We start from the raw sequence: 72,089 nt of genomic DNA on the forward strand, positions 1-72,089 counted from the left end.
CTGCTGAACAGAGCGGGCACATTTTACAATGTGCCCGCTGTATTCATAGGATCTTCGTGGGACCCTCACTATTTAGACTGTGGCAGACAGGTGAGGATAAGGTTTCTTTAGTATTTTACTTTTATTACAGGTGATCATGGGCTTCGGGGACTAGGTGTAAGATGAGTATATGGTGTTTTTTTATTTTTTATTTTTTGCAGGGGCGGAGAACATCGGGGACAAGGTGTCCAGCTGTCAGTTCAAGCTCTTTGCTCTGTAATGTATACGAGGAAAAAATATTTTACCTTACCACAACTGCGGGACTGAGGGCTGGCTGCTGTGCTGAGAGAGGGTGGAATAGGGTGACCATGGCAAACTGCTGGACTGTAAGTGAGATGCAGGTGGACATGTTCTGGTGGATTAAGAAAGATGTGGCATGCTCGGTGAAACAAAAACATCATGCATGTTCATTTTTGTAACAGCTGATGGGCTCTCACTCACCCTGACTGTAGGGGGTAAACAAGTGGAGGTTCTGCGGTCAGAGACCTGTGTGAGAGGAGGAGGAGGAAGAAGCAGAAGATGCGGTCGTTGGGGCGGCCGGTGGTTGGCAAGGCCCGCTAGTCTTTACTTTAGTGCAGTGAGCTTCTCATACTAACGCATGTTGAATGCACATGTGCCGGTTCATGCATGTAGTAGTCAAATTATTGCAATTTTTGCTTCTACTGAGTCCATTTTTACAAAGTTGGCAGATATCGTGAGTTGGGTCATCCTTTGCAGTCTCAAAAAATGCCCAGGCTAGCAACCCTTGCCGCCCCTGCAAACTGCAGACCCACGACCACTGCTGGCCACAGCAACAGTTGTGGCTGAGGATGCAGTGCTTGTCTTGGTTGCATCACTCCTTATCTGTGCGAGAGGCAGCCACGTAACCTCCCCATCTTCCTCCTCCTCCATCTCCTCTGCTGAGCTACTCAGCTGCATGCCTCTGGGTTCGCATAAAGTGGTATCTACAATCTCATCGTCATCCTCTCTGTTCTCCCACTCCTTGCCCTGAGAGTCACCCTCCACCTCTTCCTGCTCTGACACCACAGTACAGTCTGTGTGCATCTCAGGTATCTGAGTCTCATGAGGATCACCTCCACCCCTGTGGGTTAAAATCTGGGGACGAGGGTCTGGATTCTGCTTGGGCCCTGCTTCGTCTAGCAACTGAAATTTTTTTGGGCATCGGTGCAGATGCTTTCCTCCTCTTGAGTCTGTGAATCTTTGGAGCAGACTTCTGATGCCCATGGAATAGAATGTGTGAATATTTCTGGAGACTTGCCCATCTGTGGTTCCCCACAGTCAGTTGGGTGGTTGGAGAGTTGTGACGTGGGGGGAAACAAGGATAATTGAGGTGCCACCTCTGAGGACTACTGTGTGTGATGTTAAGGTGGAGGACGAGGAAAGGCCACTTGCCATCCACTGGAGCACATGCTCTTTCTGTCCCGCATGTACATGGCATACCACTGTGTGACTGACAAAGAAATTGAATCGATTAGCCCGTCCAGTAACAGAAGTTGTCAGTTGTCTTTGGACGATTCAGTATTTTGTTTAGCAGAGCTTTCAGTAACATTACCACCTACCCCATAGACATATTGAACACCAAGCCTATTCCTACTTCCACCACGACCTCGCGTTTTCCCAAACATGTTGGATGTTCCTTTCCCCTCTTTTATCCAGCTGTTTCACAACCCTAAGCCCAGGCCTGTCACTCACCTGTCACTAAATTAACAATCAGTATTTATTTGCTGAGATAGTGTGGCTGGAGCACACTATTAGCACAAAGAATTTAGATTTTGAAATGTGGACTCCTCACTGGAGCAAAAATATTAGTACAAACGATTTATATAATAAAATGTGGCCTGGTGTCAGGACCATGCTATTAGCACAAAGAATTTATATTCCGAAATGTGGACTCCTGGCTGGAGCAAAAATATTAGCACAAAAGATTTCCATGCTGAAATGTGGCCTGGTTTTATCGAGCACGCTATTAGCACAAAAAAATTAGAATCTGAAATGTGGACTCCTGGCTGGAGCACAATATTAGCAGCACAAAATATTTATATGCTGAAATGTAGCCTGGTTTCTGGACCACGCTATTAGCGCAAATAATTTAGATTTGGAAATGTGAACTCCTGGCTGGAGAAAAATCTTAGCACAAAAGATTTAAATACTGAAATGTGGCCTGGTTTCTGGAGCGCGATATTAGCACAAAGAATTTATATTAGTAAATGTGGACTCTTGGCTGGAGCAAAAATATTAGAACAAAAGATTTATATACTTTAAGTGTGGCCTTGTTTCTGGAGCATGCAATTAGCACAACAAATTTAGATTCTGAAATGTGGACTACTGGCTGGAGCAAAAATATTAGCAGCACAAAATATTTATATGCTGAAATGTGGCCTGGTTTCTGGACCCCGCTCTTAGCACAAAGAATTTAGAGTCTGAAATGTGAACTCCTGACTGCAGCACAATATTAACTGCACAAAATATTTATATGCTGAAATGTGACCTGGTTTCTGGACCACGCTATTGGCACAAAGAATTTAGATTTTGAAATGTGGACTCCTGGCTGGAGCAAAAATCTGAGCACAAAATACTTATATTATGAAATGTGGCCTGATTTCTGGACCACGCTATTAGCACAGAGAATTTAGCTTCTGAAATGTGGACTCCTGGCTGAAGCAAAAATATGAGCACAAAAGAATTATATGCTGAAATATGGCCAGATTTCTGGACCACGCTATTAGCATAAAGAATTTAGATTCTGAAATGTGTACTCCTGCCTGGAACACAATATTAGCAGCCCAAAAAATTATATGCTGAAATGTGGCCTGGTGTCTCTGGACCACACAAATAGGTCGATTTCAAAGTCACACAGGATCCTATCTATCTGAACTAGCTGACTAACAATCAACTGCCTAGATAGCTATCTGACTATCCTGTTGCAGCAGCAGGAGCAGCCTCTCTGCGCTGTTACGCTGACAAAATGTAGCCCAAGCAACATGTCCACTCTTTATATGGAGAGGGACATGTGACTTCGGCAGCCAATGACACAAGCCCTTGTGACTGGAGTCTGGACCTTATGTATGGTTTCTGCGCCCTAATTGGCTGCCGGAATCTCCACACATTAAGTTAAGAAAAAAAAAAAGAAGAATAACAGTCTGCCGCTCCTCTGACCTTTCCACACCACACCCCTCATCAAACACGTTGCTCCCGCTCATCATACAGCACAACTATCCTAACCAAAGTCCTAACAAAATCATTAGTGGAAACGTGATCATTTACCGAACGTTGCCAGAATTTTGCCGATTTTGAGGAAAATGCTCGGGGGTCCGAACACAAATCTGTATGTGCAATGTTCGCGCTGATTTTGAGATTGGCGAGCACTTTCTGAACAAGTTCGCTCATCTCTAGTTAGGACATGAACACGATATAATAGAAACAATGGGGGAGATATAGGGTACAGTACCAATACACAGTATAATCAAGTATGATATACAGGGTAGAATATAACAATCAAATCAATCAACCATAGTAATGTAATCTGGTGACTGAACCTATAATAGATACTCAAAGAAAAATTAAATAAACTGTGAAATATCAATAGAAAAATATGTAAATAAATGCATATAAAACCCATAATGTGATGTCCAGAACCTTTTGGAGAAAATAAAAAATAAGCATCAAGGAGCAAGATTATAATGCCATAGGTGTGGACCCCACACAAATCATCATGGGAAAGCTGGGGACTACACATGTATCAGCCAAAAACAAGATGGCTGCTGCTCTATGTTAATAGCATAGTCTACTCTACACAGTATGTGCAGTGTGACCACACTTATTCAGGCTTATTGAGGAGTATTCTACATAAATAGTGGTGGCATGCAAAGCTATTGCCATAGCTCTCTGCCCATGTCATGTTGGTGGCTATGACATCTATATGTCATATATAATGTTTTTATGTGTACTTTAAAGACAAAAAAAATCTATTTTGGACAAAATACTAAAATAATGTATTTCTCATTATGCTTATTTTATTATATATTTGTTTTCTCATGTAAGGGTGCTGCTGACCAAACATTGCCCAGCAGAGCAATATTACTGTGGATGACATGTCACTGCAATAGCCCATGCTTGGCTAGCCTGCTCATTAAACGGGCTCAGGTAGTTATGCAGTCATGCTTCTAACCTGTGATGGTGAAGAAACTGTAAGGAATTAAATTAATCACAACCTGCAGCAAAGAATGCCCTCGCCTCTCTACTTTATATTACAGCAATCCTGCTGTGTTGATGAGGACAGATTTTTCCTCTTGCTGTATATTATGCCCCCTTACAATTATTACAATTATATTATATATTATAATTATATATGATGTATGATATATTATATATATTATATTAGAAAAGTCAATGTACTGGCAATTGATAAATTTATACATTATTATTATTATAGCGCCATTTATTCCATGACGCTTTACGTGTGAAAAAGGGGGTGTACATAGCAAAAACAATTAAAATAGTCTTGAACAAAATGAGTAACCGACTGGTACAGGAGGAGCGAGGACCCTGCCTGAGAGGGCTCCCAATCTACAAGGGATGTGTGAGGATACAGTAGGTGAGGGTAGAGCTGGTCGTGCAACGGTATGGTGGAGCAAGGGTTGCTGCAGGTTGTATACTAGAGAGAAGAGGTGGGTCTTCAGGTTCCTTTTGAAGGTTTCCACGGTAGGCGAGAGTCTGATATGTTGGGTTAGAGAGTTTCAGAGTAGGGGGGATGCAAGGGAGAAATCTTGTATGCGATTGTGGGAAGAGGAGATAAGAGGGGAATAGAGAAGGAGATCTTGTGAGGAACGGAGGTTGCATTCAGGTAAGTACCGGGAGACTAGGTCACAGATGTATGGAGGAGAAAGGTTGTGGATGGCTTTGTATGCCATGGTTAGGCTATGTTCACACATCATGGTTTTTTCAGCGTTTTTTGCTGCAGATTTTTATGCAAATTTTCAGCTGCCTTTTGCAGTACCAGCTAAGTCTATGAGAAACCAGAATTCTCTGTTCACACATCATCAGAGGTATATGACCCCAAGGCTATAGGGTCTAGGAGAGGGGAAAAGACAGAAAACACGGGCGCAGATCTAAGTGCAGATTATTTAGTTCAACTATTTTTCAGAAGCTAATTTGCTCACCTTAGACGTAGCTTGTGGCTTCGCTTATCGACCTCTTAGGTCTGACTGAAATGCCTTGACTCCTTGATGGGCAGCTATAGTCTGGATACAACGGATCTCTCAGCCAGGAGACCGTGGAATGAAGGTCAGGAGAAAATGAAAGGATTCATCCAGTCTATTCAGCGCTCCCAGGAGACAGGCACCAGGCGGAGGTATTAAAAGTCTTCAGAAATTGACTTAGATAAAAAACATCAAAAAACGATACATAGAACAACGCGTTTCGGCTATATATTTGTACAGAATAGCCTTCCTCAGGTAAGATATTTCTTTTCAGCTGCCTTTTGCAGTACCAGAAAAGTCTATGAGAAACCAGAATTCTCTGTTCACACATCATGTTTTTTTTGCTCCATATTTTTTGCCTTGCATGGCTTTTTTGGAAAATAGAGCATGTCACTTTTTTCAGTGTTTTTTCACTCATAGGAAGTAATGGGTGGTGAAAAAAAACACTGAAAAAAAGCACCAAAATTTGCATCAGCATTTTATCAGCATTTTTGATGGCAAAATAGAATGGGGTTCTTTTTTTACACAGAACTTTATGTACATGCATACTGTATTTTTTGGACTATAAGACGCACTGGACCATAAGATGCACCCCAAATTTTGGGTTGGAAAATAGGAAAACATTTTTTTTATAAGATGGGGGTCCATCTTATAGTCTGAATAGGTATCTTACCTGCGGGGGCAGTGGAGCGGGGGTCACAGGAGGCAGGGTCCTTCAGTGAATGAATGCTACGAACCCTGGATGTGAGAAGCCGATGTGAGGGGCCGGTGCCTGGGGGCCTGGTGCCTGGCACTGGGTGCCTGGTGCTGGGGGCCTGAGGCCTGGTGCTGGAGGCCTGGTGCTAGGGGTCTGGGGCCTGGTGCCTGGCACTGGAGGCCTGGTGGCCTGGGGAAGGGGTCCTGGTGGCCTGGGGGCCTGAGACTGGGGGGCTGGTGGCTTGGGACTGGAGGCCTTTGGCCTGGGGCTGGAGTCCTGGTGCCTGGGGGCCTGGTACCTGGGGCTGGGGGCCTGGTATCTGGGGCTGGGGGCCTTGTGCCTGGTGCTTGGGGCCTGGTGCTTGGGGCCTGGTAGCTGGGGCTGTGGTCTTGGCATTGGGTGCCTTGGTACCTGGAGCTGGGGACCTGGTGGCTGAGGGCCTGGTACCTGGGACTGGGGGCCTGGTGCCTGGGGGCTTGGTGCTGGGGCCTTGTGCCAGGGCCTGGTATCGGGCTGTGAGCGCCATGGCAGAGCAGCGTGAGTGACTTCCGGTGCCCACGGGCATCTTTCTGAAGTTGTGATCTACAGGAAAATGCCCGCCGGCATGGCTGAGCGCATGTGAGGCGGGCATTTTCCTGTAGATCACAGCTTCAGGAACATGGCCTCGGCCACTGGAAAGCTGCTCACGCCGCTCACAGCAAGACACCGGCCTCGGTACCCGACTGCCGCCTCCGCCTTCCTGATGGAGGGAGGGAATGGAGGGCCCTGCGATCCCACTCCACCACCACCAATAAGTTATGCTCGGACCATAAGACGCAGCCCCCATTTTCCTCCCAAACTTGGGGGAAAAAAGTGCATCTTATATAGTGTTGAGCCACCCCCGTAGTGTTCGAGTTCGGTTCGGTTCGTCGAACACCCGTGTGTTCGCCGAACTGTTCGTCGAACACCTTCGAACACCGTTAAAACCAATGGCAGGCAAACAAAAACACATAGAAACACATAGAAAACACCTTCAAAGGTGTCCAAAAGCTGACAAACTGCTCAGAAGACATAACTAACACATGGAAAAGTGACAAGTACATATAGTCATGCGAAAATAAAAGAGGTGGAGGAGTAAAAGGAGGGGGAGACACAGATATAGGCATGTCATGCCCTTCTAAAATCCAAAAAGTGAGAAGCCGACACGGCCAGTCCGCTCCTGCCCGTGCCACCTCCGTGTCGCCGGGTTTGTGCCAGAGCCGCGGTGAACCCTGACGGCCAGCCCCCCTCTCCCAATACTGGTGCCTGTCCGCTGGTGGGTCGAGCGAGCCCCCCTGTGGTGGAGGCAGCTCTAAGCTTTTTAATTTAAATTGTCTCTCTAATTTGAATGAATACACTTTAAATCCATTTACAAGGATCTATTGGAGGGCAAGTCTCATGCCAGCAGCCGCGTAATTCCAGCTCCAGTAGCGTCCACTAAAGCTGCTGCAGTTAAAAATCTTTTATAAGGATCGAGCTCGGCTGTCCACCGCAAGGCATCCTACTGCCAGTCCCAGCCCCTATGCCTTGGGGTGCCTCCTGATGCTCTTCACTAAGTATCCCATGGTCCCGAAGCATTTCCTTTGAAAAAATTAAGTGTCTAAACTACAGGTGGTGTAGCTTGCTTAACAGCCGGGATAATCCGCTGACTAGCAGACACTGCTACTAGGCACAAAGTATTTCCTGGGCTAGATGCAGTTAAAAATTTGTAATTAGATACTCTCGTTGGATGCTGAGAAAGCATTCCATAGAGTCTCCTGGCACGCCATATATGATTCTCTTAAAAAGCTTGGGGTAGGGGTCTAGGGGACCCTTTTATAGCCAAAATCACGGCCCTGTATCGCAATACGTCACCTAGGCTGAAGATAAATGGAACTGTAGCACCCTGAGGGCTCGGTTGCTACAGACGTATTGCACCTCACCCAGAGGTGTGATATCTCACTCTCAGGTAAGGATGGAGTGTGGATCAGGACCCGACACCTGCATGCATTACACCACATTGCCGTGGGGCAGGGCGACCAATATGCCCCTGAGATGGGCACGACAGTCCCTGTCCCTGGCTGGAGTGGGGGGAGGGAACACTGAGGAAGGGGAACCCTGTAGTGCAGGAGCAGGGAGGAAGCAGTTCCTGGGTGCATTGAGAAGGGAGTATAAAAGGTGGGCACCATCTTAGTTCAGTGCAGAGAAGTCTGAGCAGAAGTGGCAGGGAGCAGGGGCTCTGCATGAGCTCTGCTCCGGAGGCGGGCCTAGTAACAGAGGCCCAGGCCTGGAAGAGGGAGAAGGAAGGAAGAGGAGCGGAGAAGGCTCCAGGAACGAGGAATGAAGGGATCCCAGGGGTGCGGACGGGCGATTCGCCACCGCACGCCCGAATCCACCTGCGTGGAGGGGTCAGGCCAAAGGGGGAGACCGGTCCCCGAACTGGTGGAGGCAGGAAACGACCCTCAGCTAGAAACCGGAGGCTCTGACATTTTATGTGGCGCAGCCCCTCGCTACACCCGCTAGGAAGGCACCACATAGGGTCAGGGAAACTGGCGCCAAGTTTACCAAGAGGAGACCCGAGGCAGCCGGACAGAAGTGTTGGTAAGAAAGGCCAGACAAAGGACACACAAAGGGGGTCCTGTGAAGTGCTCCAAAGTTATCTGGGAGTTGTCTGAGCCCCTCACCTGGTGAGCACAGTACGACGTGGGCAGCCGTTACCTGCAGACGTGGTCTGGATAATAAGAACTGTGAGTAAAGGCCCTGGACTGCATCACTGACTCCGTGTCGTTACTGCTGCTGCCCTGCACCATCACCCCCATCCTCCGCATACACTGCCCTGAGGCTATACTCCTCCCGTGGGGAGTTATGCTACGCTCTGCTGCACCCACAACACCAGCCTCAGCGGTCTGCCCTGTAGCGGCGGTTCACTCTGACCGCAATCCACGGGTGGCGTAGTCGGACATTTAAACATCAAAACCACATAAATAGTTCCGCCACTGGTTTGACCGCCCTGAGCCACGGAACCGGGTCGCCGCCACGGAGACTACAACCACCAGCATCCACCAAAAAGCGTCCGGCTCCGGGTGTCCCAAGGCCCAGGGGGTGCGTCAGAACATTTTCATCACCTTTCACAATCACCAATGGGACAAGGCAGGGATGTCCTCTGTCCCCTCTCTTATACATCCTAGTGACGGAGCACCTGCTCTCATCAATTCGCCATAACCCCAATATTAGGTGGATTGAGGTGGGAGGCACCGAGTACAAGTGCTCTCTATTTGCTGATGATGTCCTAGTATATATCACTCAATCACATATATCCATCCCTGCTGTTATGGCTGAAATAGATCACTTTGTTACATGGTAAAATTTTAAAATCAATGCAGCGAAGTCTGAGGCCCTCGATGTCTCCCTCCCCAAATCCATATAGGATTCCATCCAGTCCAACTTTCCCTTTGCCTGGCCCTCACAGGGTATCAAATACTTAGGAATTCCTATTCATAGAGACCTATCCCATCTATGTTATCTTAATTTTGGGCCCTTTATTGAACAATTCCATACAGACCACGGTTGGCAAGTTAGAACTGTAAGATTCACTACGTGAACCACTGGTGTTTTGTGGAAAAGCACATGTACACTGCGTTCCAAATTATTATGCAAAAAGTGTTTAGGAGTGATAAGGGAAGAATTTGTTTGTTTGTCAGTTAAACTCATTGATGGTGATGTGTGTCAGGGCTCTTTATATCACTGTAAGCAATTGCAGACACCTGTGCTAATTAGTTTGGCAGGTGTGTCCAATGAAAGGCAAGACTACTTAAGAAGGCTCTCTCACATTATTAAGCAGCCTACATTTTCTGCCAAAATGGGAAAGAAAAAGGATGTGTCGGCTGCTGAGAAGCAACAAATTGTGGAGTGTTTAGGTCAAGGCATGACTACAATCAACATTGTGCGATGATCAGGATGAAATGTCTTGGCAATCAAGAAGTATGTAGCTGATTCACAGTACACACGTGTGCGTGCTGATAAGGGCAAATTGAGGACTCTTTCCTACAGGCAATTACGTCAGGTTGAAAGAGCAGCGGCAAAAAAGCCTTGTCATAGCAGCAGACAAGTTTTTGAAGCTGCTTGTGCCTCCAACGTCCCCCGAACAACAAGATGCAGGGTCCTTCAGAGGTTTGCAGCTGTGCATACGCCATCCTGTCGACCTCCTCTATCCACTTCACACAAGCAGAAACGGCTCCAGTGGGCCAAACATTACATGAAGACTGATTTCAAAACTGTTTTGTTCACGGATGAGTGCCGTGCAGCGCTCGATGGTCCAGATGGATGGAGTGGAGGATGGCTGGTTGATGGACACCCCACGCAAACACGGCTACAGCGCCAACAAGGAGGAGGTGGAGTAATGTTTTGGGCTGGAATCATGGGGAGAGAGATTGTCGGCCCCTTTAGAATCCCTGAAGGCGCTAAAGATGAACTCCATAATGTATGTGGATTTTCTCAAACAGCACTTCCTGCCATGGTTCAAGTAGAAGAACCGTGTATTTCACAGCAAGATCATTAGATCATTTTTCTGCATGATAATGCACCATCTCATGCTGCACATAAAACATCTGCATCTCTGGCTGATATGGGCATAAAAGGGGACAAACTTATGGTGTGACCCCCATGCTCCCCTGACCTCTACCCCATTCAGAACCTTTGGAGCATCATTAAAAGGAGTGTCTATGATGGCGGGAGGCAGTTCACATCTAAGCAACAGCTCTGGGAGGGTATTCTGTCCTCATGCAAAACAATTGAAGCAGAAACCATCCAAAACCTGACAAATTCAATGGACGAGAGAGTTCAGAAGCTCCTTTCGAACAAGGGGTCCTATGTGAAAATGTAACATCACCTACAATAAAGTTTTGAGTTGAAAACTGTTTGATTTCAGTTTCTAACAACCTGCTAATGCTTATAATTTCAAAAATGACCATTTTTTTGGTCTTTATTAAAATGAAAAGGTTGATCGAAAAGTTTGGGGGATCTAAGAGTGTGGCAACCCAGTAGTCATGATTACTTCGAATTCTGACAATATGAGGGTCATGCTGCAGGTAGTGCAGCAAGAAGGCACTTATGTGTCTTGCGCATCTCGGAGCCCCAAAATTATTTTCCGGGCTAGATGCAGCTAAAAATTATTTTTAATTTTAACACTAGAACTACTGATGGAGTCATTTTGACTCCTTTCGTTTTTTATTTCTCTTTTGTGACTACATTTTTCAGAATTCCGACTTGAAACTCGGTGACTTTTCCTCAAATATGATGTGAAAAAAGTTTTTGTGAGAATAAATAATTTTGGTGAAAAATTTGCGCGTTTTTTTCAAAATTTACCAAGAACTACTGAAGGGAGTCATTTTGACTCCCTACTATATTTTGAGGTCCTTTTGTCACTAAATGTTGCTATAAAGTTTTGTGCATAATTTTTTCACTCTGTCTTATTTACCCTGATGTTCATATAGATGTAGTTCAATTTACATGTCAACTTTTCACATTTTCCTTGTGTTTTACCTGCTTGTATTACTGTGTAATGCTGAACAAACTCTATCTGATGAGGAGCTAGATGCATTCATTGCGATATTCTATGCTCGTGGAATATCTGGCACGAACCGTCACTCGATTAGCAGTATTTGGTGTAATGACTGGGGAATACCGTTTTGCAAAGCGACAATGTCTAGGGACCGCTTTGTTGAAATTATGAGGTTTCTCAGATTTGATGAGAAATCTACTCGATCGGAGAGACTGCAAACGGACAAGTTTGCTCTATTTTCTACTGTGTGGGACAGGTTTATTGAAAATTGTATTGCGTGTTACAAACCTGGCCCATACATAACGGTGGATGAGCAACTTTTCCCAAGCAAAACTAGGTGTCCATTCACGCAGTACATGCCTTCCAAACCAGATAAATATGGCCACAAATATTGGCTAGCTGTTGATAAGAGGAGCAAATATCTGGCAAATGGCTTCCCTTATCTAGGCAAAGATGACACACGCCGTGCTGAGGACCGTTTAGCTGACCATGTGGTAATGAAGTTATTGGACCCGTTCTTGAAAAAAGGTCGCAATGTTACAACCGATAATTATTTTACTTCAGTAAAATTAGCTAAACAGCTAAAAAGCAAAGGAACAACCATCGTGGGAACACTGAACAAGATAAGGCGAGAAGTGCCTAAAGAAATAAAATCCATGAAAGAGGAATTGTACAACACTAAAGTGTTTAGAAATGAAGACAATTTTACACTTACAGTATATCAAGGAAAGCCCAACAAAAATGTTGTCATTTTGAGTTCCGTCCATCCAGATGTTGTTGTTGCGTCTGATTCCGCTAAAAAAACTCCAGAAACGGTAAAGTTTTACAATGAAACAAAATATGGAGTAGATGTAGTGGATCAGATGGCACGAAAATATACCACACGAACATGCACAAGGAGATGGCCTGTTCATGCATTTGAAAATGCCTTAGACTTTGCGGGTATAAATGCATGGATAATATTCAAGGAGATTACCCACCAAAAAATGTCACGCAAGGCATTTTTGCAAACGCTTGTGAGAGAGTTGAGTGGTCCTTATGTCACAGATAGGGAAAAGGGTTCCACGTCCCAAGTTTCTACATGCTCAGAAGTGATGGTTCAAACAAAATTTTGCCAGATCAAAGAAAAGTGCAAGAAAAATAGATCTGTCGGAAATTGTAAGACTTGTGGTAAGTCTTTGTGTGGGCAATGTACTGCCATAAAGCAAAGGCAATGCCTAAAATGCGAAACACCAAATGTTTAGAAGGTGAATTCTGCGCCATATTTTCATTTTTATGCTCCTCCACCTACATTTTCTCTGCTTTTTGTTCTTCAGTTGTTTATATGTGTGCACTTGAATAAAAAAAAATGTTTGAAAAACGTCTATTATAATTATTGTTATTTTCTGTAGAAAAATAAGAAAAGCAGAAAAAAAACAATCAAAAGCATTACTGTTGGATCTCACAATAATAATACATTACAAAAAATTTAATTATTAATAAATAACCACAAATGAAACTCTAAAAATAAACGAAAACAAGCAAGGAGTCAAAATGACTCCTTTCAGTAGTTCTAGGCGGGGTCACGAGTCCAGTAGTCCTAGTGTTAAATCTGGTGGAGCTTATTATAGATGGCCTAATAGGATCAGTGCTGCACACTGCTACAAAGCCCAAATTATTTTCCAGTCAAGATACAGATAAACATGATTAGTAATTTGAAAGCTTAAAACGGTTGGTAGGGTGATTTTAACCAATCATCAAGCTTTTACTCTCCCCAGGATGACACAGGGGTAGAAAAGTTGTTTCGGATCCATGATTTGTTCATCTTTATGAACGTGAGTCTGTCTACATTATCAGTGGAGAGCCGCATGCGCTTATCTGTCAGCACACCACCAGCAGCGCTGGCTGCGGGGCATGACAAGATCTCCAAGGCGTAAGTGGCTAGCTCCGGCCATTTATCCAGATTGGAAGCCCAAAAAGAGCAAGGGTCCAGTGACACAGTCGTGGCTTCAATGTTTACTTGGAGATACTCCTGTACCATCGTCTCTAGGCGTTGACTATGTGTCAGACTTCTTGTCTCCTGTGGCCTTGCAAAGGATGGGCTAAAAAAATGGTGAAATGATTCCGCAAAATTGATGTTACCAGCAGATACTGTGGTTCTGTTACGGTTTGAGTGCTGAACACTTGACGGTCCCACGGTTGGCAAGTTGGAACTGTGAGATTCACTACGTGCACCACTGGTGTTTTGTGGAAAAGCACATGTAAGATTCTGCAACAGTCTCTGCTGATACTCCTGCATGCGTGCATCCCTTTCTATGGCAGGAATAATTTCGGCAAATTTACTTTTGTACCGGGGATCTAACAGTGTGGCAACCCAGTAGTCAGGATTATTTCTAATTCTCACAATTCGAGGGTCATTTTGCAGGTAGTGCAGCAAGAAGGCACTCATGTGTGTTGCGCATCCAGGAGCACCAAGTCCCTGTTGTGTTGGTGGCGAGGTAACAATCATGCTTCCTTCCTCTGTCCTCTCCCCCCAACCTCGCACAACAGAAATGTGATCAAGGTCTCCCTCATCTGATGAGTCTTCCATCAGTTCGTCCTCCACTTCTTCCTGGGCTCCTGCACCTTCCTCACTAGTTTGGCTGCTACCATGCGCCCTGGTAAAACCATCTCCCCCACCCTCACATGCCTGCCGCCTTGGTGCTGCCGACCGTCTGGACCTTGCAGATGTTAGCCCTTCCGCATACAACTCCTCCTCCTCTACTTCCTCCACCTCCTCTTGTGCCACCACCTGACTCCGAGTTCTGTTTAACATGTGCTCCAGCATGTAAATCACCGGAATAGTCATGCTGATAATGGCATCATCAGCACTAAACATCTTCGTCGCCATTTCAAAACTGTGCAGAAGGGTCCATAGGTCCCTGATCTGAGACCACTCCTCCAGCGTGATTTGCCCCACCTCTGGATCTCGTTGGCCCAGGCTATACGTCAGAACGTATTGCACCAGGGCTTGTCGGTGCTGCCACAGTCGCTGCAACATGTGCAGAGTTGAATTCCACCGGGTAGGCACATCGCATTTTAGCCGGTGAAGTGGCAGGCCCAACGACTTCTGTAGAGATGTAAGTCGCTGAGCTGCGGGATGCGAACGGCGGAAGTGAGCACACAGCGACCGTGCCCTCTGCAGAAGGCCATCTAGTCTGGGATAGTGGGCTAAAAATTGCTGGACAACCAGGTTCAACACGTGAGCCATACAAGGCACGTGTGTGACATTGCCCCGGCGAAGGGCCGCACCCAGGTTTGCAGCATTGTCGCACACGGCCTTCCCTGGTTTCAGGTCCAGTGGAGACAGCCATTCATGAAATTGGTTCTCCAGAGCTGACCACAACTCCTCAGCTGTGTGACTCACATTTCCCAGACATTTCAAAGTAAAAACCGCCTGATGACGTTGAGCCCTACTGCCAGCATAGTAAGGAGGTGTGCAGGATCCCTTCTGCGCAGTTAGAAAGCTTGTGGCATGACCAGACAGGCTTTGGGTGCAGGTGGAAGACCGAGAGGAGGTTGAGGAGGCAGAAGCAGTGGAGGAACTTTGACATAAAGAGGATTGACGCACAACTCGTGGGGACGGCAAGACTTGGACAGCAGCCCCTTGTCTTGCTGTCACCATAGTTACCCAGTGCCCAGTCAGCGACATGTAACGCCCCTGTCCATGCCTACTCGTCCAAGTGTCTGTGGTGAAATGCACCCTGTCACACACAGAGTTTCTCAAAGAAGTGGTGATGTTGTGTGCGACATGCTGGTGGAGCGCAGGCACACCTTTCTTTGAGAAGTAGTGCCGACTGGGCATCTGGTACTGGGGCACTGCGACGGACATAAGGTCTCGAAAATCCTCTGTGTCCACCAGGCGGAAAGGCAGCATTTCTGTAGCCAAGAGCTTGCAGATGGTGAAATTCAACCTCTTAGCTTTCTCATGGCTAGGAGGAAATGGTCTTTTACTTGTCCACATCTGAGGGACCGAGGGCTGGCTATTGTGCTTAGACGGGGTTGATAAGGGTGTCCCCGGCAAACTGCCGGTCTGTGAGGAAGATGCAGGCGGACATGTTAGGTTGCCTTGATCCAAAGGTGGTGCTATCGATGTCGGACAGCGCTCAACACCAGCTGGTGTTACCACCTCCAAAGAAAATGATGACCTGCCAATCACGCTGGCTGTTGCGGGTAAAGAGGTGGCAGGTCTGCGCCCCAAAACAGGTGTGACTGCTGTCCCCCCAGTCACAGAGGATGAAGAGGCCGCGGATGCACAAGATATGGCAGACGGTGGTTGGCCCGGCCGGCTAGGCCGCATTGTAGCACACTGAGCTTCCCACTGCAACTTATGCTTCATGTCCATGTGCCGGTTCATGCATGAAGTACTCAAACTATGTATTTTTTGGCCTCTACTTAGCTTTTGCTGACAAATGTTACAGATAACACGAGTTGGGTCATCTTTATCGATCTGAAAAAATGCCCAGGCTATGCAAGGCTTAGCACCCATGCGACCTGAAGAGCCACCACGACTTGTGGTGAGAGGCAGAGTTGTGTTTGAGGATGCAGTTGTTGACGTGCTTCCAGTACTACGTCTCTGTCCAGGAAGGCGCAACCTGACCTCGTCGTCACTAGCATCTTCCTCCACCTCCTCTGCTGACCTCATCTCTTGGCTGACTGTGGGTTGACAGTAAGTGGGATCTCCAACCTCATCATCATCACCCTGTGTGTTATCACACCCGTCGTCCTCAGAGCCAACCTGTTCCTGCCCTGACAAAAAACTAAAGTTGTCGCTCCAATCAGGTATTTGAGTCTTATCATCGTCTTCCTCATTGTCTCCACCAACAGGAGTTACAGTTTGGGAATGAGGGTCTACATTATGGTCAGAACCTTCTGCGTCTGGTCCTGGATCCGACTCATAAAGATTCTGGGCATCAGTGCAGATCATTTCCTCGTCTGGATTCACAGAAGCGCTGGAGTCGACCTCTGATTCCCAGGCTATAGTATGAGTAAACAGCTCTGCAGACTCAACCATCTGTTCTACCTCATACTCAGACGGGCAGATGGAGATTTGGGAGCTGTGAGGAAGCAAGTGCAATTTGGGTAACACCTTTGAGGACTGGAGTATTTGTGATGTTGAAGTTGATGTGGAGGAGAGCCCACTTAAAGGAGCACTTGATATCCATTGAAGCACCTGCTGTTTTTGTGCCTCATCTGGAATTTGTAGCGATTGGCGTGGCCGTAAGAAAGGGATCTTATCACATTGTTCGCTAAAAGAAGTAGACATTTTAGTTTGGCTGGAAGATGGTCTTTCTTCTACAGATGTTACTGTTGCTTTAACACCTACCCCACGGACACAACCTTTTTTCCCCTTCCCAAAACGCCTATTCCCCTTTCCACCAGCAGCAGGCCTTTTTCCACTCATTTTGGTGGTTAACTAATTCACAACTCTGGAGTTGTTTGCACAAAAAAACAATGGATGGTAACCGAGCAGAGCTGAGTGGCCAAACTGTGGTATTAGGCCAAAACTATTGGCTGGGTTAGATGCAGAAAAAAATTATATTCAATTTGCAACCTGATGGAGGTCAGTATAGATGGACTAATACAACAAGTCCCACACACAGCTAGAAGCCCAATATTTTTTCAGAGGTAGATGCAGAAAAAAATATATTCAGTTTGCAACCTGATGGAGGTCAGTATAGATGGACTAATACAACAAGTCCCACACACAGCTAGAAGCCCAATATTTTTTCAGAGGTAGATGCAGAAAAAAATATATTCAGTTTGCAACCTGATGGAGGTCTGTATAGATGGATTAATAGAACAAGTCCCACACACAGCTAGAAGCCCAATATTTTTTCAGAGGTAGATGCAGAAAAAAATATATTCAGTTTGCAACCTGATGGAGGTCAGTATAGATGGACTAATACAACAAGTCCCACACACAGCTAGAAGCCCAATATTTTTTCAGAGGTAGATGCAGAAAAAAATTATATTCAGTTTGCAACCTGATGGAGGTCTGTATAGATGGATTAATAGAACAAGTCCCACACACAGCTAGAAGCCCAATATTTTTTCAGAGGTAGATGCAGAAAAAAATATATTCAGTTTGCAACCTGATGGAGGTCAGTATAGATGGACTAATACAACAAGTCCCACACACAGCTAGAAGCCCAAATATTTTTTCAGAGGTACTGTAGATGCAGATAAAAATTATTTTTAATTTGCAACCTGATGGAGGTCAGTATAGATGGACTAATAGAGAAAGTCCGACACACTGCTAGAAGGCCAAATATTTTTTCAGAGCTAGATGCAGAAAAAAATTAGATTCAGTTTGCAACCTGATGGAGGTCAGTATAGATGGACTAACAGAGAAAGTCCCACACACTGCTAGAAGGCCAAATATTTTTTCAGAGCTAGATGCATACAAAAAATTATTTTGAATTTGCAACCTGATGGAGGTCAGTATAGGTGGACTAATAGAACAAGTCCCACACACTGCTAGAAGGCCAAATATTTTTTCAGAGCTAGATGCAGAAAAAAATTATATTCAGTTTGCAACCTTTTGGAGGTCTGTATAGATGGATTAATAGAACAAGACCCACACACAGCTAGAAGCCCAATATTTTTTCAGAGGTAGATGCAGAAAAAAATATATTCAGTTTGCAACCTGATGGAGGTCAGTATAGATGGACTAATACAACAAGTCCCACACACAGCTAGAAGCCCAATATTTTTTCAGAGGTAGATGCAGAAAAAAATATATTCAGTTTGCAACCTGATGAAGGTCAGTATAGATGGACTAATACAACAAGTCCCACACACAGCTAGAAGCCCAAATATTTTTTCAGAGGTACTGTAGATGCAGATAAAAATTATTTTTAATTTGCAACCTGATGGAGGTCAGTATAGATGGACTAATAGAGAAAGTCCGACACACTACTAGAAGGCCAAATATTTTTTCAGAGCTAGATGCAGAAAAAAATTATATTCAGTTTGCATCCTGATGGAGGTCAGTAAAGATGGATTAATAGAACAAGACCCACACACAGCTAGAAGCCCAATATTTTTTCAGAGGTAGATGCAGAAAAAAATATATTCAGTTTGCAACCTGATGGAGGTCAGTATAGATGGACTAACAGAGAAAGTCCCACACACTACTAGAAGGCCAAATATTTTTTCAGAGCTAGATGCAGAAAAAAATTATATTCAGTTTGCAACCTGATGGAGGTCTGTATAGATGGATTAATAGAACAAGACCCACACACAGCTAGAAGCCCAATATTTTTTCAGAGGTAGATGCAGAAAAAAATATATTCAGTTTGCAACCTGATGGAGGTCAGTGTAGATGGACTAATACAACAAGTCCCACACACAGCTAGAAGCCCAATATTTTTTCAGAGGTAGATGCAGAAAAAAATATATTCAGTTTGCAACCTGATGGAGGTCAGTATAGGTGGACTAATAGAACAAGTCCCACACACTGATAGAAGGCCAAATATTTTTTCAGAGCTAGATGCAGAAAAAAATTATATTCAGTTTGCAACCTGATGGAGGTCTGTATAGATGGATTAATAGAACAAGTCCCACACACTGCTAGAAGGCCAAATATTTTTTCAGAGCTAGATGCAGAAAAAAATTAGATTCAGTTTGCAACCTGATGGAGGTCAGTATAGATGGACTAATAGAATGATGCTATGCCCAAAAGATTTTACTTCACTAGGTGCAGTAAAAAAATTGGTATTCTATACACAGGTGGTATATCTTGCAACACAGATAGGCTACTCCACTGACTAACACACTCTGCAATAGGCCAAAAAGGATTAGCTTTGCTAGATTCAGCCAAATGCTGTGAAAAAAACTTGCACAGCACTGGCACAGACCTGCCTGGCAAAAACTGATAGGAACTGATGTAACCTAGTCCTGAAAAGGACTCCAATTACAATTAGTCTTTACTCCCACAACCTATCTATTTAAGAGCACAGACCTGCCTGATAAAAGTCGTAGGAAATGCTGTAACCTAGTCCTTAAAAGGACTGCAATCACAACTATTCCCTACTCCCAAGCTATCTGTATATTTGTGCGAAAATTGGCTTGAAATTAACAAGGTATAGCGCACACAGCAACAGCGGTGCCGTCTAACACGCAGCTGCAGCAGTGAGAAAATGGTGGCGACGGGGAAAATGGCTTGGTCTTATAGGTCAAGGACATGTGACATACACTGCCAATGACACATGCCCTTGCTTGTGTGAAAAAAAGCACTTCGCTCCGTGTGTGCGCTGCTGATAGGCTGACAGATTGCACCTCCCCACTGTAAATGCGGGAAAGAGAAAAAAAAATGGAGATCTTCATTGTTCCTGCAGAGATCCATCCCCTGCCCCTCCCCTCACCCCGCTGTACACTCAAACTGCGTATTAACATTAATTTTCATCATTACTGAGAAAAAATCCAGTTATGATTTTGGTGCACGAACAGTTATCGAACATAACCTCGAACAGCCGAATTTTTCTCAAATTGTTCGTGTTCGCCGAACGGCTCGAACACCGCCCAAAACAGCTCGAATTTGAGATTGGTGAACAGTGCGAGTAGAACAACGCTCATCTCTAATCTTATAGTCTGAAAAATATGGTAAATAGATATAGAAGGATGGGGAAAGAACGCTAAAAAAGAGTATAAAAAAAGCAACAAAACTGCAAGAAAAATACTGAACAAAATGCCCCTGAAGATAAAGTTTTGCTGCAGATTTGTGATGCAGAAAAAACCATGATGTGTGAACATAGCCATAGGGTTTTGAACTGGAGTCTCTGAGTAATGAGGATCCAGTGAAGGGAATGACAGAGGGGAGAGGCCAGGGAATAACGGGGGGACAGGTGCATTAGTTGGGCAACAAAGTTTAGGATGGATTGGAGAGGTGCGAGAGTGTTAGAGGGAACGCAACAGAGCAGGAGGTTGCAGTCGTTGAGGCGGGAGATGATGAGGGCTTGCACTAATGTTTTTTGCAGATTCATAGTTGAGGAAAGTGCGGATCCGGGAGATGTTTTTGAGTTGGAGTCGTTAGGAAGTGGAAAGGGCTTGGATATGTGGTTTGAAGGAAAGATCAGATTTCAGGGTTACCCCAAGGCAGCGAGCTTGTGGGATTGGGGATAGTGGGCAGCCATTGACTTTGATGGATAGGTCAGACGTGGGGTTGAGTGAAATGGTGGAAAGATGATTAATTCAATTTTATGCATGTTAAGTTTTAGAAATCTAACAGAGAAAAAGGAAGAAATAGCGGACAGACATTGTGGGATTCTGGTTAGTAGGGAGGTGATATCGTGTCCAGAAACAGGAGGGGAAGACACCAGTTACATATTACAAGATCGCCAAATGTCATCTATTTTCCAAATGTATACAGTTAGGTAGTTATGGTAGCACTAGGTGAGGATGGATAAGAAAGTAACAGTAAGTTTGTAGTATACACTTACCTCTGTGCAGGACTGTGACACTGAACATTTCCCGATTTGTTCTCCGAGCGGGTTAGGATAAGTGACGAACTGGTCTGCTGGGGTACAGTGGTGTGCTGTCTGCTTAGTAAAGCAGTCTCTTACCAAGTGTAGGCATGATTCCTTTGTTCCTTTGAAACCAAACCGGTTTCATCACCTGACAAAAGCTCCAGTCTGGAGCCGAAAACCAGTTTGTGTGTTTTAAGAATTTTCTAATAAAGGAATCATTCCTACAATTGGTAAGACAGAGTGAAGGAACTGCACACCTAAAGGCACTTGGAGATGCTTCAAATAGGATTTATTATCAGTATTTCATATCCATTAGTTATACCGTGTGGTAAGTACAGTATTACGTTAATGTTTCAGGTGAAGACCCTTGGTAGGCTATGTTAAACGCACATAGGTCAAAGGAGTCATAGGTCACAGCTGCATCCTGGTTGTCCCTTTTTGAGAGAATCCCACCCCGCAGCCTGGATCCCTTTGGCCTATGTGTATTGAACATAGCCTATACGTCTGATGAAGGGTCTTCACCTGAAACATTAATGTAATACTGTACTCACTGTGGTGTAACCAATGGATATGAAATACTGACAATAAATCCTATTTGAAGTATCTTCAGGTGCCTTTAGGTGTTCAGTTCCTTCACTCTGTCTACTATAGGACTACAGAAGATCAGTGGTTGGCTTCAGAGGAACTACCTCCCCTCTCAAGCTAACTCTATTTCACTGGGTGTGCTACCTACCTGTTTCATTACTACAATTAGTAAGAGACTTCTTTACTCGGCTGACAGCGCACCAATGCACCCCCACAGACCAGCTTTTCAATTTTCCAAATTTAATCCTTTCAAGTTTTATTAATTTTTTTGGTAGTGTAGTTCATTTTACTTTAATTACTTTTACAAGCCAACTCTGTGCCTTTTCTTGTGTTTTTCTCATACATAGCTAGCAACACATACTTATATGCTGTAAACAATGACCCATGTAAAGTCTGATTAGTGATTGTGTAAAGGTAAAACTATTTTTTCATCATTCGCCTCTTCTGTTAACTCCCATGACTTTGTCTTTGCAGCAGCTATCTGGCACTAGTGGCTAAAGTTCTATTTACTGTCCAGCAGTATTCTAAAACCAGAGTCATTTTCACCTGTTACAACTTGTAGATCTAGGGCTATTTATTAAATGGTAGCCAAAAATATTTTGTAATTTAAAAGCAAAACACATATTTAAAGTGTATGGAAAACATATTGCTTTGAATATTAGGAAGGGCTCTATAACTTTGCTTAATAGATACATCCAGATTATCTTGAAAGATGAAAATGGATAATTTATCACTAACCCCTCAAGGTTTTCTAAAGCAAGAAAAAAAATCAAAGGTTTCTTGGAAGGTTTTCTGTAAGCTGTAATAAAGTATCTCCTCATAGAAATGATCAGCAAGTGTTCTATCTTCTTTCCTTTTATTAAACACTATTTCAAAAATCTATTGCACACGGCATTGTGCCAATATATATTGGAAATTACTCAGATGGATAGTTGTTGAGTTATTATTTTAATACATGTAAGTCAATAATTTGAGCTGTGTCATAGTGCACGGTATCTACAAGCCTTACAGAAATTACATTTATCAAATATCCTGCCTTTACACCACTTCGTTCAAAAATAAACAATAGCGTATTGACGTAACTTGCGCCTTTTAACTTTTTCTCTCATCTATTTAAAGGTCAACCTATGCAATGAGAAATATTGATAATTTTCCTTACCGACTAAAGAAGAAAGAGACAGCTTCCTGTATTATGTACAGTAACATTACTTAAGAGGGAAGTCACATAGCCCAGGTACAAAAACAAATACATCAATTTATCAGTGTAATTGGCTTTGGTAGAGTCAATCACTCTTAAAGTGAAATATTTACCTATTTGCATCCTGTGAAAAATGAATACATCCTTCTATTCATCATGTCCCATGAAATTATTTTTTCTAATGGTCTGTATTGTGCTACACTATTATCTGTTTGACTAATGACGGCATCAGAATTACTTTACGAACACACAAAAGGGGTGCATAGCAATTCTCCTTGCTGTGAACAGCACATGGGCTGAATATGAAGCAGAAGGTGGATAACATTTGTAATTTCCATCAAGCCTTGATAATGTAAATGGTAGGTCATAACCTTCTGTTGATCTATGGGCTGGGTTAATTTTAAACACTCGCTAAATATGCTAAAATATTAAACCATAGATTCACTTCTGGTGACCCCAGTGAGATTGTTTTACAGAGATTCAATGTTTATTTCACTGAAAATATAAGTTACATAATCTTATAAAATACTTATGAATGTAACCCATGAACTATGTTCCCTGAGATTGGTGCTATATGAGAAGTATGTGCTTTGCAATGCTCTCACCTAACCAGCTTACTGTATGGAGGATCAGTATGCTTTGTTTTCAATGTTTGAACCTTCATGAGTACAGAATTATAAGCTTACCATACATGATTGGCCATATAGTGAGCTGGATATTCAATGAGGCAGAACACAATGCTCATTCAGAATTGAATCCCAAGCTTAGATCACTTTATTGATGTGATGTGGATAAAGTATGTACTCAGAGATCAATGTATGTAGCGGTTCTATAAAGGTGAAGGTATAAGAAAGTGTTCAAAAGTGCAATTGTAAGCTAATCAGGGCTCTTTAGAGGAAATCCCACTCTTTGTAAGAACTCTAAAGGAAGTTGTAAGGCTGTGTAGGTCTGTTCTGTTTTACATGAAGGCTGTGTTTTATTGTTTCATTGTTTTAGCCAAGACTTATGCTAGAGGAGTTGGTCACAACATGTTTTAAATGGTTCCAGATTAATGTTAAAATTATAAAAAAAAAAAGGAATGAATGTGGCGCATGGATTTATGTCATTCTACATCAACTAAAGAATGTGGCTATCAGACTTGTGGGGTCATCACAACACTGCACCTAACAATAAAACTTTCACAGTCCTTATCTATTAACTGCTAAAATATTTACAGCCAGAAATGTTTATCTCTACCATAGTAATAGCTATACTTTTCATCACCTGTTTAATCTATTGCATTATTTCTGTGCCATATTGTGTATAAATATGTGACTCTTCAGATGTTGGGTTATACTAGCCTGATGAAGAGTCCTGAGTAGTCTTGAAAGCTTGCAACCTGTTGCCATCTTTTCAGTTAGCCATTAAAAGGTATCAACCACTGAGGAATCTCAAATCAAAAAAATAATATCTAGATTTCTCATCTATCTATCCCCCTATATTCCACCTATAATGCTGCTAGGCTATTTACACCCTGCTTTGATAATAGGGACATCTTTCACAGAAAAATACATCTAAAATTTACAGTTTATTGATATAGTTTAAAAATTCCCAGTAGTCAAGAAAAACTCTCAAAAAAAGCAAAACAATAAAAAACAGGCCAGCACAAAAAATTTCAGCCAATTATATACAGATAAATGGGGAAGGGGCAATGCCCTGAGCTGACCTTTGATCTGTTCCTGCCTGTCAGCGGAGGTTGGCACCCTCTTGAACGCAAATGTCGCCCCCGCTCCACGACGGCTCTCCCTGAATGACCCTGACAGGCCTTCAAATGAATGGGAGTGATGGGAGTAAAGTACAGATGTGAGGGGATAAATAAAGGTAGCCAATACTACACCATCAGAACATCACAACCAGCCACACTGTACCTGCAGCGTATAGGTGTGGTAAGTAAAGTGTGATGCTTCAAATATTAGTCCTTATTTAATAACACCTTCTTACCCTGCCTTCACTTATTATTCACAGGACAGTACATGTAACCAAAACATTAAGACAGATATGTCTATGTCAGCACAGTCTCTGCCAGTCAGCTGTATTTTATAGCCGTGATACCGGACAAGTGACATATGTTATGTATAGATATCACAAACTCTGTATATATCAATCATCTTCAGTTACATACATCACAAGCAAACAGAGGTAAGCCAAATAGTCAGGGGAAATTATATACAACAATATTAACCCCCAGTCACAGGAACAAATCAACAATGTGGTAGTCAGTCAAGACTCCACAACACAGCGATGCTAAGTTCAAAAGATAGATGCAGGTGTGTATCGCTCGACGCGGGCGCGCTTCTCCTGCAAATCGGCTCATCAGGAGCCATACACCATATAGACTCCAATGATATAATATGAGTACTTAATAGAAAACTTAGCGGCCGGAACTGCTCAGTTACGGAGCTGCACAGTACAACTCCATTGATGGAAAAGTGGCTGCAGCCACGTACTGCCCATCAACCTTCTATTGATTTGAATAGGAGCAAATGTGCCGTACCCAACCACATCCACTATACAATCAACGGAACTGTGCAGTGCATCTATGTAACTGAGCAATTTTGTCTGCTGCTGACTTCGAGAACAGCTGATCGGTGGAGGTGCCAGGTGTCACATCCCCACTGATCAGACATTGAAGACCTTTCCTAAGGATAGGCCATCAATGTTAAAGTCCCAGACAACCCCTTATAGACCCTTTAACTACCCAGGCAAGTATTGCTGGTCAAGAGAAAATGCCTTTAGAGGGAGCCATCGCCCCAGACCCAATTATGTATACCTGTTGTGTTGTTACTGCCTTTATAGATTTTTTGGTATTTTCATGACTTTGAAAATTGTACATTCACACTGAAGGCATCAAAACTATGAATTAACACATATGGAATTATATACTTAACAAAAAAGTGTGAAACAACTGAAAATATGTCTTATATTCTTGGTTCTTCAAAGTAGCCACCTTTTGCTTTGATGACTGCTTTGCACACTCTTGGCATTCTCTTGATGAGCTTCAAGAGGTAGTCACCGGAAATGGTTTTCACTTCACAGGTGTGCCCTGTCAGGTTTAATAAGTGGAATTTCTTGCCTTATAAATGGGGTTGGGACCATCAGTTGTGTTGGGCAGAAGTCAGGTGGATACACAGCTGATAGTCCTACTGAATAGTCTGTTAGAATTTGTATTATGGCAAGAAAAAAGCAGCTAAGTAAAGAAAAACGAGTGGCCATCATTACTTTAAGAAATGAAGGTCAGTCAGTCCGAAAACTTGGGCAAACTTTGAAAGTTTCCCCAAGGGCAGTTGCAAAAACCATCAAGCGCTACAAAGAAACTGGCTCACATGAGGACCGCCCCAGGAAAGGAAGACCAAGAGTCACCTCTGCTTCTGAGGATAAGTTTATCCGAGTCACCAGCCTCAGAAATCGCAGGTTAACAGCAGCTCAGATTAGAGACCAGGTCAATGCCACACAGAGTTCTAGCAGCAGACACATCTCTGCAACAACTGTTAAGAGGAGACTTTGTGCGGCAGGCCTTCATGGTAAAATAGCTGCTAGGAAACCACTGCTAAGGAAAGGCAACGAGCAGAAGAGACATAGAAATCTGCAGGGTAACTGAGAAACATAATTAATAACAGGCAACAACAAAAACCGTAAACATCTTCAAGAAACAGGTAAATTTACAGTGCATTACTTTATATTCTCCAGCGAGCGGGCATCTGACCTTTAGTGACTCTAGTGGACCTACGGAGCTCACTAACTGGTCCTGCACTACAGGGTGTAGGAGGTGTTATGGGTAAGCTGGGAAGCTGTCTGCATACTCTTTGGCTCACTAGGGGCACGGCAGGCGCACTACTAGCAGAGGGTTGATCCTCCTGCGCTGCTGGTGTGGACTCTTCTGCCTCCTGGGCCGGCTGCTCTTCCATCTCTACCTGGTCTTCTGTAGGCACTTGAGGGGCTGGCTGGAGAAAGGTGAGGACGGGCACCATGATAGCATTGTTTACTTGTGTCCAGGATTGGGGAAAGTCTCCGAGTACGGTGCTGATCATTTCCTCCTTTTCCTCTACGGGTTGAGGGTCTTCCTGATCTTCATCCGTGCTTTGCAACTTCTCGGGGCACTTTTTCAGGTGGTCTCTGGAGACAGTGGCTATGGTCTCTCCTCCATCCTTGCTGATGACATACACCTTTGGATTATTGTGGCTTGAGGGCAGTACGGTGTACGGGTCCTTTTCCCACTGGTCGTCCAACTTATGGAGCCGCCTTTTTCTTTTCAAGACCTGCTCTCCAGGTACCAGGGGAACAGCGGGAGCATTTTGGTTATAAGTCCTCTCCTGCCTTTCTCTTGATTGACAGAGACTTCGCTCGACGCTCTCCTGTACTTTCCGGTACTGCTGCTGCCGTTCTGTATCCCAGTCTGCCTCTGGCGAGGTGTCCTTGGGTGTTAGGAGTCGGACTCCCATATCCAGGTCAACAGGCAGCTTACCAGGTCTTGCTGGCATTAGGTAAGCCGGGGTACAGTTGGTGGAACCTACCGGGATGTGGTTATACAGGTCCACCAGATCGGGCAGTTTCTCAGGCCACAGACTGCGTTCTTCCAGGGGCAATGTTTTTAGCAGATCTATCACCTCCTGGTTCATCTTCTCGCAGAGTCCATTGATTTGGGGGTGATAGGGCGTTGTTCTTATCTCCTTGCAGCCATACAGGTTGCAGAACTCCTGGAAAACCTCCGCTTCGAAGGCTGGTCCTTGGTCCGTCAGTACTTGGTCCGGGTACCCGTGTGGGTGGCAGAAGTGCAGCTGGAAGGCTCTGGCTGCTGTCTGAGCTGTCAAGTCTTTGACAGGGACCACCACCAGGAACCGGGAGTAGTGATCCACGATGGTTAGGGCGTAGACATACCCGCTTCTGCTTGGAGCCAGTTTAACATGGTCCAGAGCGACCAGTTCCAGCAGCTGCCTGGTGAGGATGGGCTGCAGAGGAGTCCTGTGGCTGGCACGGTCCCTCCTTCTTAGATTGCACGGGCCACAGTCTCTACACCATCTCTCAATGGCTCCTCTCATGCCTATCCAGTAGAACCGTTCACGCAGCAGGAACTCCAGCTTTTTCCATCCGAAGTGCCCTGCCCCATTGTGGTAGGCCTCCAGCACCATAGCTGCATCCCGTCTCGGTACCACAACCTGCCAGATCAGTTCATGTGTCTGGGAAGTGACCATTCTGCGGCACAACTTCTCCTTGTAGAGAAACAGTCAGCTTTTTTCCGTCCACAGTTGCTTGCTCTCTTCCGGAACGTCTGTGTCCAGGTGGGCATCAGCCTGGGTCAGCATCTCCTTCACCAGACAGACTGCGGGGTCACTGTCTTGCGTCTCCGCCCAGTTGTAGTGGGGTAAGGGGTTGAACGTAGAGGATCGCTGGCCCCTCACACGGTGGGAATACTGGGTAATCCCATGACGGTGGAACGCAGGGAGTTCGACCTCTTCCAGTTCTTCTGGATCTTCCCCTCCGTCCGGTAGGTTTGGCATCCTGGACAGGGCGTCCGTGTTGGTATTGGAGCGTCCTGCCCGGTATTTGATCGTGAACTCATAATTGGACAGGCGGGCCATCCATCTCTGCTCCAGGGCACCCAGCCTTGCAGTGTCCAGGTGTGTCAACGGGTTGTTTTCCGTGTACACGATGAACCTGGAAGAGGCAAGGTAATGCTTAAAACGTTCGGTTACCGCCCACACCACTGCCAGGAACTCTAGCTTGAACGAGCTGTAATTCTCAGGGTTTCTTTCCGTGGGTCGCAGTTTTCGGCTGGCGTAAGCAATTACCCGTTCTCTCCCCTGCTGGATCTGGGACAGTACGGCTCCTAACCCGATGTTGCTTGCGTCCGTGTGGAGGATAAAGGGCTGGCTGTAATCAGGGTACGCCAGGATTTCCTCCCCCGTGAGGGCCATCTTCAGCCTTCCTGGACTGGCCTATCAGGAGGTCCTGCATAGGAGCTGCCTTCTTGGTAAAACCGGGAATGAATCTTTGGTAGTTGCCTACCAACCCGAGGAACTGCCGCACTTCCTTAATGCTGGATGGTCTTGGCCAGTCCTTAATCACGGTGATCTTGTCAGGGTCGGGGGCCACTCCGTCAGCACTCACCACGTGTCCCAGGTACTGTACCTTTGGCTTCAGTAGATGACACTTTGAGGGTTTTACCTTTAGGCCATAGTTTGCCTGGGCTTCAAACACTTCTGCCAGGTGTTCCAGATGGTCCTCATAGGTCTTGGAATAGACAATGACATCGTCCAGGTATAATAGGACCGTCTCGAAGTTCCGGTGTCCAAGACAGCATTCCATCAACCGTTGGAAGGTTCCTGGTGCGCTGCAGAGCCCGAACGGCATACAGTTAAATTCGCTGAGTCCCATCGGGGTGGTGAATGAGGTCTTCTCCCGGTCCGCCTCTGCTACAGGAACCTGCCAGTACCCGCTAGTGAGATCCAAAGTAGAGAAGAAGTTAGCAGATTTTAATGCAGCTAAGGACTCTTCTATCCTTGGTAACAGGTACGCATCTTTGTGTGTGATACGGTTGACCTTCCTGTAGTCTACACACATTCTCATGGTGTTGTCTTTCTTTTTCACTAGGACTAGTGGAGCTGCCCAGGGGCTACAGCTGTCCCTAATTACCCCAGCCTCCTTCATGTCTTTTAGCATCCTCTTGGTGTGTTGATAGTGTGCAAGGGGTACGGGTCGGTATCTCTCCTTTATGGAAGGATGGTCTCCCATGGGGATGTGATGTTCTACCCCCTTTACTCCCCCGAAGTCCTGCGGGTGTTTACTAAACACTCTCTCGTACTCTTGAACCACCCGATAGACTCCCTGTTTTTGGTGTGAGGGAGTGGAGTCAGTACCCAAATGCAGTTGCTGACACCAGTCCTCCAGTGGTTTCTTAGAGCCGCTAGCTTCCTCTGGTTGAGATGGAGGCAAGGGTTCCACGGCCTGTACAGAGTTCTGGTTGATGGTGAACAATTTGGCTAGCGTGGCATACCGGGGCAGGTATACTTCTCTCTCCCCGATATTTATGATGCGGACGGGCACCCTCCCATGGCGTACATCGACCACCCCCCGTGCTGTCAAAATGGTGGGCCTACTGTCTGAGTAGACGGGTTCTACCATTGCTTGGTAGTCTCTACCTCTTAGACCAATAGCTGCCCGGCACCAAATCATCATCTCACTTTTCGGGGGCATGGCAATAGGGAACGGGTCACACATTCTCACGCTACCAATCTCACCACCAGATAGTTCCACCTGTTGCCGTTTCATCAGTGCCCGGATCTCTTTTTGGAGGACACGCTGCTGGCTGGAACTGACGTTCTTGGCAACCTGTGGCAAAATAAGAATCACCTCTGCAAGACAGTTTTCAATTACGTTAGTACCTAGGGTTATTTTTGAGTGACTCTCGCGACGGTCAATGTCCACAATGATCAGTAGAGATGAGCGTTGTTCGACAATCTCAAATTCAAGCTGTTTTGGGCGGTGTTCGAGCCGTTCGGCGAACACGAGCGATTTGAGAAAAATTCGGCTGTTCGAGGTTATGTTCGATAACTGTTCGTGCACCAAAATCATAACTGGATTTTTTCTCAGTAATGATGAAAATTAATGTTAATACGCAGTTTGAGTGTACAGCGGGGCGGGGGGAGGGGCAGGGGATGGATCTCTGCAGGAATAATGAAAATCTCCATTTTTTTTTCTCTTTCCCGCATTTACAGTGGGGAGGTGCAATCTGTCAGCCTATCAGCAGCGCACACACGGAGCGAAGTGCTTTTTTTCACACAAGCAAGGGCATGTGTCATTGGCAGTGTATGTCACATGTCCTTGCCCTATAAGACCCAGCCATTTTCCCCGTCGCCACCATTTTCTCACTGCTGCAGCTGCGTGTTAGACGGCACTGCTGTTGCTGTGTGCGCTATACCTTGTTAATTTCAAGCCAATTTTCGCACAAATCTACAGATAGCTTGGGAGTACAGAATAGTTGTGATTGCAGTCCTTTTAAGGACTAGGTTACAACATTTCCTACGACTTTTATCAGGCTGGTCTGTGCTCTCAAATAGATAGGTTGTGGAAGTAAAGAATAATTGTAATTGCAGTCCTTTTCAGGACTAAGTTACATCAGTTCCTATCAGTTTTTGCCAGGCAGGTCTGTGCCAGTGCTGTGCAAGTTTTTTTCACAGCATTTGGCTGAATCTAGCAAAGCTAATCCTTTTTGGCCTATTGCAGAGTGTGTTAGTCAGTGGAGTAGCCTATCTGTGTTGCAAGATACACCACCTGTGTATAGAATACCAATTTTTTTACTGCACCTAGTGAAGTAAAACCTTTTGGGCACAGCGTCATTCTATTAGTCCATCTATACTGACCTCCATAAGGTTGCAAAGTGAATATAATTTTTTTCTGCATCTAGCTCTGAAAAAATATTTGTCCTTCTAGCAGTGTGTGGGACTTGTTCTACTAGTCCATCTATACTGACCTCCATCAGGTTGCAATTTAAAAATATTTTTTTGTCTGCATCAAGCTCTGAAAAAATATTTGGCCTTCTAGCAGTGTGTGGGACTTGTTGTATTAGTCCATCTATACTGACCTCCATCAGGTTGCAAATTAAAAATATTTTTTTGTCTGCATCTAGCTCTGAAAAAATATTTGGCCTTCTAGCAGTGTGTGGGACTTGGTCTATTAGTCCATCTATACTGACTTCCATCAGGTTGCAAATTAAAAATATTTTTTTGTCTGCATCTAGCTCTGAAAAAATATTTGGCCTTCTAGCAGTGTGTGGGACTTGTTCTATTAGTCCATCTATACTGACCTCCATCAGGTTGCAAATTAAAAATAATTTTTATCTGCATCTAGCTCTGAAAAAATATTTGGGCTTCTAGCAGTGTGTGGGACTTGTTCTATTAGTCCATCTATAGTGACCTCCATCAGGTTGCAAATTAAAAACAATTTTTATCTGCACCTAGCTCTGAAAAAATATTTGGCCTTCTAGCAGTGTGTGGGACTTGTTCTATTAGTCCATCTATACTGACCTCCATCAGGTTGCAAATTAAAAATAATTTTTTGTCTGCATCTAGCTCTGAAAAAATATTTGGCCTTCTAGCAGTGTGTGGGACTTGTTCTATTAGTCCATCTATACTGACCTCCATCAGGTTGCAAATTGAATATAATTTTTTTCTGCATCTAGCTCTGAAAAAATATTTGTCCTTCTAGCAGTGTGTGGGACTTGTTCTACTAGTCCATCTATACTGACCTCCATCAGGTTGCAAATTAAAAATAAATTTTATCTGCATCTAGCTCTGAAAAAATATTTGTCCTTCTAGCAGTGTGTGGGACTTGTTCTTCTAGTCCATCTATACTGACCTCCATCAGGTTGCAAACTGAAAATAATTTTTTTCTGCATCTAGCTCTGAAAAAATATTTGTCCTTCTAGCAGTGTGTGGGACTTGTTCTGCTAGTCCATCTATACTGACCTCCATCAGATTGCAAATTCAAAATAATTTTTTGTCCGCATCTAGCTCTGAAAAAATATTTGGGCTTCTAGCAGTGTGTGGGACTTGTTCTATTAGTCCATCTATACTGACCTCCATCAGGTTGCAAATTAAAAATATTTTTTTGTCTGCATCTAGCTCTGAAAAAATATTTGGCCTTCTAGCAGTGTGTGGGACTTGGTCTATTAGTTCATCTATACTGACTTCCATCAGGTTGCAAATTAAAAATATTTTTTTGTCTGCATCTAGCTCTGAAAAAATATTTGGGCTTCTAGCAGTGTGTGGGACTTGTTCTATTAGTCCATCTATACTGACCTCCATCAGGTTGCAAATTAAAAATAATTTTTATCTGCATCTAGCTCTGAAAAAATATTTGGGCTTCTAGCAGTGTGTGGGACTTCTTCTATTAGTCCATCTATAGTGACCTCCATCAGGTTGCAAATTAAAAACAATTTTTATCTGCACCTAGCTCTGAAAAAATATTTGGCCTTCTAGCAGTGTGTGGGACTTGTTCTATTAGTCCATCTATACTGACCTCCATCAGGTTGCAAATTAAAAATAATTTTTTGTCTGCATCTAGCTCTGAAAAAATATTTGGCCTTCTAGCAGTGTGTGGGACTTGTTCTATTAGTCCATCTATACTGACCTCCATCAGGTTGCAAATTGAATATAATTTTTTTCTGCATCTAGCTCTGAAAAAATATTTGTCCTTCTAGCAGTGTGTGGGACTTGTTCTACTAGTCCATCTATACTGACCTCCATCAGGTTGCAAATTAAAAATAAATTTTATCTGCATCTAGCTCTGAAAAAATATTTGTCCTTCTAGCAGTGTGTGGGACTTGTTCTTCTAGTCCATCTATACTGACCTTCATCAGGTTGCAAACTGAAAATAATTTTTTTCTGCATCTAGCTCTGAAAAAATATTTGTCCTTCTAGCAGTGTGTGGGACTTGTTCTGCTAGTCCATCTATACTGACCTCCATCAGATTGCAAATTCAAAATAATTTTTTGTCCGCATCTAGCTCTGAAAAAATATTTGGGCTTCTAGCAGTGTGTGGGACTTGTTCTATTAGTCCATCTATACTGACCTCCATCAGGTTGCAAATTAAAAATATTTTTTTGTCTGCATCTAGCTCTGAAAAAATATTTGGCCTTCTAGCAGTGTGTGGGACTTGGTCTATTAGTTCATCTATACTGACTTCCATCAGGTTGCAAATTAAAAATATTTTTTTGTCTGCATCTAGCTCTGAAAAAATATTTGGCCTTCTAGCAGTGTGTGGGACTTGTTCTATTAGTCCATCTATACTGACCTCCATCAGGTTGCAAATTAAAAATAATTTTTATCTGCATCTAGCTCTGAAAAAATATTTGGGCTTCTAGCAGTGTGTGGGACTTGTTCTATTAGTCCATCTATACTGACCTCCATCAGGTTGCAAATTAAAAATAATTTTTATCTGCATCTAGCTCTGAAAAAATATTTGGCCTTCTAGCAGTGTGTGGGACATGTTCTATTAGTCCATCTATACTGACCTCCATCAGGTTGCAAATTAAAAATAATTTTTTGTCTGCATCTAGCTCTGAAAAAATATTTGGCCTTCTAGCAGTGTGTGGGACTTGTTCTATTAGTCCATCTATACTGACCTCCATCAGGTTGCAAATTGAATATAATTTTTTTCTGCATCTAGCTCTGAAAAAATATTTGTCCTTCTAGCAGTGTGTGGGACTTGTTCTACTAGTCCATCTATACTCACCTCCATCAGGTTGCAAATTAAAAATAATTTTTATCTGCATCTAGCTATGAAAAAATATTTGGCCTTCTAGCAGTGTGTGGGACTTGTTCTATTAGTCCATCTATACTGACCTCCATCAGGTTGCAAATTAAAAATATTTTTTTGTCTGCATCTAGCTCTGAAAAAATATTTGACCTTCTAGCAGTGTGTGGGACTTGGTCTATTAGTCCATCTATACTGACCTCCATCAGGTTGCAAATTGAATATAATTTTTTTCTGCATCTACCTCTGAAAAAATATTTGTCCTTCTAGCAGTGTGTGGGACTTGTTCTACTAGTCCATCTATACTGACCTCCATCAGGTTGCAAATTAAAAATAATTTTTTGTCTGCATCTAGCTCTGAAAAACTATTTGTCCTTCTAGCAGTGTGTGGGACTTGTTCTACTAGTCCATCTATACTGACCTCCATCAGGTTGCAAATTCAAAATAATTTTTTTTCTGCATCTAGCTCTGAAAAAATATTTGTCCTTCTAGCAGTGTGTGGAACTTGTTCTACTAGTCCATCTATACTAACCTCCATCAGGTTGCAAATTAAAAATAATTTTTATCTGCATCTAGCTCTGAAAAAATATTTGTCCTTCTAGCAGTTTGTGGGACTTGTTCTACTAGTCCATCTATACTGACCTCCATCAGGTTGCAAATTGAATATAATTTTTTCTGCATCTACCTCTGAAAAAATATTTGGGCTTCTAGCAGTGTGTGGGACTTGTTTTATTAGTCCATCTATAATGACCTCCATCAGGTTGCAAATTAAAAATAATTTTTATCTGCATCTAGCTCTGAAAAAATATTTGTCCTTCTAGCAGTGTGTGGGACTTGTTCTACTAGTCCATCTATACTGACCTCCATCAGGTTGCAAATTAAAAATAATTTTTTGTCTGCATCTTGCTCTGAAAAACTATTTGGCCTTCTAGCAGTGAGTGGGACTTGTTCTATTAGTCCATCTATACTGACTAGAGATGAGCGTTGTTCTACTCGAACTGTTCGCCAATCTCAAATTCGAGCTGTTTTGGGCGGTGTTCGAGCCGGTCGGCGAACACGAACAATTTGAGAAAAATTCGGCTGTTCGAGGTTATGTTCGATAACTGTTCGTGCACCAAAATCATAACTGGATTTTTTCTCAGTAATGATGAAAATTAATGTTAATACGCAGTTTGAGTGTACAGCGGGGCGGGGGGAGGGGCAGGGGATGGATCTCTGCAGGAACAATGAAGATCTCCATTTTTTTTTCTCTTTCCCGCATTTGCAGTGGGGAGGTGCAATCTGTCAGCCTATCAGCAGCGCACACACGGAGCGAAGTGCTTTTTTTCACACAAGCAAGGGCATGTGTGATTGGCAGTGTATGTCACATGTCCTTGCCCTATAAGACCAAGCCATTTTCCCCGTCGCCACCATTTTCTCACTGCTGCAGCTGCGTGTTAGACGGCACCGCTGTTGCTGTGTGCGCTATACCTTGTTAATTTCAAGCCAATTTTCGCACAAATATACAGATAGCTTGGGAGTAGGGAATAGTTGTGATTGCAGTCCTTTTAAGGACTAGGTTACAGCATTTCCTACGACTTTTATCAAGCAGGTCTGTGCTCTTAAATAGATAGATTGTGGGAGTAAAGACTAATTGTAATTGGAGTCCTTTTCAGGACTAGGTTACATCAGTTCCTATCAGTTTTTGCCAGGCAGGTCTGTGCCAGTGCTGTGCAAGTTTTTTTCACAGCATTTGGCTGAATCTAGCAAAGCTAATCCTTTTTGGCCTATTGCAGAGTGTGTTAGTCAGTGGAGTAGCCTATCTGTGTTGCAAGATATACCACCTGTGTATAGAATACCAATTTTTTTACTGCACCTAGTGAAGTAAAATCTTTTGGGCATAGCATCATTCTATTAGTCCATCTATACTGACCTCCATCAGGTTGCAAACTGAATATAATTTTTTTCTGCATCTAGCTCTGAAAAAATATTTGGGCTTCTAGCAGTGTGTGGGACTTGGTCTATTAGTCCATCTATACTGACCTCCATCAGGTTGCAAATTAAAAATAATTTTTTTCTTCATTTAGCTCTGAAAAAATATTTGGGCTTCTAGCAGTGTGTGGGACTTGTTCTATTAGTCCTTCTATACTGACCTCCAGCAGGTTGCAAATTGAATATAATTTTTTTCTGCATCTAGCTCTGAAAAAATATTTGGGCTTCTAGCGGTGTGTGGGACTTGGTCTATTAGTCCATCTATACTGACCTCCATCAGGTTGCAAATTAAAAATAATTTTTTTCTGCATCTAGCTCTGAAAAAATATTTGGGCTTCTAGCAGTGTGTGGGACTTGGTCTATTAGTCCATCTATACTGACCTCCATCAGGTTGCAAATTAAAAATAATTTTTTTCTTCATTTATCTCTGAAAAAATATTTGGGCTTCTAGCAGCGGGTGGGACTTGTTCTATTAGTCCATCTATACTGACCTCCATCAGGTTGCAAATTAAAAATAAATTTTTCTGCATCTAGCTCTGAAAAAATATTTGGGCTTCTAGCAGTGTGTGGGACTTGGTCTATTAGTCCATCTATACTGACCTCCATAAGGTTGCAAATTAAAAATAATTTTTTTCTGCATCTAGCTCTGAAAAAATATTTGGGCTTCTAGCAGTGTGTGGGACTTGGTCTATTAGTCCATCTATACTGACCTCCATCAGGTTGCAAATTGAATAAAAAAATTTTCTGCATCTAGCTCTGAAAAAATATTTGGGCTTCTAGCGGTGTGTGGGACTTGGTCTATTAGTCCATCTATACTGACCTCCATCAGGTTGCAAATTAAAAATAATTTTTTTCTGCATCTAGCTCTGAAAAAATATTTGGGCTTCTAGCAGTGTGTGGGACTTGGTCTATTAGTCCATCTATACTGACCTCCATCAGGTTGCAAATTAAAAATAATTTTTATCTGCATCTAGCTCTGAAAAAATATTTGGCCTTCTAGCAGTGTGTGGGACATGTTCTATTAGTCCATCTATACTGACCTCCATCAGGTTGCAAATTAAAAATAATTTTTTGTCTGCATCTAGCTCTGAAAAAATATTTGGCCTTCTAGCAGTGTGTGGGACTTGTTCTATTAGTCCATCTATACTGACCTCCATCAGGTTGCAAATTGAATATAATTTTTTTCTGCATCTAGCTCTGAAAAAATATTTGTCCTTCTAGCAGTGTGTGGGACTTGTTCTACTAGTCCATCTATACTCACCTCCATCAGGTTGCAAATTAAAAATAATTTTTATCTGCATCTAGCTATGAAAAAATATTTGGCCTTCTAGCAGTGTGTGGGACTTGTTCTATTAGTCCATCTATACTGACCTCCATCAGGTTGCAAATTAAAAATATTTTTTTGTCTGCATCTAGCTCTGAAAAAATATTTGACCTTCTAGCAGTGTGTGGGACTTGGTCTATTAGTCCATCTATACTGACCTCCATCAGGTTGCAAATTGAATATAATTTTTTTCTGCATCTACCTCTGAAAAAATATTTGTCCTTCTAGCAGTGTGTGGGACTTGTTCTACTAGTCCATCTATACTGACCTCCATCAGGTTGCAAATTAAAAATAATTTTTTGTCTGCATCTAGCTCTGAAAAACTATTTGTCCTTCTAGCAGTGTGTGGGACTTGTTCTACTAGTCCATCTATACTGACCTCCATCAGGTTGCAAATTCAAAATAATTTTTTTTCTGCATCTAGCTCTGAAAAAATATTTGTCCTTCTAGCAGTGTGTGGAACTTGTTCTACTAGTCCATCTATACTAACCTCCATCAGGTTGCAAATTAAAAATAATTTTTATCTGCATCTAGCTCTGAAAAAATATTTGTCCTTCTAGCAGTTTGTGGGACTTGTTCTACTAGTCCATCTATACTGACCTCCATCAGGTTGCAAATTGAATATAATTTTTTCTGCATCTACCTCTGAAAAAATATTTGGGCTTCTAGCAGTGTGTGGGACTTGTTTTATTAGTCCATCTATAATGACCTCCATCAGGTTGCAAATTAAAAATAATTTTTATCTGCATCTAGCTCTGAAAAAATATTTGTCCTTCTAGCAGTGTGTGGGACTTGTTCTACTAGTCCATCTATACTGACCTCCATCAGGTTGCAAATTAAAAATAATTTTTTGTCTGCATCTTGCTCTGAAAAACTATTTGGCCTTCTAGCAGTGAGTGGGACTTGTTCTATTAGTCCATCTATACTGACTAGAGATGAGCGTTGTTCTACTCGAACTGTTCGCCAATCTCAAATTCGAGCTGTTTTGGGCGGTGTTCGAGCCGGTCGGCGAACACGAACAATTTGAGAAAAATTCGGCTGTTCGAGGTTATGTTCGATAACTGTTCGTGCACCAAAATCATAACTGGATTTTTTCTCAGTAATGATGAAAATTAATGTTAATACGCAGTTTGAGTGTACAGCGGGGCGGGGGGAGGGGCAGGGGATGGATCTCTGCAGGAACAATGAAGATCTCCATTTTTTTTTCTCTTTCCCGCATTTGCAGTGGGGAGGTGCAATCTGTCAGCCTATCAGCAGCGCACACACGGAGCGAAGTGCTTTTTTTCACACAAGCAAGGGCATGTGTGATTGGCAGTGTATGTCACATGTCCTTGCCCTATAAGACCAAGCCATTTTCCCCGTCGCCACCATTTTCTCACTGCTGCAGCTGCGTGTTAGACGGCACCGCTGTTGCTGTGTGCGCTATACCTTGTTAATTTCAAGCCAATTTTCGCACAAATATACAGATAGCTTGGGAGTAGGGAATAGTTGTGATTGCAGTCCTTTTAAGGACTAGGTTACAGCATTTCCTACGACTTTTATCAAGCAGGTCTGTGCTCTTAAATAGATAGATTGTGGGAGTAAAGACTAATTGTAATTGGAGTCCTTTTCAGGACTAGGTTACATCAGTTCCTATCAGTTTTTGCCAGGCAGGTCTGTGCCAGTGCTGTGCAAGTTTTTTTCACAGCATTTGGCTGAATCTAGCAAAGCTAATCCTTTTTGGCCTATTGCAGAGTGTGTTAGTCAGTGGAGTAGCCTATCTGTGTTGCAAGATATACCACCTGTGTATAGAATACCAATTTTTTTACTGCACCTAGTGAAGTAAAATCTTTTGGGCATAGCATCATTCTATTAGTCCATCTATACTGACCTCCATCAGGTTGCAAACTGAATATAATTTTTTTCTGCATCTAGCTCTGAAAAAATATTTGGGCTTCTAGCAGTGTGTGGGACTTGGTCTATTAGTCCATCTATACTGACCTCCATCAGGTTGCAAATTAAAAATAATTTTTTTCTTCATTTAGCTCTGAAAAAATATTTGGGCTTCTAGCAGTGTGTGGGACTTGTTCTATTAGTCCTTCTATACTGACCTCCAGCAGGTTGCAAATTGAATATAATTTTTTTCTGCATCTAGCTCTGAAAAAATATTTGGGCTTCTAGCGGTGTGTGGGACTTGGTCTATTAGTCCATCTATACTGACCTCCATCAGGTTGCAAATTAAAAATAATTTTTTTCTGCATCTAGCTCTGAAAAAATATTTGGGCTTCTAGCAGTGTGTGGGACTTGGTCTATTAGTCCATCTATACTGACCTCCATCAGGTTGCAAATTAAAAATAATTTTTTTCTTCATTTATCTCTGAAAAAATATTTGGGCTTCTAGCAGCGGGTGGGACTTGTTCTATTAGTCCATCTATACTGACCTCCATCAGGTTGCAAATTAAAAATAAATTTTTCTGCATCTAGCTCTGAAAAAATATTTGGGCTTCTAGCAGTGTGTGGGACTTGGTCTATTAGTCCATCTATACTGACCTCCATAAGGTTGCAAATTAAAAATAATTTTTTTCTGCATCTAGCTCTGAAAAAATATTTGGGCTTCTAGCAGTGTGTGGGACTTGGTCTATTAGTCCATCTATACTGACCTCCATCAGGTTGCAAATTGAATAAAAAAATTTTCTGCATGTAGCTCTGAAAAAATATTTGGGCTTCTAGAGGTGTGTGGGACTTGGTCTATTAGTCCATCTATACTGACCTCCATCAGGTTGCAAATTAAAAATAATTTTTTTCTGCATCTAGCTCTGAAAAAATATTTGGGCTTCTAGCAGTGTGTGGGACTTGGTCTATTAGTCCATCTATACTGACCTCCATCAGGTTGCAAATTAAAAATATTTTTTTTCTTCATTTAGCTCTGAAAAAATATTTGGGCTTCTAGCAGTGTGTGGGACTTGTTCTATTAGTCCTTCTATACTGACCTCCAGCAGGTTGCAAATTGAATATAATTTTTTTCTGCATCTAGCTCTGAAAAAATATTTGGGCTTCTAGCGGTGTGTGGGACTTGGTCTATTAGTCCATCTATACTGACCTCCATCAGGTTGCAAATTAAAAATAATTTTTTTCTGCATCTAGCTCTGAAAAAATATTTGGGCTTCTAGCAGTGTGTGGGACTTGGTCTATTAGTCCATCTATACTGACCTCCATCAGGTTGCAAATTAAAAATAATTTTTTTCTTCATTTATCTCTGAAAAAATATTTGGGCTTCTAGCAGCAGGTGGGACTTGTTCTATTAGTCCATCTATACTGACCTCCATCAGGTTGCAAATTAAAAATAATTTTTTTCTGCATCTAGCTCTGAAAAAATATTTGGGCTTCTAGCAGTGTGTGGGACTTGGTCTATTAGTCCATCTATACTGACTTCCATCAGGTTGCAAATTAAAAATAATTTTTTTCTGCATCTAGCTCTGAAAAAATATTTGGGCTTCTAGCAGTGTGTGGGACTTGGTCTATTAGTCCATCTATACTGACCTCCATCAGGTTGCAAATTGAATAAAAAAATTTTCTGCATCTAGCTCTGAAAAAATATTTGGGCTTCTAGCGGTGTGTGGGACTTGGTCTATTAGTCCATCTATACTGACCTCCATCAGGTTGCAAATTAAAAATAATTTTTTTCTGCATCTAGCTCTGAAAAAATATTTGGGCTTCTAGCAGTGTGTGGGACTTGGTCTATTAGTCCATCTATACTGACCTCCATCAGGTTGCAAATTAAAAATAATTTTTTTCTTCATTTAGCTCTGAAAAAATATTTGGCCTTCTAGCAGTGTGTGGGACATGTTCTATTAGTCCATCTATACTGACCTCCATCAGGTTGCAAATTAAAAATAATTTTTTGTCTGCATCTAGCTCTGAAAAAATATTTGGCCTTCTAGCAGTGTGTGGGACTTGTTCTATTAGTCCATCTATACTGACCTCCATCAGGTTGCAAATTGAATATAATTTTTTTCTGCATCTAGCTCTGAAAAAATATTTGTCCTTCTAGCAGTGTGTGGGACTTGTTCTACTAGTCCATCTATACTCACCTCCATCAGGTTGCAAATTAAAAATAATTTTTATCTGCATCTAGCTATGAAAAAATATTTGGCCTTCTAGCAGTGTGTGGGACTTGTTCTATTAGTCCATCTATACTGACCTCCATCAGGTTGCAAATTAAAAATATTTTTTTGTCTGCATCTAGCTCTGAAAAAATATTTGACCTTCTAGCAGTGTGTGGGACTTGGTCTATTAGTCCATCTATACTGACCTCCATCAGGTTGCAAATTGAATATAATTTTTTTCTGCATCTACCTCTGAAAAAATATTTGTCCTTCTAGCAGTGTGTGGGACTTGTTCTACTAGTCCATCTATACTGACCTCCATCAGGTTGCAAATTAAAAATAATTTTTTGTCTGCATCTAGCTCTGAAAAACTATTTGTCCTTCTAGCAGTGTGTGGGACTTGTTCTACTAGTCCATCTATACTGACCTCCATCAGGTTGCAAATTCAAAATAATTTTTTTTCTGCATCTAGCTCTGAAAAAATATTTGTCCTTCTAGCAGTGTGTGGAACTTGTTCTACTAGTCCATCTATACTAACCTCCATCAGGTTGCAAATTAAAAATAATTTTTATCTGCATCTAGCTCTGAAAAAATATTTGTCCTTCTAGCAGTTTGTGGGACTTGTTCTACTAGTCCATCTATACTGACCTCCATCAGGTTGCAAATTGAATATAATTTTTTCTGCATCTACCTCTGAAAAAATATTTGGGCTTCTAGCAGTGTGTGGGACTTGTTTTATTAGTCCATCTATAATGACCTCCATCAGGTTGCAAATTAAAAATAATTTTTATCTGCATCTAGCTCTGAAAAAATATTTGTCCTTCTAGCAGTGTGTGGGACTTGTTCTACTAGTCCATCTATACTGACCTCCATCAGGTTGCAAATTAAAAATAATTTTTTGTCTGCATCTTGCTCTGAAAAACTATTTGGCCTTCTAGCAGTGAGTGGGACTTGTTCTATTAGTCCATCTATACTGACTAGAGATGAGCGTTGTTCTACTCGAACTGTTCGCCAATCTCAAATTCGAGCTGTTTTGGGCGGTGTTCGAGCCGGTCGGCGAACACGAACAATTTGAGAAAAATTCGGCTGTTCGAGGTTATGTTCGATAACTGTTCGTGCACCAAAATCATAACTGGATTTTTTCTCAGTAATGATGAAAATTAATGTTAATACGCAGTTTGAGTGTACAGCGGGGCGGGGGGAGGGGCAGGGGATGGATCTCTGCAGGAACAATGAAGATCTCCATTTTTTTTTCTCTTTCCCGCATTTGCAGTGGGGAGGTGCAATCTGTCAGCCTATCAGCAGCGCACACACGGAGCGAAGTGCTTTTTTTCACACAAGCAAGGGCATGTGTGATTGGCAGTGTATGTCACATGTCCTTGCCCTATAAGACCAAGCCATTTTCCCCGTCGCCACCATTTTCTCACTGCTGCAGCTGCGTGTTAGACGGCACCGCTGTTGCTGTGTGCGCTATACCTTGTTAATTTCAAGCCAATTTTCGCACAAATATACAGATAGCTTGGGAGTAGGGAATAGTTGTGATTGCAGTCCTTTTAAGGACTAGGTTACAGCATTTCCTACGACTTTTATCAAGCAGGTCTGTGCTCTTAAATAGATAGATTGTGGGAGTAAAGACTAATTGTAATTGGAGTCCTTTTCAGGACTAGGTTACATCAGTTCCTATCAGTTTTTGCCAGGCAGGTCTGTGCCAGTGCTGTGCAAGTTTTTTTCACAGCATTTGGCTGAATCTAGCAAAGCTAATCCTTTTTGGCCTATTGCAGAGTGTGTTAGTCAGTGGAGTAGCCTATCTGTGTTGCAAGATATACCACCTGTGTATAGAATACCAATTTTTTTACTGCACCTAGTGAAGTAAAATCTTTTGGGCATAGCATCATTCTATTAGTCCATCTATACTGACCTCCATCAGGTTGCAAACTGAATATAATTTTTTTCTGCATCTAGCTCTGAAAAAATATTTGGGCTTCTAGCAGTGTGTGGGACTTGGTCTATTAGTCCATCTATACTGACCTCCATCAGGTTGCAAATTAAAAATAATTTTTTTCTTCATTTAGCTCTGAAAAAATATTTGGGCTTCTAGCAGTGTGTGGGACTTGTTCTATTAGTCCTTCTATACTGACCTCCAGCAGGTTGCAAATTGAATATAATTTTTTTCTGCATCTAGCTCTGAAAAAATATTTGGGCTTCTAGCGGTGTGTGGGACTTGGTCTATTAGTCCATCTATACTGACCTCCATCAGGTTGCAAATTAAAAATAATTTTTTTCTGCATCTAGCTCTGAAAAAATATTTGGGCTTCTAGCAGTGTGTGGGACTTGGTCTATTAGTCCATCTATACTGACCTCCATCAGGTTGCAAATTGAATAAAAAAATTTTCTGCATCTAGCTCTGAAAAAATATTTGGGCTTCTAGCGGTGTGTGGGACTTGGTCTATTAGTCCATCTATACTGACCTCCATCAGGTTGCAAATTAAAAATAATTTTTTTCTGCATCTAGCTCTGAAAAAATATTTGGGCTTCTAGCAGTGTGTGGGACTTGGTCTATTAGTCCATCTATACTGACCTCCATCAGGTTGCAAATTAAAAATAATTTTTTTCTTCATTTAGCTCTGAAAAAATATTTGGCCTTCTAGCAGTGTGTGGGACATGTTCTATTAGTCCATCTATACTGACCTCCATCAGGTTGCAAATTAAAAATAATTTTTTGTCTGCATCTAGCTCTGAAAAAATATTTGGCCTTCTAGCAGTGTGTGGGACTTGTTCTATTAGTCCATCTATACTGACCTCCATCAGGTTGCAAATTGAATATAATTTTTTTCTGCATCTAGCTCTGAAAAAATATTTGTCCTTCTAGCAGTGTGTGGGACTTGTTCTACTAGTCCATCTATACTCACCTCCATCAGGTTGCAAATTAAAAATAATTTTTATCTGCATCTAGCTATGAAAAAATATTTGGCCTTCTAGCAGTGTGTGGGACTTGTTCTATTAGTCCATCTATACTGACCTCCATCAGGTTGCAAATTAAAAATATTTTTTTGTCTGCATCTAGCTCTGAAAAAATATTTGACCTTCTAGCAGTGTGTGGGACTTGGTCTATTAGTCCATCTATACTGACCTCCATCAGGTTGCAAATTGAATATAATTTTTTTCTGCATCTACCTCTGAAAAAATATTTGTCCTTCTAGCAGTGTGTGGGACTTGTTCTACTAGTCCATCTATACTGACCTCCATCAGGTTGCAAATTAAAAATAATTTTTTGTCTGCATCTAGCTCTGAAAAACTATTTGTCCTTCTAGCAGTGTGTGGGACTTGTTCTACTAGTCCATCTATACTGACCTCCATCAGGTTGCAAATTCAAAATAATTTTTTTTCTGCATCTAGCTCTGAAAAAATATTTGTCCTTCTAGCAGTGTGTGGAACTTGTTCTACTAGTCCATCTATACTAACCTCCATCAGGTTGCAAATTAAAAATAATTTTTATCTGCATCTAGCTCTGAAAAAATATTTGTCCTTCTAGCAGTTTGTGGGACTTGTTCTACTAGTCCATCTATACTGACCTCCATCAGGTTGCAAATTGAATATAATTTTTTCTGCATCTACCTCTGAAAAAATATTTGGGCTTCTAGCAGTGTGTGGGACTTGTTTTATTAGTCCATCTATAATGACCTCCATCAGGTTGCAAATTAAAAATAATTTTTATCTGCATCTAGCTCTGAAAAAATATTTGTCCTTCTAGCAGTGTGTGGGACTTGTTCTACTAGTCCATCTATACTGACCTCCATCAGGTTGCAAATTAAAAATAATTTTTTGTCTGCATCTTGCTCTGAAAAACTATTTGGCCTTCTAGCAGTGAGTGGGACTTGTTCTATTAGTCCATCTATACTGACTAGAGATGAGCGTTGTTCTACTCGAACTGTTCGCCAATCTCAAATTCGAGCTGTTTTGGGCGGTGTTCGAGCCGGTCGGCGAACACGAACAATTTGAGAAAAATTCGGCTGTTCGAGGTTATGTTCGATAACTGTTCGTGCACCAAAATCATAACTGGATTTTTTCTCAGTAATGATGAAAATTAATGTTAATACGCAGTTTGAGTGTACAGCGGGGCGGGGGGAGGGGCAGGGGATGGATCTCTGCAGGAACAATGAAGATCTCCATTTTTTTTTCTCTTTCCCGCATTTGCAGTGGGGAGGTGCAATCTGTCAGCCTATCAGCAGCGCACACACGGAGCGAAGTGCTTTTTTTCACACAAGCAAGGGCATGTGTGATTGGCAGTGTATGTCACATGTCCTTGCCCTATAAGACCAAGCCATTTTCCCCGTCGCCACCATTTTCTCACTGCTGCAGCTGCGTGTTAGACGGCACCGCTGTTGCTGTGTGCGCTATACCTTGTTAATTTCAAGCCAATTTTCGCACAAATATACAGATAGCTTGGGAGTAGGGAATAGTTGTGATTGCAGTCCTTTTAAGGACTAGGTTACAGCATTTCCTACGACTTTTATCAAGCAGGTCTGTGCTCTTAAATAGATAGATTGTGGGAGTAAAGACTAATTGTAATTGGAGTCCTTTTCAGGACTAGGTTACATCAGTTCCTATCAGTTTTTGCCAGGCAGGTCTGTGCCAGTGCTGTGCAAGTTTTTTTCACAGCATTTGGCTGAATCTAGCAAAGCTAATCCTTTTTGGCCTATTGCAGAGTGTGTTAGTCAGTGGAGTAGCCTATCTGTGTTGCAAGATATACCACCTGTGTATAGAATACCAATTTTTTTACTGCACCTAGTGAAGTAAAATCTTTTGGGCATAGCATCATTCTATTAGTCCATCTATACTGACCTCCATCAGGTTGCAAACTGAATATAATTTTTTTCTGCATCTAGCTCTGAAAAAATATTTGGGCTTCTAGCAGTGTGTGGGACTTGGTCTATTAGTCCATCTATACTGACCTCCATCAGGTTGCAAATTAAAAATAATTTTTTTCTTCATTTAGCTCTGAAAAAATATTTGGGCTTCTAGCAGTGTGTGGGACTTGTTCTATTAGTCCTTCTATACTGACCTCCAGCAGGTTGCAAATTGAATATAATTTTTTTCTGCATCTAGCTCTGAAAAAATATTTGGGCTTCTAGCGGTGTGTGGGACTTGGTCTATTAGTCCATCTATACTGACCTCCATCAGGTTGCAAATTAAAAATAATTTTTTTCTGCATCTAGCTCTGAAAAAATATTTGGGCTTCTAGCAGTGTGTGGGACTTGGTCTATTAGTCCATCTATACTGACCTCCATCAGGTTGCAAATTAAAAATAATTTTTTTCTTCATTTATCTCTGAAAAAATATTTGGGCTTCTAGCAGCGGGTGGGACTTGTTCTATTAGTCCATCTATACTGACCTCCATCAGGTTGCAAATTAAAAATAAATTTTTCTGCATCTAGCTCTGAAAAAATATTTGGGCTTCTAGCAGTGTGTGGGACTTGGTCTATTAGTCCATCTATACTGACCTCCATAAGGTTGCAAATTAAAAATAATTTTTTTCTGCATCTAGCTCTGAAAAAATATTTGGGCTTCTAGCAGTGTGTGGGACTTGGTCTATTAGTCCATCTATACTGACCTCCATCAGGTTGCAAATTGAATAAAAAAATTTTCTGCATCTAGCTCTGAAAAAATATTTGGGCTTCTAGCGGTGTGTGGGACTTGGTCTATTAGTCCATCTATACTGACCTCCATCAGGTTGCAAATTAAAAATAATTTTTTTCTGCATCTAGCTCTGAAAAAATATTTGGGCTTCTAGCAGTGTGTGGGACTTGGTCTATTAGTCCATCTATACTGACCTCCATCAGGTTGCAAATTAAAAATAATTTTTTTCTTCATTTAGCTCTGAAAAAATATTTGGGCTTCTAGCAGTGTGTGGGACTTGTTCTATTAGTCCTTCTATACTGACCTCCAGCAGGTTGCAAATTGAATATAATTTTTTTCTGCATCTAGCTGTGAAAAAATATTTGGGCTTCTAGCGGTGTGTGGGACTTGGTCTATTAGTCCATCTATACTGACCTCCATCAGGTTGCAAATTAAAAATAATTTTTTTCTGCATCTAGCTCTGAAAAAATATTTGGGCTTCTAGCAGTGTGTGGGACTTGGTCTATTAGTCCATCTATACTGACCTCCATCAGGTTGCAAATTAAAAATAATTTTTTTCTTCATTTATCTCTGAAAAAATATTTGGGCTTCTAGCAGCAGGTGGGACTTGTTCTATTAGTCCATCTATACTGACCTCCATCAGGTTGCAAATTAAAAATAATTTTTTTCTGCATCTAGCTCTGAAAAAATATTTGGGCTTCTAGCAGTGTGTGGGACTTGGTCTATTAGTCCATCTATACTGACTTCCATCAGGTTGCAAATTAAAAATAATTTTTTTCTGCATCTAGCTCTGAAAAAATATTTGGGCTTCTAGCAGTGTGTGGGACTTGGTCTATTAGTCCATCTATACTGACCTCCATCAGGTTGCAAATTGAATAAAAAAATTTTCTGCATCTAGCTCTGAAAAAATATTTGGGCTTCTAGCGGTGTGTGGGACTTGGTCTATTAGTCCATCTATACTGACCTCCATCAGGTTGCAAATTAAAAATAATTTTTTTCTGCATCTAGCTCTGAAAAAATATTTGGGCTTCTAGCAGTGTGTGGGACTTGGTCTATTAGTCCATCTATACTGACCTCCATCAGGTTGCAAATTAAAAATAATTTTTTTCTTCATTTAGCTCTGAAAAAATATTTGGCCTTCTAGCAGTGTGTGGGACATGTTCTATTAGTCCATCTATACTGACCTCCATCAGGTTGCAAATTAAAAATAATTTTTTGTCTGCATCTAGCTCTGAAAAAATATTTGGCCTTCTAGCAGTGTGTGGGACTTGTTCTATTAGTCCATCTATACTGACCTCCATCAGGTTGCAAATTGAATATAATTTTTTTCTGCATCTAGCTCTGAAAAAATATTTGTCCTTCTAGCAGTGTGTGGGACTTGTTCTACTAGTCCATCTATACTCACCTCCATCAGGTTGCAAATTAAAAATAATTTTTATCTGCATCTAGCTATGAAAAAATATTTGGCCTTCTAGCAGTGTGTGGGACTTGTTCTATTAGTCCATCTATACTGACCTCCATCAGGTTGCAAATTAAAAATATTTTTTTGTCTGCATCTAGCTCTGAAAAAATATTTGACCTTCTAGCAGTGTGTGGGACTTGGTCTATTAGTCCATCTATACTGACCTCCATCAGGTTGCAAATTGAATATAATTTTTTTCTGCATCTACCTCTGAAAAAATATTTGTCCTTCTAGCAGTGTGTGGGACTTGTTCTACTAGTCCATCTATACTGACCTCCATCAGGTTGCAAATTAAAAATAATTTTTTGTCTGCATCTAGCTCTGAAAAACTATTTGTCCTTCTAGCAGTGTGTGGGACTTGTTCTACTAGTCCATCTATACTGACCTCCATCAGGTTGCAAATTCAAAATAATTTTTTTTCTGCATCTAGCTCTGAAAAAATATTTGTCCTTCTAGCAGTGTGTGGAACTTGTTCTACTAGTCCATCTATACTAACCTCCATCAGGTTGCAAATTAAAAATAATTTTTATCTGCATCTAGCTCTGAAAAAATATTTGTCCTTCTAGCAGTTTGTGGGACTTGTTCTACTAGTCCATCTATACTGACCTCCATCAGGTTGCAAATTGAATATAATTTTTTCTGCATCTACCTCTGAAAAAATATTTGGGCTTCTAGCAGTGTGTGGGACTTGTTTTATTAGTCCATCTATAATGACCTCCATCAGGTTGCAAATTAAAAATAATTTTTATCTGCATCTAGCTCTGAAAAAATATTTGTCCTTCTAGCAGTGTGTGGGACTTGTTCTACTAGTCCATCTATACTGACCTCCATCAGGTTGCAAATTAAAAATAATTTTTTGTCTGCATCTTGCTCTGAAAAACTATTTGACCTTCTAGCAGTGAGTGGGACTTGTTCTATTAGTCCATCTATACTGACTAGAGATGAGCGTTGTTCTACTCGAACTGTTCGCCAATCTCAAATTCGAGCTGTTTTGGGCGGTGTTCGAGCCGGTCGGCGAACACGAACAATTTGAGAAAAATTCGGCTGTTCGAGGTTATGTTCGATAACTGTTCGTGCACCAAAATCATAACTGGATTTTTTCTCAGTAATGATGAAAATTAATGTTAATACGCAGTTTGAGTGTACAGCGGGGCGGGGGGAGGGGCAGGGGATGGATCTCTGCAGGAACAATGAAGATCTCCATTTTTTTTTCTCTTTCCCGCATTTGCAGTGGGGAGGTGCAATCTGTCAGCCTATCAGCAGCGCACACACGGAGCGAAGTGCTTTTTTTCACACAAGCAAGGGCATGTGTGATTGGCAGTGTATGTCACATGTCCTTGCCCTATAAGACCAAGCCATTTTCCCCGTCGCCACCATTTTCTCACTGCTGCAGCTGCGTGTTAGACGGCACCGCTGTTGCTGTGTGCGCTATACCTTGTTAATTTCAAGCCAATTTTCGCACAAATATACAGATAGCTTGGGAGTAGGGAATAGTTGTGATTGCAGTCCTTTTAAGGACTAGGTTACAGCATTTCCTACGACTTTTATCAAGCAGGTCTGTGCTCTTAAATAGATAGATTGTGGGAGTAAAGACTAATTGTAATTGGAGTCCTTTTCAGGACTAGGTTACATCAGTTCCTATCAGTTTTTGCCAGGCAGGTCTGTGCCAGTGCTGTGCAAGTTTTTTTCACAGCATTTGGCTGAATCTAGCAAAGCTAATCCTTTTTGGCCTATTGCAGAGTGTGTTAGTCAGTGGAGTAGCCTATCTGTGTTGCAAGATATACCACCTGTGTATAGAATACCAATTTTTTTACTGCACCTAGTGAAGTAAAATCTTTTGGGCATAGCATCATTCTATTAGTCCATCTATACTGACCTCCATCAGGTTGCAAACTGAATATAATTTTTTTCTGCATCTAGCTCTGAAAAAATATTTGGGCTTCTAGCAGTGTGTGGGACTTGGTCTATTAGTCCATCTATACTGACCTCCATCAGGTTGCAAATTAAAAATAATTTTTTTCTTCATTTAGCTCTGAAAAAATATTTGGGCTTCTAGCAGTGTGTGGGACTTGTTCTATTAGTCCTTCTATACTGACCTCCAGCAGGTTGCAAATTGAATATAATTTTTTTCTGCATCTAGCTCTGAAAAAATATTTGGGCTTCTAGCGGTGTGTGGGACTTGGTCTATTAGTCCATCTATACTGACCTCCATCAGGTTGCAAATTAAAAATAATTTTTTTCTGCATCTAGCTCTGAAAAAATATTTGGGCTTCTAGCAGTGTGTGGGACTTGGTCTATTAGTCCATCTATACTGACCTCCATCAGGTTGCAAATTAAAAATAATTTTTTTCTTCATTTATCTCTGAAAAAATATTTGGGCTTCTAGCAGCGGTGGGACTTGTTCTATTAGTCCATCTATACTGACCTCCATCAGGTTGCAAATTAAAAATAATTTTTTTCTGCATCTAGCTCTGAAAAAATATTTGGGCTTCTAGCAGTGTGTGGGACTTGGTCTATTAGTCCATCTATACTGACCTCCATCAGGTTGCAAATTAAAAATAATTTTTTTCTGCATCTAGCTCTGAAAAAATATTTGGGCTTCTAGCAGTGTGTGGGACTTGGTCTATTAGTCCATCTATACTGACCTCCATCAGGTTGCAAATTGAATAAAAAAATTTTCTGCATCTAGCGCTGAAAAAATATTTGGGCTTCTAGCGGTGTGTGGGACTTGGTCTATTAGTCCATCTATACTGACCTCCATCAGGTTGCAAATTAAAAATAATTTTTTTCTGCATCTAGCTCTGAAAAAATATTTGGGCTTCTAGCAGTGTGTGGGACTTGGTCTATTAGTCCGTCTATACTGACCTCCATCAGGTTGCAAATTAAAAATAATTTTTTTCTTCATTTAGCTCTGAAAAAATATTTGGGCTTCTAGCAGTGTGTGGGACTTGTTCTATTAGTCCTTCTATACTGACCTCCAGCAGGTTGCAAATTGAATATAATTTTTTTCTGCATCTAGCTCTGAAAAAATATTTGGGCTTCTAGCGGTGTGTGGGACTTGGTCTATTAGTCCATCTATACTGACCTCCATCAGGTTGCAAATTAAAAATAATTTTTTTCTGCATCTAGCTCTGAAAAAATATTTGGGCTTCTAGCAGTGTGTGGGACTTGGTCTATTAGTCCATCTATACTGACCTCCATCAGGTTGCAAATTAAAAATAATTTTTTTCTTCATTTATCTCTGAAAAAATATTTGGGCTTCTAGCAGCAGGTGGGACTTGTTCTATTAGTCCATCTATACTGACCTCCATCAGGTTGCAAATTAAAAATAATTTTTTTCTGCATCTAGCTCTGAAAAAATATTTGGGCTTCTAGCAGTGTGTGGGACTTGGTCTATTAGTCCATCTATACTGACTTCCATCAGGTTGCAAATTAAAAATAATTTTTTTCTGCATCTAGCTCTGAAAAAATATTTGGGCTTCTAGCAGTGTGTGGGACTTGGTCTATTAGTCCATCTATACTGACCTCCATCAGGTTGCAAATTGAATAAAAAAATTTTCTGCATCTAGCTCTGAAAAAATATTTGGGCTTCTAGCGGTGTGTGGGACTTGGTCTATTAGTCCATCTATACTGACCTCCATCAGGTTGCAAATTAAAAATAATTTTTTTCTGCATCTAGCTCTGAAAAAATATTTGGGCTTCTAGCAGTGTGTGGGACTTGGTCTATTAGTCCATCTATACTGACCTCCATCAGGTTGCAAATTAAAAATAATTTTTTTCTTCATTTAGCTCTGAAAAAATATTTGGGCTTCTAGCAGTGTGTGGGACTTGTTCTATTAGTCCTTCTATACTGACCTCCAGCAGGTTGCAAATTGAATATAATTTTTTTCTGCATCTAGCTCTGAAAAAATATTTGGGCTTCTAGCGGTGTGTGGGACTTGGTCTATTAGTCCATCTATACTGACCTCCATCAGGTTGCAAATTAAAAATAATTTTTTTCTGCATCTAGCTCTGAAAAAATATTTGGGCTTCTAGCAGTGTGTGGGACTTGGTCTATTAGTCCATCTATACTGACCTCCATCAGGTTGCAAATTAAAAATATTTTTTTTCTGCATCTAGCTCTGAAAAAATATTTGGGCTTCTAGCAGTGTGTGGGACTTGGTCTATTAGTCCATCTATACTGACCTCCATCAGGTTGCAAACTGAATATAATTTTTTTCTGCATCTAGCTCTGAAAAAATATTTGTCCTTCTAGCAGTGTGTGGGACTTGTTCTACTAGTCCATCTATACTGACCTCCATCAGGTTGCAAATTCAAAAGAATTTTCTTTCTGCATCTAGCTCTGAAAAAATATTTGTCCTTCTAGCAGTGTGTGGGACTTGTTCTACTAGTCCATCTATACTGACCTCCATCAGGTTGCAAATTAAAAATAATTTTTTGTCTGCATCTTGCTCTGAAAAACTATTTGGCCTTCTAGCAGTGAGTGGGACTTGTTCTATTAGTCCATCTATACTGACTAGAGATGAGCGTTGTTCTACTCGAACTGTTCGCCAATCTCAAATTCGAGCTGTTTTGGGCGGTGTTCGAGCCGGTCGGCGAACACGAACAATTTGAGAAAAATTCGGCTGTTCGAGGTTATGTTCGATAACTGTTCGTGCACCAAAATCATAACTGGATTTTTTCTCAGTAATGATGAAAATTAATGTTAATACGCAGTTTGAGTGTACAGCGGGGCGGGGGGAGGGGCAGGGGATGGATCTCTGCAGGAACAATGAAGATCTCCATTTTTTTTTCTCTTTCCCGCATTTGCAGTGGGGAGGTGCAATCTGTCAGCCTATCAGCAGCGCACACACGTAGCGAAGTGCTTTTTTTCACACAAGCAAGGGCATGTGTGATTGGCAGTGTATGTCACATGTCCATGCCCTATAAGACCAAGCCATTTTCCCCGTCGCCACCATTTTCTCACTGCTGCAGCTGCGTGTTAGACGGCACCGCTGTTGCTGTGTGCGCTATACCTTGTTAATTTCAAGCCAATTTTCGCACAAATATACAGATAGCTTGGGAGTAGGGAATAGTTGTGATTGCAGTCCTTTTAAGGACTAGGTTACAGCATTTCCTACGACTTTTATCAAGCAGGTCTGTGCTCTTAAATAGATAGATTGTGGGAGTAAAGACTAATTGTAATTGGAGTCCTTTTCAGGACTAGGTTACATCAGTTCCTATCAGTTTTTGCCAGGCAGGTCTGTGCCAGTGCTGTGCAAGTTTTTTTCACAGCATTTGGCTGAATCTAGCAAAGCTAATCCTTTTTGGCCTATTGCAGAGTGTGTTAGTCAGTGGAGTAGCCTATCTGTGTTGCAAGATATACCACCTGTGTATAGAATACCAATTTTTTTACTGCACCTAGTGAAGTAAAATCTTTTGGGCATAGCATCATTCTATTAGTCCATCTATACTGACCTCCATCAGGTTGCAAACTGAATATAATTTTTTTCTGCATCTAGCTCTGAAAAAATATTTGGGCTTCTAGCAGTGTGTGGGACTTGGTCTATTAGTCCATCTATACTGACCTCCATCAGGTGGCAAATTAAAAATATTTTTTTTCTTCATTTAGCTCTGAAAAAAATATTGGGCTTCTAGCAGTGTGTGGGACTTGTTCTATTAGTCCTTCTATACTGACCTCCAGCAGGTTGCAAATTGAATATAATTTTTTTCTGCATCTAGCTCTGAAAAAATATTTGGGCTTCTAGCGGTGTGTGGGACTTGGTCTATTAGTCCATCTATACTGACCTCCATCAGGTTGCAAATTAAAAATAATTTTTTTCTGCATCTAGCTCTGAAAAAATATTTGGGCTTCTAGCAGTGTGTGGGACTTGGTCTATTAGTCCATCTATACTGACCTCCATCAGGTTGCAAATTAAAAATAATTTTTTTCTTCATTTATCTCTGAAAAAATATTTGGGCTTCTAGCAGCGGGTGGGACTTGTTCTATTAGTCGATCTATACTGACCTCCATCAGGTTGCAAATTAAAAATAATTTTTTTCTGCATCTAGCTCTGAAAAAATATTTGGGCTTCTAGCAGTGTGTGGGACTTGGTCTATTAGTCCATCTATACTGACCTCCATCAGGTTGCAAATTAAAAATAATTTTTTTCTGCATCTAGCTCTGAAAAAATATTTGGGCTTCTAGCAGTGTGTGGGACTTGGTCTATTAGTCCATCTATACTGACCTCCATCAGGTTGCAAATTAAAAATAATTTTTTTCTTCATTTAGCTCTGAAAAAATATTTGGGCTTCTAGCAGTGTGTGGGACTTGTTCTATTAGTCCTTCTATACTGACCTCCAGCAGGTTGCAAATTGAATATAATTTTTTTCTGCATCTAGCTCTGAAAAAATATTTGGGCTTCTAGCGGTGTGTGGGACTTGGTCTATTAGTCCATCTATACTGACCTCCATCAGGTTGCAAATTAAAAATAATTTTTTTCTGCATCTAGCTCTGAAAAAATATTTGGGCTTCTAGCAGTGTGTGGGACTTGGTCTATTAGTCCATCTATACTGACCTCCATCAGGTTGCAAATTAAAAATATTTTTTTTCTGCATCTAGCTCTGAAAAAATATTTGGGCTTCTAGCAGTGTGTGGGACTTGGTCTATTAGTCCATCTATACTGACCTCCATCAGGTTGCAAATTGAATATAATTTTTTTCTGCATCTAGCTCTGAAAAAATATTTGTCCTTCTAGCAGTGTGTGGGACTTGTTCTACTAGTCCATCTATACTGACCTCCATCAGGTTGCAAATTAAAAATAATTTTTTGTCTGCATCTTGCTCTGAAAAACTATTTGGCCTTCTAGCAGTGAGTGGGACTTGTTCTATTAGTCCATCTATACTGACTAGAGATGAGCGTTGTTCTACTCGAACTGTTCGCCAATCTCAAATTCGAGCTGTTTTGGGCGGTGTTCGAGCCGGTCGGCGAACACGAACAATTTGAGAAAAATTCGGCTGTTCGAGGTTATGTTCGATAACTGTTCGTGCACCAAAATCATAACTGGATTTTTTCTCAGTAATGATGAAAATTAATGTTAATACGCAGTTTGAGTGTACAGCGGGGCGGGGGGAGGGGCAGGGGATGGATCTCTGCAGGAACAATGAAGATCTCCATTTTTTTTTCTCTTTCCCGCATTTGCAGTGGGGAGGTGCAATCTGTCAGCCTATCAGCAGCGCACACACGTAGCGAAGTGCTTTTTTTCACACAAGCAAGGGCATGTGTGATTGGCAGTGTATGTCACATGTCCATGCCCTATAAGACCAAGCCATTTTCCCCGTCGCCACCATTTTCTCACTGCTGCAGCTGCGTGTTAGACGGCACCGCTGTTGCTGTGTGCGCTATACCTTGTTAATTTCAAGCCAATTTTCGCACAAATATACAGATAGCTTGGGAGTAGGGAATAGTTGTGATTGCAGTCCTTTTAAGGGCTAGGTTACAGCATTTCCTACGACTTTTATCAAGCAGGTCTGTGCTCTTAAATAGATAGATTGTGGGAGTAAAGACTAATTGTAATTGGAGTCCTTTTCAGGACTAGGTTACATCAGTTCCTATCAGTTTTTGCCAGGCAGGTCTGTGCCAGTGCTGTGCAAGTTTTTTTCACAGCATTTGGCTGAATCTAGCAAAGCTAATCCTTTTTGGCCTATTGCAGAGTGTGTTAGTCAGTGGAGTAGCCTATCTGTGTTGCAAGATATACCACCTGTGTATAGAATACCAATTTTTTTACTGCACCTAGTGAAGTAAAATCTTTTGGGCATAGCATCATTCTATTAGTCCATCTATACTGACCTCCATCAGGTTGCAAACTGAATATAATTTTTTTCTGCATCTAGCTCTGAAAAAATATTTGGGCTTCTAGCAGTGTGTGGGACTTGGTCTATTAGTCCATCTATACTGACCTCCATCAGGTGGCAAATTAAAAATATTTTTTTCTTCATTTAGCTCTGAAAAAAATATTGGGCTTCTAGCAGTGTGGGACTTGTTCTATTAGTCCTTCTATACTGACCTCCAGCAGGTTGCAAATTGAATATAATTTTTTTCTGCATCTAGCTCTGAAAAAATATTTGGGCTTCTAGCGGTGTGTGGGACTTGGTCTATTAGTCCATCTATACTGACCTCCATCAGGTTGCAAATTAAAAATAATTTTTTTCTGCATCTAGCTCTGAAAAAATATTTGGGCTTCTAGCAGTGTGTGGGACTTGGTCTATTAGTCCATCTATACTGACCTCCATCAGGTTGCAAATTAAAAATAATTTTTTTCTTCATTTATCTCTGAAAAAATATTTGGGCTTCTAGCAGCGGGTGGGACTTGTTCTATTAGTCCACCTATACTGACCTCCATCAGGTTGCAAATTAAAAATAATTTTTTTCTGCATCTAGCTCTGAAAAAATATTTGGGCTTCTAGCAGTGTGTGGGACTTGGTCTATTAGTCCATCTATACTGACCTCCATCAGGTTGCAAATTAAAAATAATTTTTTTCTGCATCTAGCTCTGAAAAAATATTTGGGCTTCTAGCAGTGTGTGGGACTTGCTCTATTAGTCCATCTATACTGACCTCCATCAGGTTGCAAATTGAATAAAAAAATTTTCTGCATCTAGCTCTGAAAAAATATTTGGGCTTCTAGCGGTGTGTGGGACTTGGTCTATTAGTCCATCTATACTGACCTCCATCAGGTTGCAAATTAAAAATAATTTTTTTCTGCATCTAGCTCTGAAAAAATATTTGGGCTTCTAGCAGTGTGTGGGACTTGGTCTATTAGTCCATCTATACTGACCTCCATCAGGTTGCAAATTAAAAATAATTTTTTTCTGCATCTAGCTCTGAAAAAATATTTGGGCTTCTAGCAGTGTGTGGGACTTGGTCTATTAGTCCATCTATACTGACCTCCATCAGGTTGCAAATTGAAAATAATTTTTTTCTGCATCTAGCTCTGAAAAAATATTTGGCCTTCTAGCAGTGTGTGGGACTTGTTCTACTAGTCCATCTATACTGACCTCCATCAGGTTGCAAATTCAAAAGAATTTTCTTTCTGCATCTAGCTCTGAAAAAATATTTGTCCTTCTAGCAGTGTGTGGAACTTGTTCTACTAGTCCATCTATACTGACCTCCATCAGGTTGCAAATTAAAAATAATTTTTATCTGCATCTAGCTCTGAAAAAATATTTGTCCTTCTAGCAGTGTGTGGGACTTGTTCTACTAGTCCATCTATACTGACCTCCATCAGGTTGCAAACTGAATATAATTTTTTCTGCATCTACCTCTGAAAAAATATTTGGGCTTCTAGCAGTGTGTGGTACTTGTTTTATTATTCCATCTATACTGACCTCCATCAGGTTGCAAATTAAAAATAATTTTTATCTGCATCTAGCTCTGAAAAAATATTTGTCCTTCTAGCAGTGTGTGGGACTTGTTCTATTAGTCCATCTATACTGACCTCCATCAGGTTGCAAACTGAATATAATTTTTTTCTGCATCTACCTCTGAAAAAATATTTGGGCTTCTAGCAGTGTGTGGGACTTGTTCTATTAGTCCATCTATACTGACCTCCATCAGGTTGCAAATTAAAAATATTTTTTTGTCTGCATCTAGCTCTGAAAAAATATTTGACCTTCTAGCAGTGTGTGGGACTTGGTCTATTAGTCCATCTCTACTGACCTCCATCAGGTTGCAAATTGAATATAATTTTTTTCTGCATCTACCTCTGAAAAAATATTTGTCCTTCTAGCAGTGTGTGGGACTTGTTCTACTAGTCCATCTATACTGACCTCCATCAGGTTGCAAATTCAAAATAATTTTTTGTCTGCATCTAGCTCTGAAAAAATATTTGGCCTTCTAGCAGTGTGTGGGACTTGTTCTACTAGTCCATCTATACTGACCTCCATCAGGTTGCAAATTCAAAATAATTTTCTTTCTGCATCTAGCTCTGAAAAAATATTTGTCCTTCTAGCAGTGTGTGGAACTTGTTCTACTAGTCCATCTATACTGACCTCCATCAGGTTGCAAATTAAAAATAATTTTTATCTGCATCTAGCTCTGAAAAAATATTTGTCCTTCTAGCAGTGTGTGGGACTTGTTCTACTAGTCCATCTATACTGACCTCCATCAGGTTGCAAACTGAATATAATTTTTTCTGCATCTACCTCTGAAAAAATATTTGGGCTTCTAGCAGTGTGTGGGACTTGTTTTATTAGTCCATCTATACTGACCTCCATCAGGTTGCAAATTAAAAATAATTTTTATCTGCATCTAGCTCTGAAAAAATATTTGGCCTTCTAGCAGTGTGTGGGACTTGTTCTATTAGTCCATCTATACTGACCTCCATCAGGTTGCAAACTGAATATAATTTTTTTCTGCATCTACCTCTGAAAAAATATTTGGGCTTCTAGCAGTGTGTGGGACTTGTTCTATTAGTCCATCTATACTGACCTCCATCAGGTTGCAAATTAAAAATATTTTTTTGTCTGCATCAAGCTCTGAAAAAATATTTGACCTTCTAGCAGTGTGTGGGACTTGGTCTATTAGTCCATCTCTACTGACCTCCATCGGGTTGCAAATTGAATATAATTTTTTTCTGCATCTACCTCTGAAAAAATATTTGTCCTTCTAGCAGTGTGTGGGACTTGTTCTACTAGTCCATCTATACTGACCTCCATCAGGTTGCAAATTCAAAATAATTTTTTGTCTGCATCTAGCTCTGAAAAAATATTTGGCCTTCTAGCAGTGTGTGGGACTTGTTCTATTAGTTCATCTATACTGACTAGTGTTGAGCCACCCCCGTAGTGTTCGAGTTCGGTTCGGTTCGTCGAACACCCGTGTGTTCGCCGAACTGTTCGTCGAACTGTTCGTCGAACACCTTCGAACACCGTTAAAACCAATGGCAGGCAAACAAAAACACATAGAAACACATAGAAAACACCTTCAAAGGTGTCCAAAAGCTGACAAACTGCTCAGAAGACATAACTAACACATGGAAAAGTGACAAGTACATATAGTCATGCGAAAATAAAAGAGGTGGAGGAGTAAAAGGAGGGGGAGACACAGATATAGGCATGTCATGCCCTTCTAAAATCCAAAAAGTGAGAAGCCGACATGGCCAGTCCGCTCCTGCCCGTGCTACCTCCGTGTCGCCGGGTTTGTGCCAGAGCCGCGGTGAACCCTGACGGCCAGCCCCCCTCTCCCAATACTGGTGCCTGTCCGCTGGTAGGTCGAGCGAGCCCCCCTGTGGTGGAGGCAGCTCTAAGCTTTTTAATTTAAATTGTCTCTCTAATTTGAATGAATACACTTTAAATCCATTTACAAGGATCTATTGGAGGGCAAGTCTCATGCCAGCAGCCGCGGTAATTCCAGCTCCAGTAGCGTCCACTAAAGCTGCTGCAGTTAAAAAGCTTTTATAAGGATCGAGCTCGGCTGTCCACCGCAAGGCATCCTACTGCCAGTCCCAGCCCCTATGCCTTGGGGTGCCTCCTGATGCTCTTCACTAAGTATCCCATGGTCCCGAAGCATTTCCTTTGAAAAAATTAAGTGTCTAAACTACAGGTGGTGTAGCTTGCTTAACAGCCGGGATAATCCGCTGACTAGCAGACACTGCTACTAGGCACAAAGTATTTCCTGGGCTAGATGCAGTTAAAAATTTGTATTTAGATACTCTCGTTGGATGCTGAGAAAGCATTCCATAGAGTCTCCTGGCACGCCATATATGATTCTCTTAAAAAGCTTGGGGTAGGGGTCTAGGGGACCATTTAATAGCCAAAATCACGGCCCTGTATCGCAATACGTCACCTAGGCTGAAGATAAATGGAACTGTAGCACACTGAGGGCTCGGTTGCTACAGACGTATTGCACCTCACCCAGATGTGTGATATCTCACTCTCAGGTAAGGATGGAGTGTGGATCAGGACCCGACACCTGCATGCATTACACCACATTGCCGTGGGGCAGGGCGACCAATATGCCCCTGAGATGGGCACGACAGTCCCTGTCCCTGGCTGGAGTGGGGGGAGGGAACACTGAGGAAGGGGAACCCTGTAGTGCAGGAGCAGGGAGGAAGCAGTTCCTGGGTGCATTGAGAAGGGAGTATAAAAGGTGGGCACCATCTTAGTTCAGTACAGAGAAGTCTGAGCAGAAGTGGCAGGGAGCAGGGGCTCTGCATGAGCTCTGCTCCGGAGGCGGGCCTAGTAACAGAGGCCCAGGCCTGGAAGAGGGAGAAGGAAGGAAGAGGAGCGGAGAAGGCTCCAGGAACGAGGAATGAAGGGATCCCAGGGGTGCGGACGGGCGAGTCGCCACCGCACGCCCGAATCCACCTGCGTGGAGGGGTCAGGCCAAAGGGGGAGACCGGTCCCCGAACTAGTGGAGGCAGGAAACGACCCTCAGCTAGAAACCGGAGGCTCTGACATTTTATGTGGCGCAGCCCTTCGCTACACCCGCTAGGAAGGCACCACATAGGGTCAGGGAAACTGGCGCCAAGTTTACCAAGAGGAGGCCCGAGGCAGCCGGACAGAAGTGTTGGTAAGAAAGGCCAGACAAAGGACACACAAAGGGGGTCCTGTGAAGTGCTCCAAAGTTATCTGGGAGTTGTCTGAGCCCCTCACCTGGTGAGCAAAGTATTACGTGGGCAGCCGTTACCTGCAGACGTGGTCTGGATAATAAGAACTGTGAGTAAAGGCCCTGGACTGCATCACTGACTCCGTGTCGTTACTGCTGCTGCCCTGCACCATCACCCCCATCCTCCGCATACACTGCCCTGAGGCTATACTCCTCCCGTGGGGAGTTATGCTACGCTCTGCTGCACCCACAACACCAGCCTCAGCGGTCTGCCCTGTAGCGGCGGTTCACTCTGACCGCAATCCACGGGTGGTGTAGTCGGACATATAAACATCAAAACCACATAAATAGTTCCGCCACTGGTTTGACCGCCATGAGCCACGGAACCGGGTCGCCGCCACGAAGACTACAACCACCAGCATCCACCAAAAAGGGTCCGGCTCCGGGTGTCCCAAGGCCCAGGGGGTGCGTCAGAACATTTTCATCACCTTTCACAATCACCAATGGGACAAGGCAGGGATGTCCTCTGTCCCCTCTCTTATACATCCTAGTGACGGAGCACCTGCTCTCATCAATTCGCCATAACCCCAATATTAGGTGGATTGAGGTGGGAGGCACCGAGTACAAGTGCTCTCTATTTGCTGATGATGTCCTAGTATATATCACTCAATCACATATATCCATCCCTGCTGTTATGGCTGAAATAGATCACTTTGTTACATGGTAAAATTTTAAAATCAATGCAGCGAAGTCTGAGGCCCTCGATGTCTCCCTCCCCAAATCCATATAGGATTCCATCCAGTCCAACTTTCCCTTTGCCTGGCCCTCACAGGGTATCAAATACTTAGGAATTCCTATTCATAGAGACCTCTCCCATCTATGTTATCTTAATTTTGGGCCCTTTATTGAACAATTCCATACAGACCACGGTTGGCAAGTTAGAACTGTAAGATTCACTACGTGAACCACTGGTGTTTTGTGGAAAAGCACATGTACACTGCGTTCCAAATTATTATGCAAAAAGTGTTTAGGAGTGATAAGGGAAGAATTTGTTTGTTTGTCAGTTAAACTCATTGATGGTGATGTGTGTCAGGGCTCTTTATATCACTGTAAGCAATTGCAGACACCTGTGCTAATTAGTTTGGCAGGTGTGTCCAATGAAAGGCAAGACTACTTAAGAAGGCTCTCTCACATTATTAAGCAGTCTACATTTTCTGCCAAAATGGGAAAGAAAAAGGATGTGTCGGCTGCTGAGAAGCAACAAATTGTGGAGTGTTTAGGTCAAGGCATGACTACAATCAACATTGTGCGATGATCAGGATGAAGTGTCTTGGCAATCAAGAAGTATGTAGCTGATTCACAGTACACACGTGTGCATGCTGATAAGGGCAAATTGAGGACTCTTTCCTACAGGCAATTACGTCAGGTTGAAAGAGCAGCGGCAAAAAAGCCTTGTCATAGCAGCAGACAAGTTTTTGAAGCTGCTTGTGCCTCCAACGTCCCCCGAACAACAAGATGCAGGGTCCTTCAGAGGTTTGCAGCTGTGCATACGCCATCCTGTAGATCTCCTCTATCCACTTCACACAAGCAGAAATGGCTCCAGTGGGCCAAACATTACATGAAGACTGATTTCAAAACTGTTTTGTTCACGGATGAGTGCCGTGCAGCGCTCGATGGTCCAGATGGATGGAGTGGAGGATGGCTGGTTGATGGACACCCCACGCAAACACGGCTACAGCGCCAACAAGGAGGAGGTGGAGTAATGTTTTGGGCTGGAATCATGGGGAGAGAGATTGTCGGCCCCTTTAGGATCCCTGAAGGCGCTAAAGATGAACTCCATAATGTATGTGGATTTTCTCAAACAGCACTTCCTGCCATGGTTCAAGAAGAAGAACCGTGTATTTCACAGCAAGATCATTTTTCTGCATGATAATGCACCATCTCATGCTGCACATAAAACATCTGCATCTCTGGCTGATATGGGCATAAAAGGGGACAAACTTATGGTGTGACCCCCATGCTCCCCTGACCTCTACCCCATTGAGAACCTTTGGAGCATCATTTAAAGGAGTGTCTATGATGGCGGGAGGCAGTTCACATCTAAGTAACAGCTCTGGGAGGGTATTCTGTCCTCATGCAAAACAATTGAAGCAGAAACCATCCAAAACCTGACAAATTCAATGGACGAGAGAGTTCAGAAGCTCCTTTCGAACAAGGGGTCCAATGTGAAAATGTAACATCACCTAGAATAAAGTTTTGAGTTGAAAACTGTTTGATTTCAGTTTCTTACTTCGAATTCTGACAATATGAGGGTCATGTTGCAGGTAGTGCAGCAAGAAGGCACTTATGTGTCTTGCGCATCTCGGAGCCCCAAAATTATTTTCCGGGCTAGATGCAGCTAAAAATTATTATTAATTTTAAAACTGGTGGAGCTTAGTATAGATGGCCTAATAGGATCAGTGCTGCACACTGCTACAAAGCCCAAATTATTTTCCAGTCAAGATACAGATAAATATGATTAGTAATTTTAAATCTGGTGGAGCTTATTATAGATGGCCTAATAGAATCAGTGCTGCACACTGCTACAAAGCCCAAATTATTTTCCAGCCAAGATACAGATAAACATGATTAGTAATTTGAAAGCTTAAAACGGTTGGTAGGGTGATTTTAACCAATCATCAAGCTTTTACTCTCCCCAGGATGACACAGGGGTAGAAAAGTCGTTTCGGATCCATGATTTGTTCATCTTTATGAACGTGAGTCTGTCTACATTATCAGTGGAGAGCCGCGTGCGCTTATCTGTCAGCACACCACCAGCAGCGCTGAACACACGTTCAGACAGAACGCTGGCTGCGGGGCATGACAAGATCTCCAAGGCGTAAGTGGCTAGCTCCGGGCATTTATCCAGATTGGAAGCCCAAAAAGAGCAAGGGTCCAGTGACACAGTCATGGCTTCAATGTTTACTTGGAGATACTCCTGTATCATCGTCTCTAGGCGTTGACTATGTGTCAGACTTCTTGTCTCCTGTGGCCTTGCAAAGGATGGGCTAAAAAAGTGGTGAAATGATTCCGCAAAATTGATGTTACCAGCAGATACTGTGGTTCTCTTACGGTTTGAGTGCTGAACACTTGACGGTCCCACGGTTGGCCAGTTGGAACTGTGAGATTCACTACGTGCACCACTGGTGTTTTGTGGAAAAGCACATGTAAGATTCTGCAACAGACTCTGCTGATACTCCTGCATGCGTGCATCCCTTTCTATGGCAGGAATAATTTCTGCAAATTTACTTTTGTACCGGGGATCTAACAGTGTGGCAACCCAGTAGTCAGGATTATTTCTAATTCTCACAATTCGAGGGTCATGTTGCAGGTAGTGCAGCAAGAAGGCACTCATGTGTGTTGCGCATCCAGGAGCACCAAGTCCCTGTTGTGTTGGTGGCGAGGTAACAATCATGCTTCCTTCCTCTGTCCTCTCCCCCCAACCTCGCACAACAGAAATGTGATCAAGGTCTCCCTCATCTGATGAGTCTTCCATCAGTTCGTCCTCCACTTCTTCCTGGGCTCCTGCACCTTCCTCACTAGTTTGGCTGCTACCATGCGCCCTGGTAAAACCATCTCCCCCACCCTCACATGCCTGCCGCCTTGGTGCTGCCGACCGTCTGGACCTTGCAGATGTTAGCCCTTCCGCATACAACTCCTCCTCCTCTACTTCCTCCACCTCCTCTTGTGCCACCACCTGACTCCGAATTCTGTTTAACATGTGCTCCAGCATGTAAATCACCGGAATAGTCATGCTGATAATGGTATCGTCAGCACTAAACATCTTCGTCGCCATTTCAAAACTGTGCAGAAGGGTGCATAGGTCCCTGATCTGAGACCACTCCTCCAGCGTGATTTGCCCCACTTCTGGATCTCGTTGGCCCAGGCTATACGTCAGAACGTATTGCACCAGGGCTTGTCGGTGCTGCCACAGTCGCTGCAACATGTGCAGAGTTGAATTCCACCGGGTAGGCACATCGCATTTTAGCCGGTGAAGTGGCAGGCCCAACGACTTCTGTAGAGATGTAAGTCGCTGAGCTGCGGGATGCGAACGGCGGAAGTGAGCACACAGCGACCGTGTCCTCTGCAGAAGGCCATCTAGTCTGGGATAGTGGGCTAAAAATTGCTGGACAACCAGGTTCAACACGTGAGCCATACAAGGCACGTGTGTGACATTGCCCCGGCGAAGGGCCGCACCCAGGTTTGCAGCATTGTCGCACACGGCCTTCCCTGGTTTCAGGTCCAGTGGAGACAACCATTCATGAAATTGGTTCTCCAGAGCTGACCACAACTCCTCAGCTGTGTGACTCACATTTCCCAGACATTTCAAAGTAAAAACCGCCTGATGACGTTGAGCCCTACTGCCAGCATAGTAAGGAGGTGTGCAGGATCCCTTATGTGCAGTTAGAAAGCTTGTGGCATGACCAGACAGGCTTTGGGTGCAGGTGGAAGACCGAGAGGAGGTTGAGGAGGCAGAAGCAGTGGAGGAACTTTGACATAAAGAGGATTGACGCACAACTCGTGGGGACGGCAAGACTTGGACAGCAGCCCCTTGTCCTGCTGTCACCATAGTTACCCAGTGCCCAGTCAGCGACATGTAACGCCCCTCTCCATGCCTACTCGTCCAAGTGTCTGTGGTGAAATGCACCCTGTCACACATAGAGTTTCTAAAAGAAGCGGTGATGTTGTGTGCGACATGCTGGTGGAGCGCAGGCACACCTTTCTTTGAGAAGTAGTGGCGACTGGGCATCTGGTACTGGGGCACTGCGACGGACATAAGGTCTCGAAAATCCTCTGTGTCCACCAGGCGGAAAGGCAGCATTTCTGTAGCCAAGAGCTTGCAGATGGTGAAATTCAACCTCTTAGCTTTCTCATGGCTAGGAGGAAATGGTCTTTTACTTGTACACATCTGAGGGACCGAGGGCTGGCTATTGTGCTTAGACGGGGTTGATAAGGGTGTCCCCGGCAAACTGCCGGTCTGTGAGGAAGATGCAGGCGGACATGTTAGGTTGCCTTGATCCAAAGGTGGTGCTATCGATGTCGGACAGCGCTCAACACCAGCTGGTGTTACCACCTCCAAAGAAAATGATGACCTGCCAATCACGCTGGCTGTTGCGGGTAAAAAGGTGGCAGGTCTGCGCCCCAAAACAGGTGTGACTGCTGTCCCCCCAGTCACAGAGGATGAAGAGGCCGCGGATGCACAAGATATGGCAGACGGTGGTTGGCCCGGCCGGCTAGGCCGCATTGTAGCACACTGAGCTTCCCACTGCAACTTATGCTTCATGTCCATGTGCCTGTTCATGCATGAAGTACTCAAACTATGTATTTTTTGGCCTCTACTTAGCTTTTGCTGACAAATGTTACAGATAACACGAGTTGGGTCATCTTTATCGATCTGAAAAAATGCCCAGGCTATGCAAGGCTTAGCACCCATGCGACCTGAAGAGCCACCATGACTTGTGGTGAGAGGCAGAGTTGTGTTTGAGGATGCAGTTGTTGACGTGCTTCCAGTACTACGTCTCTGTCCAGGAAGGCGCAACCTGACCTCGTCGTCACTAGCATCTTCCTCCACCTCCTCTGCTGACCTCATCTCTTGGCTGACTGTGGGTTGACAGTAAGTGGGATCTCCAACCTCATCACCATCACCCTGTGCGTTATCACACCCGTCGTCCTCAGAGCCAACCTGTTCCTGCCCTGACAAAAAACTAAAGTTGTCGCTCCAATCAGGTATTTGAGTCTCATCATCGTCTTCCTCATTGTCTCCACCAACAGGAGTTACAGTTTGGGAATGAGGGTTTACATTATGGTCAGAACCTTCAGCGTCTGGTACTGGATCCGACTCATAAAGATTCTGGGCATCAGTGCAGATCATTTCCTCGTCTGGATTCACAGAAGCGCTGGAGTCGACCTCTGATTCCCAGGCTATAGTATGAGTAAACAGCTCTGCAGACTCAACCATCTGTTCTACCTCATACTCAGACGGGCAGCTGGAGATTTGAGAGCTGTGAGGAAGCAAGTGCGATTGGGGTGACACCTTTGAGGACTGGAGTATTTGTGATGTTGAACTTGATGTGGAGGAGAGCCCACTTAAAGGAGCACTTGATATCCATTGAAGCACCTGCTGTTTTTGTGCCTCATCTGGAATTTGTAGCGATTCGCGTGGCCGTAAGAAAGGGATCTTATCACATTGTCCACTAAAAGCAGTAGACATTTTAGTTTGGCTGGAAGATGGTCTTTCTTCTGCAGATGTTACTGTTGCTTTAACACCTACCCCACGGACACAACCTTTTTTCCCCTTGCCAACACGCCTATTCCCCTTTCCACCAGCAGCAGGCCTTTTTCCACTCATTTTGGTGGTTAACTAATTCACAACTCTGGAGTTGTTTGCACAAAAAAACAATGGATGGGAACCGAGCAGAGCTGAGTGGCCAAACTGTGGTATTAGGCCAAAACTATTGGCTGGGTTAGATGCAGAAAAAAATTATATTCAATTTGCAACCTGATGGAGGTCAGTATAGATGGACTAATAGAACAAGTCCCATACACAGCTAGAAGCCCAAATATTTTTTCAGAGGTAGATGCAGAAAAAAATTGTATTCAGTTTGCAACCTGATGGAGGTCAGTATAGATGGACTAATAGAACAAGTCCTGCACACAGCTAGAAGCCCAAGTATTTTTTCAGAGGTAGATGCAGAAAAAAAATATATTCAGTTTGCAACCTGATGGAGGTCAGTACAGATGTACTAATAGAGAAAGTCCCACACACTGCTAGAAGGCCAAATATTTTTTCAGAGCTAGATGCAGACAAAAAATTATTTTTAATTTGCAACCTGATGGAGGTCAGTATAGATGGACTAATAGACCAAGTCCCACACACTGCTAGAAGGCCAAATATTTTTTCAGAGCTAGATGGAGAAAAAAATTATATTCAGTTTGCAACCTGATGGAGGTCAGTATAGATGGACTAATAGAACAAGTCCCACACACAGCTAGAAGGCCAAATATTTTTTCAGAGCTAGATGCAGATAAAAATTATTTTTAATTTGCAACCTGATGGAGGTCAGTATAGATGGACTAATAGAGAAAGTCCCACACACTGCTAGAAGCCCAAACATTTTTTTTAGAGCTAGATGCAGAAAAAAATTATATTCAGTTTGCAACCTGATGGAGGTCAGTATAGATGGACTAAGAGAGAAAGTCCCACACACTGCTAGAAGGCCAAATATTTTTTCAGAGCTAGATGCAGAAAAAAATTATATTCAGTTTGCAACCTGATGGAGGTCAGTATAGATGGACTAATAGAACAAGTCCCACACACAGCTAGAAGCCCAAATATTTTTTCAGAGGTAGATGCAGAAAAAAATTATATTCAGTTTGCAACCTGATGGAGGTCTGTATAGATGGATTAATAGAACAAGTCCCACACACAGCTAGAAGCCCAAATATTTTTTCAGAGGTAGATGCAGAAAAAAATTATATTCAGTTTGCAACCTGATGGAGGTCTGTATAGATGGATTAATAGAACAAGTCCCACACACAGCTAGAAGCCCAATATTTTTTCAGAGGTAGATGCAGAAAAAAAATATATTCAGTTTGAAACCTGATGGAGGTCAGTATAGATGGACTAATAGAGAAAGTCCCACACACTGCTAGAAGGCCAAATATTTTTTCAGAGCTAGATGCAGATATAAATTATTTTTAATTTGCAACCTGATGGAGGTCAGTATAGATGGACTAAGAGAGAAAGTCCCACACACTGCTAGAAGGCCAAATATTTTTTCAGAGCTAGATGCAGAAAAAAATTATATTCAGTTTGCAACCTGATGGAGGTCAGTATAGATGGACTAATAGAACAAGTCCCACACACAGCTAGAAGCCCAAATATTTTTTCAGAGGTAGATGCAGAAAAAATTATATTCAGTTTGCTACCTGATGGAGGTCTGTATAGATGGATTAATAGAACAAGTCCCACACACAGCTAGAAGCCCAATATTTTTTCAGAGGTAGATGCAGAAAAAAAATATATTCAGTTTGCAACCTGATGGAGGTCAGTATAGATGGACTAATAGAGAAAGTCCCACACACTGCTAGAAGGCCAAATATTTTTTCAGAGCTAGATGCAGACAAAAAATGATGTTGAATTTGCAACCTGATGGAGGTCAGTATAGATGGACTAATAGAGAAAGTCCCACACACTGCTAGAAGGCCAAATATTTTTTCAGAGCTAGATGCAGACAAAAAATTATTTTTAATTTGCAACCTGATGGAGGTCAGTATAGATGGACTAATAGAGAAAGTCCCACACACTGCTAGAAGGCCAAATATTTTTTCAGAGCTAGATGCAGATAAAAATTATTTTTAATTTGCAACCTGATGGAGGTCAGTATAGATGGACTAATAAAGAAAGTCCCACGCACTGCTAGAAGGCCAAATATTTTTTCAGAGCTAGATGCAGAAAAAAATTATATTCAGTTTGCAACCTGATGGAGGTCAGTATAGATGGACTAATAGAACAAGTCCCACACACAGCTAGAAGCACAAATATTTTTTCAGAGGTAGATGCAGATAAAAATTATTTTTAATTTGCAACCTGATGGAGGTCAGTATAGATGGACTAATAGAGAAAGTCCCACACACTGCTAGAAGGCCAAATATTTTTTCAGAGCTAGATGCAGACAAAAAATTATTTTGAATTTGCAGCGTGATGGAGGTCAGTATAGATGGACTAATAGAACAAGTCCCACACACTGCTAGAAGGCCAAATATTTTTTCAGAGCTAGATGCAGAAAAAAAATATATTCAGTTTGCAACCTGATGGAGGTCAGTATAGATGGACTAATAGAACAAGTCCCACACACTGCTAGAAGCCCAAATATTTTTTCAGAGCTAGATGCAGAAAAAAATTATATTCAATTTGCAACCTGATGGAGGTCAGTATAGATGGACTAATAGAATGATGCTATGCCCAAAAGATTTTACTTCACTAGGTGCAGTAAAAAAATTGGTATTCTATACACAGGTGGTATATCTTGCAACACAGATAGGCTACTCCACTGACTAACACACTTGCAATAGGCCAAAAAGGATTAGCTTTGCTAGATTCAGCCAAATGCTGTGAAAAAAACTTGCACAGCACTGGCACAGACCTGCCTGGCAAAAACTGATAGGAACTGATGTAACCTAGTGCTGAAAAGGACTGCAATTACAATTAGTCTTTACTCCCACAATCTATCTATTTAAGAGCACAGACCTGCCTGATAAAAGTCGTAGGAAATGCTGTAACCTAGTCCTTAAAAGGACTGCAATCACAACTATTCCCTACTCCCAAGCTATCTGTAGATTTGTGCGAAAATTGGCTTGAAATTAACAAGGTATAGCGCACACAGCAACAGTGGTGCCGTCTAACACGCAGCTGCAGCAGTGAGAAAATGGTGGCGACGGGGAAAATGGCTTGGTCTTATAGGGCAAGGACATGTGACATACACTGCCAATGACACTTGCCCTTGCTTGTGTGAAAAAAAGCACTTCGCTCCGTGTGTGCGCTGCTGATAGGCTGACAGATTGCACCTCCCCACTCTAAATGCGGGAAAGAGAAAAAAAAATGGAGATCTTCATTATTCCTGCAGAGATCCATCCCCTGACCCTCCCCCCACCCCGCTGTACACTCAAACTGCGTATTAACATTAATTTTCATCATTACTGAGAAAAAATCCAGTTATGATTTTGGTGCACGAACAGTTATCGAACATAACCTCGAACAGCCGAATTTTTCTCAAATTGTTCGTGTTCGCCGAACGGCTCGAACACCGCCCAAAACAGCTCGAATTTGAGATTGGCGAACAGTTCGAGTCGAACAACGCTCATCTCTACTCCCTGGTAGAAAAAACGCATGCAGATTGTGCATGCGTTTTTCCTGCAGAATACATGCGGAATACATGCGGATTCACATGCGTATCCACATGCGTTAACACATGTGTTTCCGCATGCGGACAGACAAGCACTTTCCAGGCGATAGCATCACTTGGAAAGTGCTTGACAACTAGGTCACACTGTATAAATCCATGCAAACGGCATGGATTTATATAGTGTGACTGTAAAAATAAAAAAATAAAGCTATACTTACCTCCGATGCCCCGCCGCGTGTGCTGTCGCGCTCGTCCTGGCTTCTTCCTGGTTGCCGGGCTTTCGCGAGACAGCCTGCGGTCACATTACCGCGACGTCATCTCAGGTCCTGGAAGATAAGCGCTGCCGGCAAGCAGAGAGAAGCTGCCGGACAGGTGAATATAAACTTTATTTATTATTTTATTCTTTTTTTTTACAGGTACAATGGTACCCAGGTCTGGATGAGAGTCTTCTCTCCTCCAGAACTGGGTACCATCCGCACATTGAAACGCATATTATCCGCGTGTACAAATGTACAGACACGGATTATATACGTCTCAATGCGAGTCAATGGCGGCAATTGCGCTGCGCTTATGCAAAATTAATGAACATGCTGCGGATTTATGAGCGCTGCAGAAACGCTGCGAAAAAATCCGCAGCATGTGCATTGACATTGCGGAATGCCATTGGGGACCATGGGGTGCGAATTACCAAGCGTTTTTGATGCATTTCCGCTGCGGAAATGCATGAAAAACGCATCGTGGGCACGCAGCCTATCGCAGGTGCTAGAGTGACATGCTCGAGTCTCCGTCCCATATGCTTCGGGGCCAAAAAACCTTGTGGGGATTGCCTGCCACGCACAAGCAATCCCCGCATGCTTTTTTTGGTGTCTAATAACTGTGAAACATGTGGGCGGGGACTAGAGCATGTCACTCGAGCACGTGCGATACATGGTGCATACCTGAGTACCCGATGTAAACTCAAGTAGCGAGCACTTGCACTCAAGACTAATTACAACTTATTCAATATGATGTTATCAAATTCTGTCGTACCTCT

Source organism: Phyllobates terribilis, unplaced genomic scaffold (genome assembly GCF_046119375.1).
Source record: "Phyllobates terribilis strain yellow unplaced genomic scaffold, ASM4611937v1 Scaffold_3__8_contigs__length_932513732, whole genome shotgun sequence".
In the NCBI taxonomy this organism is placed as follows: domain Eukaryota; kingdom Metazoa; phylum Chordata; class Amphibia; order Anura; family Dendrobatidae; genus Phyllobates; species Phyllobates terribilis.